This window comes from Seriola dumerili, unplaced genomic scaffold, assembly GCF_002260705.1.
Source record: "Seriola dumerili isolate Sdu_G_001 unplaced genomic scaffold, Sdu_1.0 BDQW01000450.1, whole genome shotgun sequence".
Classification (NCBI taxonomy): Eukaryota; Metazoa; Chordata; class Actinopteri; order Carangiformes; family Carangidae; genus Seriola; species Seriola dumerili.
In genome coordinates this window covers 13,639-85,727 of record NW_019174705.1, presented here as the reverse complement: position 1 = coordinate 85,727, position 72,089 = coordinate 13,639, and the positions used below count along the sequence as shown (strand labels likewise).

Sequence of the window (72,089 nt, the reverse complement as noted above, 5' to 3'; positions counted from 1 at the left end):
TTGGCGGCGTCAGCAGATTCCTGCCACCGGCACGAAATTCATGGGACAAGTGTCCATGTCAGCAGTTTCTCCCCCTTCAGCCGGCGTGTAAAAGGACATCACACTCGTCAGCTGGGGTAAACCGAAATTATAAGGACAAATGAAACTGTGTGTCTGTGAGTGGGGCTTCTCAAAGAGCATGTCCTTTTGGCTGAACAACATGATATCTTGTATAGGAGTCTCAAATAGGCTGACAGATCCTGGAGCTCCACTGTACATGCGTATGTGTGTGTAAATGACAGTCTGTGAGTAAGGGTGATCTCTGCATGTAGAGCATGTGCATGAAAATGCTTATGGTTTTATACCTTGAAGCCGAGGTGAAATTGTAATTTTTTCTCACTTTTTGTGTAAGGATATATATTGTAAGCTATACTATGGGGGAGAATAGCTGTTTGCACAAGAACAGCCTCTTAAATGCATATTTAGCCATTGGAATTTAAGTGACATTATAAAGTCTTTTTAGTGCCTGCCTGCACAAATCAAATTATCTCTGCTGAAATTGTCAGTTGTAACCACAAATTCATGTGCCCTAGAGCGGTGGTTCTCAAACTTTTTCCCATCAAGGACCTCTAAACTAAAACAAATTAGACCACAGAGCCCCATCTGAAAACTTTTTTTTACTTTTAGATGCTTTATTACAGAAAGTGTTCGAAACCCATGACAGTCAAAACTCAAATAGCCAAACATTCTGTCATTGTGTTACTTATGGATAGAACTATAGTCAAAATGAATTATTCCCCTTTCTGCTGGGGTCCCTCAGAATCCCCCTCAAGGACCCCTGGGGGTCCACAGACCACTGCCCCTAGAGGACCCTAAAGTAGGGAGTGCTTCGTCTTTCTTCTTTTTTAATTGCAATTTTAACCAAGTAAGTAAAAAATAAACACCAAGGATATATACTAATTCCTTAGCTGAATTTTAATTTCGGTTCGGCCTAATATAAGCCGATAACACTTGATGAACCGGTGTCAAGCTGGCATCAACACACTCTTACTCAGTGCTAGTCTGCAAGTGAGTATGAGGTGAGTCAGGTTAGGAATTAGCAGCTGGTAGGTGTGGATTAAGGTTTCTGCTCATTAGACAGAGGTAGCAGAGCTGTAATCCACATCCGCCCTCACAGCATATATACACACACATACTGTAGGCCTACATACAGTACACACACAGAAACAAACAGCCAGCTCAATCCATTAAAAAAAAGTTTACATTCATTAATTTTGCATGGCAAAATGGCAGGGGCCTCTCTGTCAGGTTTTACACGCTGAGCTGCTGATGTAACAGGGTGGAAATGACAGGGAGGGGAGTTGCAGCAGGTATATAGGTTGAGATTTTATCTGAGAAAACTGTGGGAATGGCTGTAATGTTGCAGTGCCTGAATCTGGATTATGGCTGCACTCTTTTTCTGCAGCTTCTCAATCGGTGAGATGGAGCTGAAGCAGAAGTCTGCAAAAGTCTAATCCTCCCCCCCAGTTCTATCAAAATCCTCACAGGGCATCGTTATGAAGTTATTGATCTGACAACTGGCTGTGCTGAATGTCACAGCAAAGATAGAGACAATTTTCTTGATATTTGAAGGTATCGAAACTGCATGTACTGTAGAGTAGCAGAGAAAAAACAGTCAGGAGAAATAATGAGGTTTAATTGTGGGACGTGACATTATATGGGATCTGACACATAATGGGAGAGGAAGTCATAGTGAGGGTGTGCAATCCATGAGCAGCAATCAGTGTTTATTAGTGGTGTGTCTTCAGAGGAAAGTGGAATTCTTACCTTGTTCAGTTGGTCCAGGAAAGAGAAGGCTTTATCTCTATGATTATTGCACGTCACCAATACTTTGAAGGATGGCATAAAAAAGTCCATACTTTAAATGAAAGAATTAAAGCCTCACTTTTGCATAGAATTACTCTATGTATAATATACAGTAATGACACACACTACCATTACACAGATTCCTCTGACTAGAGTCATCTAATCCCATACGGAGCAGCCATAGAACAGCAGTGTTGTTATTTTTCTGCCTTTCTTTTTTAAAGTATATTTTTTGATGGTGCAGTAGAGAGGCAGAGAGAGGGGGAATGACATGCAGCAAAGGCTGTCCGATGCGGGACTCGAACCGGGGCCAACTGCAGTGAGGACTGTAGCCTCTACACATGAGGCGCCTGCTTAGACCACTACACTACACGATGCCCCTGTCTTTCTATTTTTACACTGATGTGTCACAGTTTTTTTTTTTTTTTTACACTTTCGTCAAACCTTTCAGGCTCATTCATTCCTATCTAATTCCACAGAAAATAACTCCAGAGGAATCTGATTTAGTTGGTGAAGCAGATCCACACATCTATCAGAAAGGTTGCATCAAAATCCTGCTGTCTTTGTCCAGAGGAATTCCCAATAAGAGAGTGTCATATAATAAAAATATTTTGTAGTGCGTAATTCAATTGAAATAAAAACAGAAATTAATCTATGGATGTCAACGTGATCTTGGACACATGAATAAGTTCTCAGTTTTCACTAGTGAGGATCTGTTCTGATATTCATAGTTATTCTTAGAAGGGAACTGGGTGTATTCCCACGGTGAACAGTATGTTTTCACTTCCTGCAAACTGTTGTGAAGATGCAGTGTCTTATGTGTGTTGCAGTACTGATAAGGTACTGATTTTGTGGAAATGGCTTATGTTTAAATACTCTGAAAAGGAGCTATTTGTAAGGGTTAGCATTTATAGCTGTTTGGTCACCAGTGTAGAGGAACTGTTGCATCAAGTTCAGCATCAAACTTCATTCCTTTATTCGCCAAGAGCTTTTCCAGTGGTGGAAAACAACGCTAATGTTGACTCTATCACGTCTTTTCTTCTACTAAAGTTAGCACGCTAACCAGCGAGCTAGCCCTTCTTGCCACTTTCTGATCACAGCTCACTGTAGCCTCCAATCTACCCTGAAGCCATAGTGCTGCTCAGGGAATGCATTATAACCTCGTCTTGTAAACAAAGCAATGCCCAAAACTCTTGTCATGTGACAATCACCACCACCTGATCTCACTAAGAAACCGTGTTCAGCGGCAAAGAAAACTCACAAATAGGCCTTTTAAGTACCTGAAAGTCGATATTCTCCTTCCACTGTATCTTTTTCCTATGGTATTATATCAAAATAAATATTGAAAGCATACAGTAATTTGCATGTTGTTGACAGGAATGAAAATTGGGATGAGGATGATGTCAACAACAGTGCAGCAGGAACGAGGACAACTTGTTAATGATTCAGTCAGTTTGTGAACTAATTGGTGTACATCAGCAATGACAGCTCTGAGTAGCTCTGGAGAACTGCTTGGCTTTTGAGCGGCAAGGTAATCATATCTGCTTTAAATAAGCAAAACCCCTCTCAGTGTAGGAGGGTACGTCTCAGTGGGAAGTATATGTGTCTGCATTTCTTAACATTCATTTTCCTTCTGCTGATGGGCACACACTCTGTCTAAGTGTTAAGTGTAAGACAGCTTTATGAGCCCGACAGAGCGGAAACACACAACTCATTTTGCATGCTAACTGTCATATGTAAAAACATGGTTTTTGGGAGACTTTTGCTTGTTTCTGTTCACTTTTATGCATATTCTGCTGTACATACTCCTCTCTCCTCTGCATATAATCATGTGGGAGGGCACAACAGCTCACAAAGGCAGCATCTTTGTTAAGAAAAAAAAAAGGAAACTGAACTGCATCTGAAGGAGCTCCACCTTATCTCACCGAAGGCAGCTTGTCAGCCCTCTGATGTTTTATATTCAGGGGTAATATCTGGATTCAGATGAACAGAGGAACCCAGGTGTATCTGGCCACTGTCTGTGCAGAATTCAATCAAAGCCAAGTCATATCTGCTCCAACTCCCTCTTCCTTTCCTCCCTTGCTATTTCTCTTAATTTCACTTCAATCCACTGCGCTCTGTTGGCATGAATGACAGATGAGCAGCATTGCCACAGCATCTAACAATAAACATTTGTCCTTTTTTTTGGCCATTTGCATCTGTGTATACTACACATACACTATATAATTTATTCAAAAGCCAGACTCCTTTGTTGAATCTCTTATCTCAAATTTCCATCTTTTTCTATCTTCTCCTGTCACTTTTGACACAGGTTATTATGATTTAGTTCATGAATTTCAAGTTCAGCATCAAACTTCACGGCAGAGAAAACGTACAAATAGGCCCCTTTAAAGATCCAGTTCAGTTGCGTCTTCAAAAATAAAATTTCATTTACCCCGTGGTGGAAACTTTATTGGATTAAATGAGGTGCTTTTCAGAGGGAAACAATACTTTTTACTCCACTACAGTGATCTGATAGCTGGAGTTATTGATTACCTTGCAGAATTGAGATTTTACATAAAAAGTGTGATAGAATATTTATAATGCAATGCATTGCTGTAGATGTAAAACAGTTTGACAAATTTGAGCTACTTGTAAAGTCTCAAAACCTCATTAACTCTTAAGGTCCTAATTTAGTCATTAGGAATTTTAAGGTAGATCAAGAACTGTCAATAGAAACTATCAGCAGATGAATTTTCTCACTCCTCAAACCTTGTAGTGACACTCAACAACCACAGACTGACTGAGGTTCTGAAGTGAAGCTAAGTGATGCCTATAGGGGAGGTTATGAAAAAGGTGTCAAAAAGTTTCCAGCTTGAAATTTCCACTTTCCAAAATGTCATTAAGAAATGGCAGTTAAGGGGAACTGTGGAAGATATGAAAGACCAAGAGAACTTTCTGATAAAACTGTGCATCTGCTGAGCAGAAAGGCAAAGCAGAACCTTGGTATGACTGCAAAGGACCAGAAGGAAGGTTCAGCTGACACAGGAGTAGCATCAGTAGAAATCCTTACCTGTGACCCCGTCACAAAAATCAAAGTCTGAAGTATGTAAAGCAACATCTGTATAAGTCAGAGTCATTTTTGGAAACAAGTGCTGTGGACAAATTAAGTTAAATTTGAGTTCTTTGGCCACAATCACCAAAAGTGTATTTAGAGAAAAGCAGTATTCGGTGAAATGCTGGTCCCAGTATTGTGGGGTGGAATTATTCTCCTTTGAGGACGTGTATCAGCCAGTGGCACAGGGAAGACTGCACAGACAGAAGGAAGAATGGATTCCACTAAATATCAGCAAATTCTGGATAATACCAATGTGTTTTTACTTAGATATGATCTTGACTGCATGACCTTTTCTTATAATGGAGTGTTTTTACATTGTTGCACTGGAACATGTTTTTCCTCATTTGGGTTAACCAGCATTTTAAATTACACAAGTTGCTGGCCTGACAGAGGGGAAGCTCTTCATCCAGCCATGCTCCGTGGTGCACATTTGCTTCTGTGTGTTTGTGATCACACTTTGTTGGGAGGGGATTGGATTTTCTCTCTCCATTTGGGCCACCAGTGATTAGATGAGTCTATGTCTGAGAGTTTAATCCTTGTTGGAAGGAGCACCAAGTTGCATGTGGTGTGCACGCACACACGCGCACACACACACACACACACACACACACACACACACACACACACACACACACACACGACACACACACGCTCACACTCACAATTTGAGATCCAGATGTATCTTTTTTTTTTTTTTTTAAAGTGGAGCTGCATCTGCAGGGAGGCATGCAGCCCTCGTGGCACAGGCCCAAGCTGCTTATTGATGGGCAGATTTAGCCTTCATTTCACTCAGACATTCCTTTGTCAGACCCCTCACCCTCTCTTTTGCAACACACACACACACACACACACAAACACGCACACACACGTCAGATGATAACAGCAGGGGCTGGAGACTTTGTGCAACAGGCCAGACCTTAAAAAATGATAATGTCTTTTAAAACACTCTGTAACACAATCCAGTATTTAGTTTTCTTGTGTCTTCTTTGGCTCTTTCTTTTTCTGCACATTCCACTAAGTGTTTCTAAAAATGAAAGTTGATGGGCTAAATTGACAATGAACCGTTTCATCTGTGCAATTTGGTTGTAAATCTACCTCAGACAGAAGGACAGAGTGGTTTTAGCATAATAATGCAGCTTCTGTACTGTACATTAATATTCATATTTACAGACTCTGCTGCTGCTCTGACAACTTCGCTTCCCTTGCACTCTGCCAGACATCTGCGACAGTGTGACTTTGCACATGCACATTTGTTCATTTTTTTTCTCCATAATTTTCCCTGTGCATTTATCAGTAACATTAGTAAGCACAGTAAGGAGTGGCTATTGCCCTCTTGTTAGGAATATTTATTTAGATAAGGAAGTAATAGTTAAAATAGGCACTGGGCACTTTATTAGGAGCACCATACCAATACTAGGTATAGGCCTCCATTTGCTCTCAAAGCAGTTGGGAACATTTCTTTGAGACTCTTTGCTCCATGTTGACACGATTGCATCACATAAGTTCTGCAGATTTGTCAGCTGCACATTCATGCTGCCGATCTCCTGTTCTACCACATCTCAAAGCTGTTCTACTGCATTCAGAGCTGGTGAGTGGGGAGGCCACTGAAGTTCACTGAACTCATCTTCATGTTAACGAAACCAGTGACGTACAACTTTTGCTTTGTGGCATGTTGCATTATCACCCATTCAAAGATGGTAAATTGTGGCCATAAATGGATGCACATGGTCAGCAACAATACTCGAGGTAGGCTGTGGCATCGAGACCATGATTGATTGGTATTAAAGGGGCACAACGTGTGCCAAGTAAACAATCCTCACACCATTACACCACCACCAGCAGCCTGGATTGTTGACACAAGACAGGCTGAGTCCATGGATTCATGATGTTGATGCCAGAGTCTGACCCTACCATCTGCTGCCTCAGCAGAAATTCAGATTCATCAGACCAGGCTACGCTTGTCCAGCTTTGTTGAGCTTTGTGTCCACTGCAGCCTCAGATTTCTGTTCTTGGCTGACAGGAGTGGAACCCAACATGATCTCCTGCTATTTTTCGCCTCAAGGCTGGATGTGTTCATTCTGAAATGCTTCTCTGCTCACCACAGTTGTAAAGAGTGGTTATCTGAGTAACTGTAGCCTTTCTGTCAGCTCCAACCAGTCTGGCCATTCTCCTCTGAACTCTCTCATCGACAAGGTGTTTCTGTTCACAGAACTTCCTCTCGCTGAATGTTTTTTTGTTTTTGGCACCATTCTGAATAAAGACAAGAGAATGATGTGGGTGAAAATCCCAAGAGATCAGCAGTTTCAGAAACACTCAAACCAGCCTGTCTGGGTCTCTTTCATTCACCTTCATCCTGTTCTGATAACTTTGCCTCCATCTGTTGCCTCGGCAATTTAGATTTGAGATTGATTTACCTGATAGCTCCCTGAAACACATCTAAAGCACTTGACAGAGACAGAGAGGTGGGAAACATGTTTTAATGTGAAAATTCATGAATAAAACACTTCATTAAAAATTTATTGAAATAAGTGAATCAAAGTGTTTCAAAACTGTTAATATTAGGTCAGCTTGGCCATTTTTGTATAATATGTGGGACTTAGAGGATTGTTGTTAATTTTATGTGTTGACGAATCCACACGACAAACCACATAATGGATTTAAGCACTTCTGAGACAAATTACAGCGAGTTACACTCATTAAGTCCTGAATAGCCTTAAACTAAAACACTAAGAAATAATGGGCTAATCTAGCACATAGTGGGCATTCATTTCATTTTGTATTTCATTGACCCGTCCCATGTACAATGACCTGGTGGAAAGAATTACAGTTTAAGAATTCTGAGCAGGTATGCTCTCATTTATCAGTTTATTAGGGAGCCTAAAACTAATGCAGTCTAATACAATACTCTTGCAATAAATCCTACCATGATGTTGAAGTGCACAATCATTTTGGAGGCTATAGTTTGTGGTGCTGTTGAATTGTATTACATTATACTGACATAAGTTTCTATTATTTTGTATATATAAAATGTTTTGGAAGTATAGTACAAGACGCTTAAATCAATCAATCAAACCAAACAAACAAAAAATGTATAAGCATATTGATATGAGGAAAGACCCTTGTGGAGAAAGTATGTTTCATTGCCAGGGTTTTACTTGTTGAGGTTTCTGTGTATGCAAGCCTGTCTTCGTGCCACAGCAGCTGCCATTTCCTCTGTCCTCCAGTGCGACTCATGCATCCTCTGGCTCCAACACACACCATCATGTTACTCATACCATCCTAAACCACACAAACGCGCGCGCACACACACACACACACACACACACACGCACACACACACACCATCTTACTCATTTCATCCCAAACACAAGGCCTGCTCAGAGCATATTTCATCACACACGCTATCTATAAAATGGGCAACAAAACAGGGTTACCGAAGCTCCTCATTGCTTTTTTATATTTCCTTTTCTGTGAGTAGCCCATTCTCCTTGAGAAATTTCTCCATGCATATAATGAAAAGGCCTGTAGATATAATAGAGACATGAAATATGGTGAATAAGCAGCCTCTCCATCCTGTAAGTGCCACCATGCCAAAGACTTGTTGATTGCATAAAATCTGCTTTGTGCATTCAATTCATTTGAATTTGCCGCTTTGTTTCTGACCCTTTATTTAAGTGGTAAAACTGTACATACATGTGCTAGAGGACACATCTGTTACCTGGGCGACTCTCTCTCCTCAGAACTGTAATGACTTTACATGTCGCTCCTGCATTTCATTATTTGCGATCATCTTTTCTCTCGGGCAGGAAATAACATATCTTACAGCACAACAATGGGAGCGTGAAGGTTGAGAGATGCATCAGAGGAATCGTCTGATATCCTTCAGGGAGAAAACAAGGGGCCTGCTTTTGGCATGTAATTGAGAAACAAAAGCAAAAGTGATTGCTGTGGAATTAGAATTGGGAGAGGGGAAGAAACAACAGTTGGGATGTGGGACATCACCGGAGGCTGTGAGGAACAAAAGGTGGTTTTTCAGGATTTGCAGATGAGGAAAGACTGTGTTTATATTACCATGTAGACTTTTTGTCCCCAAACAATCACATTTTGTCCATGTTTTGATCTACACAGTTCTCCACGGATGACGCCGGATCTTAGGTATTCGGCAACCTGTCTTGGATGACACTTTTTATTGCAAAAGAGACAGTGAAAAATAGTTGGTACCTTGCATAGATGTCTCGCTCACTCTCAGAGGTGAGCATGGCGCAATTAGTATGCAACAAAGAAACCTCAATGTGGCCACAATCTGAATAGAGAAAATGAAAGTTGTGGAAAATATGATGTGTTTTCAGAGCCTTGGGAGAAAGGAGCTAATATGCATGTCAGTCAAGCCTACTGGCAGCAGATAAAGCCCAGCGACCATTTTGAGCCAGAGAGTGACTAAGATATTGGTGTGAACTAACTGACCAGATGCTTTTTTTCAGAGTCAGTGACCTCCAAACAGAGATTTATGCAGAGCAGGGGAGTGAGGGAGAAGGGAACAGTGATTCTCATTTGTCCGAGACGTCATTCAAATTGGGAATGGAGTGACACTTCAATTAACTCCCTGTCCTCAACAAAGTTTACCTTGGTCTTCAGAAAGGCGCAGTATTTCGCCTCATCCTGCAGGATTAGCTAATCATATTTCCAATCTCCAACCTGTCACTATGGTGTCGCTGTGCGACAGCTGGTAGTCATAATGACAATCTATTCTTCAGGAAGTGAAGAGCAAATTTTCCCTCAATGTTCCCAACCAAAGAAGAACGTCATGTTTTTTTTCTCCCTCACAGCTCCCTCTCCTATATACAGTTTCTATCTACCTTGACTTGTTGCATCTGTCCCTCTATCTGTCTGTTATTCATTGTTTCTGTCTGGCTGTTTCTCAGTTTGGAAATACAGACAGGTTATTTTTACTTACATGACACATATTCCCCAAACTATAAATACAGATGAGAATTTGTTAATTTTTTTTTTTTTTTTTTTTTTTTTAAAGGTCAATTACTCTTTCACAGCTTTCCACCTCTGGGATAGGTCACACCAGAGTTTTGAGTCTACCTCACAGACAGTGTTGGCCCTGGCCAGACAGGAGCAGAAATACCCTGGCATGAGACCAAAGCTTTGTGTCCGCAAACCTTCTCCACAGCCTGGAGACGGGTTTCTGCTTTTACAGGAACTTCGATCCAACACCTTCCACTCTCACGGAGAAGAAAACTCCATCATGGTGTTTTGAATTGGGATTAGAGTAGAAGAGACACACTGGGGAATGTCAGGATTTCAGCGAAGCAGCAGATATGGACCAGTGGAAACTGACATTGTTCCAGATGTTGTAGCAAGACTGCTCTGGCCAGCATCACCTCCGCTCTGCTTCATGGAGCAGAGCACCAGGAGACATGAGGAATGCAAGCAGATGTTTAGCATTACAGTACGTAGGCCCATTTTGGCTCAGCTGTCCCATGATGAATGTCATGATGGCTGACAAAGAGTGACACTGCCTCTGCCGCAGCCAAGGACGTTCACAATGATGCAGTGCATTCTCTGCTGCTTGGAAAACATACATTACAGTACATAACAATCATTGCAAAGTACTGCACAAGAGATTGGGGTAAGTAGGCCATCAAGCAGCCATACAACTGATGATTCTGGGACAGTCTTACTTTCTTTAAAAGGGGTACTCCACCAATTTTAAATGTCAATGTTGATTTTATAGTTTGGGAATTCAAGATTATTATATTTTATTAAATTTATTTGTCACATTCACAAGTTTGTGAAACGTGAAAAATAAGGATTAGAAAAGAGAAATATGGGGATAACAAGACTACAGCTTGTACACACAGGAAGTGCTGTGAACTAAAAGATAACATCAGAATGCTAACATGCTTACAATGACAGTGTTAACATGCAGGTGTTTAGCAATAATGATTACCATGTTTACCATCTTAGTTTAGTGGCTTAGCATGCTAATATTTGCTAATTAGCAGAAGGCACCTGTACTGCTGAGGCTGATGGTAATGTCATTAGTTTTACAGGAATGTGGCCATAAACCAAAGTATTGGTCCTCATGGTGGAAGAAAAGTCAGAGGATCACCACCATGATCAGACTCTGTCCTGAAGGCGACATCAATATCTGTACCAAATATCATGGCAGTTCACGCTGTAGGCTTCTTCTTTTTCTTTCTTTTTTTTTTTTACCACTTAGCTAGCTATCCCTCATTTGTGCAAAATTAGAACAACTGCTGTGTTATTGTCTCATTTGTACTCTCTCTGTTGGTGGCATGTATCCATTCATTGCACTAAAAAAACAACATTTTTTTCTCCACATTCACACTGGTGATTGCACAATAAAGCTTTTAGGGTGAGGACTTAATGTTGCGTTGTAATGAATAATTTTTGGATATTGAATGACAAAACATAAGATCACGAATCAGCTAATGTAAAGCTCTTGATGTTCTGTTCATACAACCAATGTTGGTGCATTAGCAATTGTAGAAAAATGTAATATTCCAGATGTAACCTCAGAGTCAGTGGAGCTGAGAATCACTGCTTTTCCATGATTTATTACCTGGCTGTCATAAACAAGACAATCATAATGTCACACTTGAAGTCTTATGTTTATTTCCCCGTCTCTCCTTGCCTCCCCTCTTGTCTCTTTCATTCCGCTGCATTGTAATAATACCTCTCAACCAACAAGTGGCCCTAACTGAATTCATACATGGCATTACAAAAAACCTATAATAATAACATATATGTACTGATTACTTCAACATCCCTAAAATGCTGCAACAGGTTTTTGTTCTCTACCAACCACCTTCTACATCCAATATTCATCACTGAACAACAAAAAAAAACTCTCCTACGTTAGACTTGCGTCACACGTAAGGCTAGATGATCAAAACCCGCTGTGAGTCACACACGGATCCAATATTTTTTTTTTCTTCTTCATCTGAGTCAAGGTGTCATCCTGTGCGTGCAACACAGGCTCATTCCAGCTGATGCAAACATAACAAATATTATTCCCTCTGTAGCCTTGTGTGGTAGGACATGACTCCTCCATCATTACACACCTTCAGATGTGTATCCATGGTCATGAATATAAATTCAACGCTCCATAAAGAAGTGGGTCTCAACAACAGCACCTAATAAGAATATTCATACTGTATATCAACCAAGACATGCATGAATAAATATAATTGAGCGACATGGTGCAAAGGCAAAACAGAAGAAATGACAGACAGGAGAAATACTGTAAAGAGATGGAGAGATGGAGGCGTCAAGAGTTGTGAGCTGAATGCTGAGCTTAATGATCGAAAAAGCAAAGAAAGAAAATTAAATCATGCAACAGTTGTTTCCGGTTGCAGTATATGAACTTGATTTAATTATTTTTGTCCTACCTTTTCTTTTCTTTCTAGTTCTGACTTTTGTCATATGTGACACTGTTCTACTCACTGGTCTTATGAACAGCACCTGTGTTTGTTAACTTACTCTCAATGACAATACCACCTGTGTAATACGTCTACTGTTTGAATGAATGAAGACTATAACATTATGTTTGGTCTCACTTTTAATGTCCCTTTAACCGTCTTTAGCCTTCACCTTATCTATAATAATTAACATTTAACTATATAAAAGTCATAAAAATGAAAAGATTTATCAAACCAAACTTAGGTCAGAATTTGAAAATATAAAATATATATTCAATGATTGCACCATTAAAATATGGTTGTGGCCTAAGCACCTTGTATAGGAAATTCTCAGTAAAAGCAAACAAATAAACAGTCAAATTGTTCACCCTCTACCCTATGTTGAGAGGTATAGACTCAAATTCAAGTTAACACTGTTTGCTAAACACAAAACGGTGAGTTAAAGAACATAAAAATACCCTTTAATTACTATTTTAATCTTTTAGTAATTCTAAGGTTCTGTTAACTACATAATGAGCCTTAAAACATTCAAACCATAAAACAACACATTTAATATTTGTGGGCCCACACTATGAAAAAAAATAAAATTAATAAAGCCATCACTGAAATATAATTAAACCTCTCCATTCTCTAGATGCAGGCCTGTTCATGGCTGGTGTGTGTTGGACCACGTTAGGGATGACGGCCGCTGACTGGCCGCGCTTTGTATGAGGGTTACTCACCCCACTCCAGTCTACCTCTGTCCTAAGAAACCGAGGGGGCTGCTCCTCTCACCAGTCCTTTACTGTGGATGAAGAAGGTCTCTCCTCCCTCGTAGCCAGAGGTGCAGCAGGGGTTTACCTGGTCATCCACTGCGCTATCTGGTCTCCTCTCGCTCGTCTTCGGGCTGATCATATCCACCGAGATGCTAATTAGCGGTTAGCACTCATGCTGAATAAGTCCGTGCGCGCTAGCTTAGCGTGCTCGTAACTCGACACGCTGAAAAGGGGGTTGTTAATCAAAATGTCACTGAGTTTAACTCACTCAGTTTCGTAATGTCCATACTACAATCTGTGAAGCACATTGACAACACTTCGTTTACACACGTAAATGTTAGCCTTTCGTGTCTGCTCTTTAGCCGAGCAGCGACGAGGCAGTTCTGTCTGATCAACTGCTCTCACGCACTTTTCCGTCCCACCGCTCGCTGTTCTCTCGGCCCCTAGCCAATCAGTAACCAAGGAACTTGACGTTGCTTTATAACTGACCAATAGGAAGGTAGGATACGACATAGCAATATAGTATGCGAGAATAAAATAAACAGGTTAGGTTTTCTCATTCTCTTCACCACATAAAGACGATTGTACCTTACAAACAAACTTTTTATGTTACATTCAATGTCGTGGTAATTTATACTACTCCCCCATGTAAATGGTTACAGACATTTAAACACTCTATAACATATTATAGAATATTACATAACTATACAAATGGAAAATAAAGAACAATATCCTAGGATTTATGAACAAATATTATTGAGTTAATAATTACTCAATAGCTAAAGTAATTACATGTTACATGAATTTGATTCCCAAGACTAGCTCTGTCAATGTGTCTTTAAACATGTCCTAGGTGTAAATAGAAAACAAGTCATTATGGTTCAACATGCAGTCAGCTGACATTTTGGAGGTATTTACTGACTAACAACAGCTAATCTTAGCTCAACTAAAAATTTTCCTGATCTCACAGATGTCTGCTTCATGTATGGAATAATAAAACACTTGCACTTTTTAAATCCAATATTTCTGCTGACAGCGCTGATCTGCTCTGCTCTGCTCTTCCTCACTAATATGTAGGCTACAGTACATTAAATCTGCCACCACAACGGCTGGCACAGTTTGTGGAAACACTGGATTTAAACATTGGTTTGACCCCCGGGTAAACATTTCATCTTCACGTATGAAGTGCAGAGGCCACAAGGGCTAGCTTAATTTTACCCCCCTGCTCAGCAGTCCAGTAGTCCTGTCCTCCCTCACAGGGAAGCTGCAAGGATTACGCACCCTCTTACTTTGAACAAGACCCAGGTGATTCCTCGATGTTGGCTTACCAGTGGCTAAGATTAGCAAGGTAGCTAGCTTGACACAATATGTGAGGCTGCTTTTGCAAGCTCGCGCTTCTGCTCTTTTGCTAGAACCTAACTGCCTCCTCCTCCTCCTGCACCAAGCCAAACCAACATGATCCAGTAAAGCCAAGCAACACCAGGTAATGTGCCAATGAGTTCAACCTGTTCTACAACAGGTTTGACACAGCCTCACCTGTTCTCTCTCCCACTGCTTCAGCTGCAGTTTCTCCTACGGCATCTCCTCCCCAACCTGACACTGCAGCTGCAACTCCCTCCACACTGGGGTCATGTCCTTTACAGCAGAGGAGGTGAGGGTGGAGCTCAAGAGGCTACGTCCTGGAAAAGCAACAGGCCCGGATGGTGTGTGTCCGAGGCTGTTACAGGACTGTGCAGCCCAGCTGGCTAAGCCTCACCAGATGATCTTTAACTTAAGCATACAAACAGGGAAAAAAACATTCAAACTGTGCAAAACATTCTGGTACGTAATGTAGGACGACTGGCTGAGATAAATGACTACAGACCGGTGGCCCTCACATCACACATCATGAAGACCCTGGAGCGGCTGCTTCTCCACCTTCTGAGGCCGCAGGTTGAACATGCAGTAGACCCCCTATAGTTCGCCTACAAAGAACATTTTGGAGTGGATGATGTCGTCTTTTACATGCTCCACTGGGCCCATTCTTACTTGGATGAGCCAGGTGGTTACATGAGGATTATGTTCTTTGATTTCTCAAGTGCATTTAACACACATCAAACCCCCCATACTTAAGGACAAGCTGGAAGGGATGGGGGTGGATCTTTGCTTCATGTCCTGGATTGTGGATTACCTGACAAGACGACCACAGTTCGTCAGGCTGGGTAACTGTGTCTCAGAGACAGTGATGAGCAGCACTGGGGCTCCACAGGGGACTGTTCTGGCTCCGTTCCTGTTCACCCTCTATACGGCGGACTTACAACTCTGAGTTCTGCCACATCCAGAAATACTCAGATGACACAGCTATTGTGGCGGGTATCAGGAACGGGCAGGAAGAGGAGTACAGAGAGCGACAGGAACTGCCTCCTTCTGAACACCTCCAAGACCAAGGAGATGGTCATCGACTTTCGGAGGTCTAGACCCACCCTTCAGCCAGTCAACATTTGAGGGAAGCACATTGAGGTGGTGCACACTTATAAATACCCAGGTGTGGACCTGGACAGTAAACTGGACTGGTCCCTGAACATGGATGCAATCTACTGGAAGAGGCAGAGCTGGCTCTTTTTCCTCAGGAGGCTCAGATCCTTTGACGTCTGCAGTGAAATGCTGCACATGTTTTATCAGTCAGTGGTGGCTAGTGTACTTTTTTATGCTGCAGTGTGCTGGGGCAGCAGCATGTCAGACACAAACACAAAGAGACCGGATAAGCTGGTAAAAAAGGCTGGGCCTGTGCTTAGCAGGAGTCTGGACTCACTCAGGACTGTTGTGTAGAGACCCATGTAATGTAAGATGGAGGCCATCTTGGACAATACCAACCTCCCTCTCCACAACATTCTGGCAGCACAGAGAAGCAGCTACAGCTGCAGCAAACGTCTCATCTCACTGTGCTGCAGAACACCTCAGCCAAAGGAAGGACTAATCTATTTATTATTCTTTATTTATTATCAACTGTTTTTATTATTATTATTATTATTATTATTATTATTATTATTATTTTATTATTATTATTATATTATTATTATTATTATTATTATTATTATTATTATCAAACAATGAGCTAATGGACACATGCATTCCCCTAGGGGATAAATAAGTATCTTATCTATCTATCTATCTATCTATCTATCTATCTATCTATCTATCTATCTATCTATCTATCTATCTATCTATCTATCTATCTAAAGTACCACTCACATGCCGAATGATGTCAATGAGCAGTCTAACCTGTTCTGGATAACAACACATGGCAGCCTGAGCGAAACATGTAGTGACAATACCACAAGCCTACAAATCAACAAAGTGAGTGAAAACAGCCTCAGGTTCAAGGAGTTAACAAACACTTCTGACGGTAAAAGTCAAATGAAACCTAAAATCTTATCTCTGTGTTTTTGGCTGTTGCTACTGTAGAGGGTAATAATTTGTACAGTGTCTTGATATAATAGGTCCATAAAGTCTTCTCACATACAACCATGCTCCACCAGGTTTGCTAAGCAGGAGACACACTCTACTTATCATGTACTTTCTGTTTCCAAACCATTCACACGCGTGTTGGGCTCAGGCAAATTCACACTGACACCCCTGTTTGATTTAAATAATTTTCACACATTTCACACATCGGCCACCTACACCCATCAGCAGCATTTCCTTTGTGGCTACTCTCCAGATATGAATCAGAAAGTAGCAGTTGTATTTCCTGGAAAGGCTGCGGGGTCACCAGAGTTTATATCAAGAACTTTATAACGAAGTAGTTATAAACAGAAATAAGGCTTGTCTAAAACAATGGCTAAACATGACAAGTTAGTGACAAATTAACATAGTAAGTCATATTAATTCATTGTCTCTATATTAGTTATATTTATTTATTATATTTACTATATGAAGAACATGTGATCATTACATTTAATTATCATTAACCTTATGACCTAATAACTTTATTCATCAACAATTCTTCACTCCCATGACAACTGAGCAAACTGACAAAGGCCACAAAATGTGATTGAAAGCTCCAGAGAAGGTCTACTAAGTAGACCCAGAGTTGAAGGTGTAATCCCTAAGATTTTCATGACTTTTTTTCTTTTTTTTTGCTGTTTCAAAGGTTAAGAATGAACCTCCAAGCTCAAGATTTCTAAGTGAAGTTTAGAGACATTTTGTTAATGTAAAACATTTTCACTATTTAGAAATAAAGCCGCTTGTTGGAAACCTGTGAAATTACTCTTTAGATGTGACTTTGTATGTGACACACGTCCTTGCATTGCATACCTTTTTTGTAACCACAAACCACCTTTGACAGACATAAGTCATTTCTGGCAGCTATATATAATAGGCTACATATTCCAGTTAGAAACAGCAGCTAGTAGCTGTGATAATGCCAAACAAGGCTATACACAAAGTTAGCTCCACAGGTAGAGATAAATGACCCATGTGTGTTCAAAATATCAAGTGAAAGCTTGGGTTAAAGGAAAAGCACAGAAGCCTCTTGCATTAAAAAACTAATGTTGTCACACTGTTTTCTGCTGCACATATAAGGGCACTGGTTAGAGTGAAGAAATTATATTTGTGACATAAGCATGTATGAAAATAATGCTCTTTCTTCAAATATTGCAGACACTGGATATCTGCCAGATGTGTCACTAATGTGACATTAATAGAAAAACACACACAAAGAAAAACACAGAAAAACACAATTCTGAGCTAACAGGCAATTTTCCTAGCTGAGAAAATGAGAATTTTATACTCATTACCTTTGCAATTCATGCAGTTTTAGACATAAAAACAACTTTTCTTGTTGATCTCCTCATTAGCTCTCTGTAAGTCAAGTGTTTCTATACTGCCCATAAAAGCTACATGTGGTGGGTTGATGTAAAGTGTTACCTTTGTGTCTCGCGCTGGACGAGTCACCTCTTTTCAATGGGGATCGGTCTTCATCAAGTTTAAGTGCATAAGCTTAACTCCACTGACCTTCCCCTGGCTAATGACCCTTGTCATCACACGGGCTCCACACCAGCACTTTACACCAGGGAGACAGTATAAACTACAGCTTCGGTTCACCAGTCCTCAATCACCGTTCCATAATGGCAGTTACCTTGGCACAGTGATATCCGTCATCATCATCCAGCATTAATTTATCATAAGGGCATAAGGCATTAGAACCTGCAGCAGGACAACACATAGCAGAGCAGTGACAGGGGCTCCCTCTGGTGCAATAAGAAGAAACACTAGGAGCTCCATGCTGTGATGGGTAGAATACTATGTACTGTATGCCTCAGATGTGACAAATTATGTTTGGGGAAATTTAATGGTGTTTCAAAGAAGATTGCCAAAGAATGACAGTAATTTGAGACTGAAAGTGAAAGTCGTTGTATGTTATCTTAAAATGTGTTGGCACTTAGAGAGCTCTTTCTGTTTTGTGATTATCTATGTCTATGCACAAGTACCTGTCAGTTTTTCCATTGTTGTAGTGCTCACTGGTCACACCAACTGGTCACCAGGATCTTGCATGGAGTCCAACAAAATGATTCAAAACAACAGGAAGATAATCTGTGCCATGCACTTAAACCACAGGAAGGTGGAACTCAAGATACAGGTGAGGGTTTTCAGGAATTGAGGTCTTTACTGGCAAAGTTCGGTACACAGGTAGTCAATACAAATCAAGGCAAACAAATCCAAAGCAGTAAGCTCAGGCAAGGTCAAAAGCTAAACTGAGGTCATACACAAGAAACAACTACACTAGGAAAATAAGGCTGGTATGCTTGACACAAGGGACGAAGACGAACTGGCAGCGGGGGAAGGGAGAGAACAGACTAATTACACTTGAAGAGGGAAGACAATAGGAAAGGGAGACAAAGCTGATTCCAGTACTGAGACAGTTGTTTTAGAAAGAGTTTAGTTAGCTATGATATATGTGCTGTTGTTGATTTTTGTGGGAAGAACTTCTTGGTTTAAGTTAGACTTTCAGAAAAATATAATTGAACAGCTAAGCCAATAAATAATATGTATGTATAACAAATAATTAAACATTTTAGAGACTTTCTTTTTGGTGGGGAGGGTGTAGGGGTGTGGTGACTTTGACTCATGACCTCATGGCCAATTGCATACCGCTCTGTAAACATTCATCTTTCAGTTACAGCTGTTGAGGATGAACTGGAGTATAATGAGGAAGGATTGCAAATTATGAACATACTGCAGAGGCTTTTCACAGTCACAGTGAGACCATGCAAACAGGCTTCAGTAAGTAGCATGTTAACAATGACCGTGGTAGGTTTGCAGACAGTTCCATAGGGGGGCTGTGAAGGGGAGGCACTGTCTCCCACAGGAAGGGTTGCGGAGCAGATGGTTGCCTGGGTGTGCAGGCTCGGTGGCAATCCTGCTTGCCCTTTTTTTTTTGTCACCCTGGCATCATGCAGCTCCTTCGTGGAGGGCAGCTGACAGCCATTCTCCCACTCATCAGTGCAGACATCATGTTGGTGCTTGTCCTTGGTGTAGGAGGAGGCAGATTAGAACCAGATTGCGGTGGAGGATTCAAGGATGTTTTCAATCATTCACTTTCAAAAATGAAGCAGGATTGGTGAGCGAAATGCTCGCCTTTCCTAGATGCTATGTATGAGGATTTTTCTTTTAATCTCAAGAGATTTTGGTTTTGGTGCAGCAACCCTATCACCGGACAAGAACGTTGATATTGGACACTCTGCAAAATCCTGGATTATGTTCGAAGCCAGTGTTGTTAAAAGTCAGCCTTTCTGCAATATCCGGCATGGCAACTACAGTGTGGTTAAAGTTAGGGAAAGATTTTCATCGGCCATTAAATGATGGCGCAAGTATGGTTAGCGTTACACAACTAAAATACCTTGATAAGGTTGGGGGAAACTTGGCTAAGGTTAGTAAGGTTGCCACTATGGTTGATTGCAAGACACAAACTCTTCCTCCTACATGAAAGTTTGATGTGATACACCTCCATCTACCATCCTGTCTTCTACACCCTTTCTATCTTGATACATCTAGGTCACATTACTTCCTGTGTTGGCACTGAAAGTTGGCATTAGATGTATTCCAATACAGATGTAATTCTACTGGATACTTGTAGGCAAACCTCTGTATTGTCATGGTCTGAAAAGTCTGGACAAAATTTCCTAAAAACTATCACAATAATGATAGTTCAGTGGTCATACTTAAAAAATTAATATTCCCAGAAACTCCCAAAACAGAAATTTATTGGATTTTTCTAAGGGTATAAACAAATTATTCACTCTGTGATTTTGGTGGTTTAGCGTATCAACCATCTCCTACATACTTAATCAGGGTTCCTCCACTGATGATCATGGGTTAATTGGTTCATTTAGAAGACAATAATTGCTCAATTGCAACTATGTTGATTATTATCATCTACAGGTTGATGGCAGCACTTCCCAGATACGTCAATCCTCAGAGTTCGATCTCCACATGTTGATCTGTCTCTCACTTTGTACCACCACCTGTTTCCCTGTCCTCTCCAGACATTTCCTGTGTGTCATTATGGACTTCCTCTTCCTGTTCTCCTCATCCATCCAAGTCCAGTCCTTTCTCCTCAACATTTCCTCTGTCTGGAAACCTTTGAAGACACCATGTGTGTCATTTTCAAAACAGCAGACACACACTTGCTCCAGTTTATAATGACCTCGACCTGTGCAACAGTTTTAGAGCTCAGCCTGAATGCCTGTGTAAAAAGCATTATTAGTTCAGCCAGCACTCATGTTTGCTATTACTACAACATGAAAAGCATGAGCTCTCTCTACCTCTGTCTCACTCTTTTCTCCTCTCTCTTTCTGGCTGGTTTGTAATGTATTCTACCCCTTTGGTGGCCTCTAGCCAGCCTCGCTCTTCTGTTCTTTAACAATGGAGAGGGAGGAGGTCACTTGATGTCTCTCCTAAGCTCGACTCTGCTCTCTCTTGCTCTCCTCATATTCCCTAATATACTGTGTTCCCATCTCTCCTTTCTTCTGCTTTCCTCTCCTCTTTTTTGTCTACATGCCCCCCCCCCTTCTTCTTCTCCCCAGCCCTCTGGGTGAGGTTGTCCTACCAGGATGTAACTAAGCTCTCTCTCTCTCTCTCTCTCTCTCTCTCTCTCTCTCTCTCTGTCTGTCTCTCTGTCTCTCTCAGGAGAAAAGAAATAGCTGATACGATGCACATTGCAGCAAGCAGGTTCCTCAGAGGATGATGTGCTGCTTTTATGCAAAGACGCAAGGAATGTGTTGTACATTGAAGGCAGATGTTACAATATACTAACAGACTGATCATATATAGTGCTAAACAAAATAATACACTACACTACACTACGTGGCCAAAACTATGTGGACAACCAAATATTACACCCACATGGGATTGTTGAACATCTCATTCCAAATCCATTAGCATTAATTTGCTGCTGTAACAGCCACTGCTCTTCTGAGAAGGTTTTCCACAAGTTTTTGGAACCCAGTTCCACAGAAGCATTAGTGAGGTTGGAGACTAATGTTGGGTATTGAGGCCCAAACTCATCTTAAAAGTGTTAGATGGGGTCGAGGTCATAGCTCCGTGCAGGCCAGTCAAGTTCTTCCTAGGAATTATGTTCATATTGTATGTTTTTGCACATTATCACTTATTTTACAGTGCGAATGTTCAGTGCCAATCCAGGAAGTAGTGTGTCCTTTGAGTGGTGGAAAGTAAAGGCCGGGTTATGCTAGAAAACAACTCATTTGTACGATGTGGTTTCCATGTCAGTATTCATCATTGCTTATAGCTGTTATGAAGAACTACACTCAAAGGTACGGGTTGAAAAGCTGGCCTCCATAGAGAGCGATGAGATATTCATATCATTTCAGTATGGTAATACAAGTGCACATATCAAATAGTCTTTCCTTGAAGGTAATAGATGCAGAAAGAAAGGAAAAGTGTATGGAGAGGGAGTTTCTGAAGATGTTCGACCATCTGATAAGCAGTTCTGATGCTGTAAAGGTCTGAGTGGAGACTGGCATGTACTGCGTCCAGCTTCATGAGGAAGACTGGAGGTTGCATCGTAACCAATTTAACCACACAGTAACTGTACAGAAGTTAATTTGCCAAATCCACAGTCTTCCCCCAACCTTTAACCAAGTGGCCACACACAGAAAGAAATCATTTTAAAACCGTCAGTATAATTCAGAGTTTTGCAGAATCATCTGATATTTACAATCTTTGCCTTCCAAAAGGGCTGGTTCTTCAATGCCAAACTTAGAAGAAAAAAAAATTATAGACCTCAATTTGTTCAGAGGGGCACTAATGTATAAGCAGGAAAGGGCTTTCCCCAAACTGGTGCCACAAGAAAGGACAGCAACAGTTTGAAGCACCCTATTCTCTAAAATATCACTGTATGTTTGAACTAAAACCAAACCATGACAAGCAGACATTGACGAAGAGCATGCAAACATATGTAGACAGTATCCTCAATCTGTCAATCAACCTGTAAGCAAAGCTCAGAATTTGTGCTGCTCAGCCTCCCTCCCTGCACATCTCTTTATCTTTGTACCAACAGCATCAGGGTAACAGCAGCTACTGCTACTACAGCCCCATGCGCTGTCTGTGGAGTCAGCAGAGGAACTTGCCATCAGGTCCTGATCGACCTCCCCTCATCCCCCTCCGCCCCCACCCCTCCATCCCTCCATCCCGGTCCTGGACCCTGCTGGCGGCCATGATGAATGATTCATCCTCCCAGAAAAAAGAGCTGACTCATCGCTGCATTTCAGCTCCATATTTCCAAAGTGGGCAGGAGCTAAATGGCTTTAGCAATAGCTTTGCCTCCTCACCAGCTACAGCTACCTTCTTGTTCTGCTGCTGAATATGCAAAAATAGGAGATACAGTATTAAAATGTATTGCCACACTTTGAATTGATGACATAAAGGTCTATTTATCTTTCTAGGCTGCAGCTAATTGTTACAGTATGGTGTATCTATGTAATTTTTTAAAAGTAGGTATATCATCTAAGTTGCTTCCTCATGAGGTTATTTCTCAATTCAGACGAGGCTATCTGACCTGATCATATATTTAAATGTCATGTTAAACGCTAAGGTCACTAAACAGTCAAAAATCTGACTGCGTTCAGTGTCTGTCTCTTTGAAGATATTGGTTTTGAGGATTTGGTGCACACAAATATTCAGATACCCACACTCACAGTGTGACACTTTGAGATGAAGGACATTTTAGTTCTGCTCTGCTGCAGTGGGCTAATGGTCAATAATAGATTTATTTTCATCACCGTACAGTATGTGTATGTGTGTGTATATGTGTGTGTACACGAGCTGTGTTAGGGTGCACATTTTTGTGTGTCCTTCACTTCCTTCTCCGGCAGTTATTATGGACATTTGAAATTCTGTGCCAGCTTCTAGATTGAGCGGGGGGATTACTCATCTGCCTCAGATATTGTGCTCCTTGGTGGTGCTTGGCTTTGCGGCTGACTTAATGAGAGTCGAAGGCTTTGTTGTTGTGAATTTCTCTATTCATCCAAAAGAGGAGGAAAGGTGCAAGACTGAGGAGAAAGAAAAAAAAAATAAGGTAGCAACTCTCAGCTGCTTTTTCCTGGTGAAAAGGAATGACAACTAATACCTGAGGGCACTTCCTTATCTCCAGCCTGTCAACACAGACAGGCCATATCATTCACCGGGAGCTTTACTCAATGGGAAAAAGCCATCCACCAATGGGAATAAGCCCTTTCTTGAAAACAGTGGTGCTCTATCTCTTACTGTGACTCTGTAACCTTTATCATACAGTGTTTATGGAAGAATGGTTCCTCACGCTGCCAAATGCTGAGACTTTCTTTCATTTCCTGATTTCAAAGCAAGGATGAGATGTTCTCGGCTTAGAGGAAACAGGATGAGGTGAGGATGCAGGAAGTGCATTGTGGGACAAAGATTGGATTATGGGGTAGGGAGAGAAGATCAGGTTGAGATTCAAAAGATGTGCTGACCGCAGATGGTGTTATTAAAGTGTGTGTCTGTGAGAACGTTGCTCTCGCAGACATTTTCCTTGATCGCGCGTTTAAGGATCATAGTTTAAATGATGATGCAGTTTTAAAACTCTGCTCTCCTTTCTTGATGTTTTTTGTGTAGAAGTGGAGATGAACATAAGAAGAACATAATCACTGAATGAGAAAGATATATGATGCCACAAGGCTCAAATGATTAATTAACATGAAAAAATGTGACTGATTCTTGTTGATAAGATGAATTAATAAGGAAACAAATTATCTGAGAACAAAATGTTAGTTTGTCAGGTGCAATTTTCTTGGGGGAACCTGGATAGAGCTGTATGGGGCTGTTCATAGAGAAAAAAAGACAAAAAAAAACCCTTTACATTTCATTTACACCCAAAACAAAACCGCTATAACCACATCCTGTGAGTACCCACTGAAACCACATCTGTCTAAGCTGAAGAAGGTTGTTCGTCACATGCATAGTGGAAATTTTCATGTATAGACAACTCACTGAAGATACCAATGTTATTTGGAGACACATCTTTAAAAAGAAAACACTGCTCTGTGCTGCTGAGCTCTGGCAATTTCCTGATGAAAGATAAAAGTCCAAAGCACCCCCCACACACACACACCAACCCCGCCCACCCCACCCCACCCACAAAAGTGTCTCCCAAGAAGAAATCGATTACCTTCTGTGGGAGGTGGAGATATGCCACAATTGACTACACAGCCCACTAAATAAGCAGCCACTGGCAGATGATGTTAAATGAGGTTGAGAGGAGATAAAACATTTGGTCACAGCGTTGCTGTGTCGCCCTGGTCCCTCCAGAATGCAGGAAGGGAATCAAAGACATGAGGTGAAGAGCCAAACAGTCAGGGTGCCCTTCCACTAGATGACAGAAAGAAAAAAAAAAGTAGGTAGGTAAAACTATGTACCATGTCTTTTTCTAAAATGCTTAGTGAAAATAACTTATCCAGCTAAAAGACCATTCGTTGGACATCTAACTGAAAATATAACCTCCATCCAGTGATAGTGATACTAGTGATCATTATATTTTACCTATCCTCAATATGACAGTGACTCTCTTACTCTAGGTGTCTGACTGCTGGATTTATCATAAATCATAAACCATGATCACATCCGAATCCTGCAAATACCTCTGTGGCCCATTTTTGTTTTTGCCAAGAATAACAAGACTGAGAGTCTACAGCCAAGCTAGCGGCTCTGTGAGGCTATACTTAGGCACAGTAGTGCTTTGAGCTAAATGCTAATATCAGCATGCCACCATGCTCATAATGATAGAGCTAGCATGTTGATGTTTAACAGGTATAATGTTTACCTCGTTAATCATCTTAGGTTAGCATGTTAATGTGCTAACAGTTGCTAATTAGCACAAAGTGAAGCTGAATCCGATAGGAGTGCTGTTAGTTTTTTTTTAAGCCATAAACCAAAGTATAGAACAAATTAAAATATTGACCTGATGGTGCTGGATGAAAGGCTGAGGGATCACAGAAGCTATTACAAGTCATCCTGAACAGACAATGAATGAAAACTGTGAATTCATCAAAAAGTGTTGTTAAGGAAATCACAAATGTCAACATCATGGTGGCACTAGAGGGAAAGTCAGGGAATCACCAAAGTGAGTCAGTAGGGAACATCATCTGAAAACCCCATAAATGTTAGTACAAAAATTTGTGACAATCCATCCAGTAAATAATATTTGAGCAGATTGTGAGCAGAAACTGTGACTTGTGGATGGCACTGGATGAAAAGTCATCGATTGCTACAGTCATTACGATGACTCCCCTGGGGATCATGAATGTCTGTACAAAATTTCATTGCAATCCATCCAATATTTGTTGAGACATTTTCAGTCTGGACCAAATCAGTGGATGAACCAACTGAGTGACAGAAGACACTGTCATCCATTAAAAAAAAGAAAAGAAAAGAAAATCTTGCAAGACATTTGTATTTCAAAATTATATTTCACTTTCAAGTTTCAAGCTTTAATACAGTATTCCTGTGCAGATTTTAAATCATTATTGATGACAGAAATGACTCAATATATTTAAAATGGAGTGAGTTATTGTAAAAAATAAAATTTTTCATGAACATACAAAATATGGAGATTTTATGTACTCTAAAACACATATACATATAAAGACATTTAGATTTTTTTTTAACCAATTTTCCCTTTCCCCTCTGATATCTACACCGTCAGTTCTCCCCAGTAACATCAAGTCCTGTGGTCTATGTCTGATAATGACAGTGATGATGAGGTATTGAGGACCGGGAGTCTCCAGAGTTCTGAGTGGCTCACATCCACTTCCATCTCTCTCTGATATGATTGGTCGCTGAGTTAATTGTGGAGGTCATGGATGGATGGGGAATTGAACTTCTTCCTTGGAGACCACAAAAACTAGATCACTCAGAAGGAGACGGCATTATTAAAAGTAAACTATTGCTGTAATAATAAAGACAGATTGTGGCCATTTTTCTGTCCTTTGTAGTACTTCACAACAGTTATACATAGATTGTCTATTAATGTCAATGTGACATGAGTAAGCATTGAGTAAATAATGGGTTTAGGTGAAAATTCCTACCTATTTAACCAAAAATAAACAAAGATTCTTTAAAAAAAAAAAAAAAGGTTGTTATTTAGACATAAAATTTTGCCTTTGTAGCCAGTATAATGGTGATGATGTTATCCGAGAAAAGTTGAATCAAGTGCGACTGGACTTGATTGTAGATACTTGAGGATGTCTCACCTCTCTTCCAAGAGGCTTCTTCAGAGCTGAAGAGCTGTGACCACGTCCAGTTGCTCCTGTTTAAACATTTCTTGGATAACCAAGACCTGGATGACTGAGAATCTTCACAGATAAACAATATGTTGTCACAAAAATCAATCTCCACTTGCAGAAATGGCCAAATATATTGAGCAGCTGAAGAAGCGGGATCCCTAGCAATTGTTGCAGTCTTAAAATGTATTTGATGTTTGAAGATGTGTCAAAATGTTAGTCTTGTTTTCATTCATTTTCGATCATGGCACGGTTTACAGTGATCTTATTTCAACAAATATACATGAGAAACCTGTTCAGCTACAAATGACACCAAGGATATCTGCTCATTTCAGGAATGAGCATCAAGATTTAGCAGCATTCGAATCAAAATGTGATGACAGGAGTTGAGTGACTGTCAATCAAATGTTTCAAAATCACACCCACATAGTCCTGAAATAGCTTATAGTAGAGAATAGATTAAATAGAACAGAGTTTTTGAGTGTTAAACTGTTTATAAATAATAACTAAGGATGCTTTTTTGAAAACTTTGATTATTGCTCATTTAGTCATGAATATTAATTGTTAAACAGAAATATTTAGGATATGAAACCAAATATGTTACATTATGGTCTATTTTAGAATATATAATCACATAAACAAGTACAATTCAACATGCTAGAGAAATTTACAAGTCACTTAATGAACATTAAAGTGTCCTTTAGAATTAGATAAAATCACTTACAATATGCAAATGCCACTGTAAGGTCATTCCACCTGATGAGATATTTAATTGCACATCATTGTCTTCCTGTTATTTGATCATAGTTTCTCAGTTTGACTGGGTTTAATCCAGGTTTTGTTTGCATATCTGCCTCTATATTGATGCCAGGGAGAGTTCCTCCAGACATATGAGCACAAAACTGTTCCCAAGGTACCCAAGATTAATGACTGAAAACAAGTGGGCGAAACTGAGAAATAACAACTATAAATACTGCTTTAGAGAGCTGGGATCAGGCTGGAGCCCTGCACATCAATATGAGTTTCTTCACTCTACCCTTTCCACTCATTGTCTATGCAGTGAAAAGGAGAGTGAGCATTTTTTTTTTTTTGCACTGCTTTAAGACTATCAATGTGTGTCATTCTGAAGGTGAAATTTAAAGGTTACAGCACCTGACATTTGTCCAAGTGGTAATTTTTAATTCAAAGCACATCAGATATTTATTGAGGGCTGTAAGGCTCAATATGAATGGCTGACCTCTGTTTCTTTATGGATGCGTGAAGGAGTAGCTATAGATCCACTTAGCACTTCACAACATTGGTCTTAACCACCAGTTCATCCTGTTCACTGTGTTTGTTGATTGCCTACTATAATAGAGTGCATGTTTGTTTTCTCTCCCTCGTGAGGCTAGGATTTACCTTAAGATCTCAGGTTTCAACTGTGTCCACTGGGGCTGTGACTGGTAGATGACGGAGGCTTCCCAGCTGGGTGTTTGGTGTCTGGGAGCTTTATCACTGTTAGTTTGAGGGGGGTTGTTTCCGTACCACTGAATTTCCACGTTGAGCTCGTGTGTCTGAGTTTCCACGCATGTTTATTTTTTGCACATACTAAAAACCGGTGGGTGGAAACCCAATCATTGTCCTCGCTCAAGCTGAACTTAAGGTCGGTTCTGATTTATACTTGGGCATCGGATGTTGGTAGCACCATCGAACAATAGGTGGATGTGCCATTTATGATCAGGCTGTAATGTGCTTCACTTGCATTTATATTCTTTCATCTTCTTTGTGATATTGTGATGGGAAAGTTCGCCTTGTCACATTGCTGAATATGTTCTATTCTGTGCAATGAAATGTTTTGATAGATGTTTTAGAAAAGAAGAAGCCCTCGTGATGTTTTCACTCTCACAAATCTCTATCATCATCAGAAACTCCAGAGAGTAAACACAGACAGCCCAATTACAGCTCTTGTGGTCACCACATGGTATCCATTAGCTATGGAGCCTTAAATAACACCTTAATGCAGAAGTAAATGAAGGGTAAGTTACCGATAAACAACTTAGCTTGGAAAAATTTGAATGGAACAAATCGCTTTGAAGTTATGATAAGTGTCATATTTTATGTGGTTGTGAAGTCAAATGATACAAATCCATTTTTGTTACTCCAGCTTCTCTAGGAAATGCTAAAACTGCTGCTTGTTGCCTCATATAGATTGAAAGATCTTGTCAATCAGGCCACTAGGCCTCATCGTGAACATAAAACCCAACCACTATTGCAGGTATTTCAGCCACTCTTGTTGCTCCTAAACCTTGGAACAACTTCCCACAAAGTTTCAGAGAAGCAAAGTCATTTGCACATCTTCAAACGAGAATATTAAAACCCATCTGTTTAAACCCTTTTCTTCATAGGTTACATTCTCCCTCTTTCTCTTTTAAGCTTCCTGTAAAGTACTTTGTAACTTCTGTTCTGAAAAGCAAAACAATGTTTGCTTGATTGCTTCTGTCTCTTGAGGAACAAAACAAACAGGACGAAGGATATATCACTGATTGCTGTTTTTAAGTGTTTACAGTGGGAGCTCACATTGGCCATTGGTAGAATTATTCAGCTAGTCAAGCTTATTCTAAGCAGACATGATTAGTAGTGGCTGAAAGATTAACTGGTGAAGCACCTGTAGTACTTTGACATGACTGTACCATGTTTCTCAAAACAGGTTGTGAAAACCGGATTTTGTGGCTATCACGGTGTGGAGATCAGGGTGAGAATCATAGTTAGCTAGTTTCAAACTCTGTGTGCGATCCCCTGGTGTTTATATGAAAATGTAATCATGTGCATGGTCAGTGCTTTGACTTGCTGTCCAGCTTCTTTTGCAGCCTCTCTCATGGTTGGACTTGTACATTCCTTACCAGAGGCAGGTTAGTCTCAGTGCCAGGGTCAGCTGGAGTAACAGATGGTTGCTGGAGCAAGTCTGGCTTTTCCCCTTCTCTCTTTTGCTTCCTTGCTCTCTCTCTCTCCTCACAATAACCCCACTGCTGTTCTCATGGTAACACTATCTGCCAAGTCTGAAGGATTGGATTTTTACAGGACACATGAGCTCAGCACTGTACCAGCGGTGGAGACTCTGCTCTCACTGTCTCTCTTTCTCTCTCTCTCTCTCCTGCACCTTCATCTTTCTTTCTGTCTCTTCTGAATGTTTCATTTCTTCCTCCTCGCTGGCCCAGGATCCCTTTGTCTCCTTTATCTGGCTCCTCCTCTCCACAGCTCGTCTGTCATCGCTTGTTGAGTCAACGGTTCCTTCTCTTCCTCCTCCTGGTTTTGTTTCATCATCCAGAAATCCCAACCATGACTGGGCTTTATCAGTTAGTGTGTATAAATCTAACTCCAATCTAATCTCCTGCATATGCTGTGCCATTGTCCCTCTTTCCTTTGTTTCACTGTATCTTCAAACAGCTTGCCTCGGCTGTATCATGTTCTCCAGGCTGTGCTGATAGTCTTATCATATGACTGATGGTTGCAGCTCTGGATATGATCTTATAAGAATGGCGCCCATTTTGGTGTAAGGTTCTTGTAGTGTGGCTTGGTTGACTGCTGTTGCTTTTCTTTCCTTTTTTTTTGTAGAAGTTCATCAGGGACACACGCATGCACAGAGCCATACAAACAAACTTATTAAGGATATTAGATTTAAACAGGCACAGCATGGTGTAGGAAAGACAGCCAGCTGTTCTTTGGACCAACTTTGATTTCTAAAACAGTGGCCATCTGTGGCACGGCAATTGGGGGGGTGACCCATTCTGAATTCAAAACATCTACAAATCAAATGCAAGACCACACACACACACACACACACACACACACACACACACACACACACACACACACTCGCACAGATTTGACCCATTGCTGCTCCATCAAAGAAGGAATTCAAATCACGAGTTAAGATGGGGAAGCTGGCTTTCTGTGTGTCTTGCCATCTTTCCATCCACAAGGTGAGCTCGACTAGCTCTCTCTACCTCCTCTTTCCCTCTTTCTTCCTCTGACGGCATTGTAAATGGAATGAGTCTGGTTGCATTGCTGTATTACGGTGGGATAAAGTATCAGTGCTGGTAATCTTCCGTGGATTAATGGCTTCTTCTTTATCTGCTGCGGCTGCTCTGCTCAGATGTCTGGCCGGGCCAGGAGCCTCCTGCTGGAATACTAATGACGGACAGACAGACAGTTCCAGCTCTCCCTGTCCCCAGCCCCAGCCCAGCCCACGGGAGCTGTGTGTGAGCGTGGTTGTGTGTGAGTGAAAGAAAGGGAGCACATATGTGTGAAGTGCTAGTGCATGTAGATAGAGAGAGCAGACACAGAGAGAGACTGCATGTGTCAGCTGTGTGTGTGTGTGTGTGTGTGTATGTGTGTGTGTGTGTGTGTGTGTGTCTGTGTGTGTGCGTGTGTGTGTGTGCGTGTGTGTGTGTGTATGTGTGTGTGTGTGTGTGTGTGTGTCTGTGTGTGTGCGTGTGTGTGTGTGCGTGTGTGTGTGTGTATGTGTGTGTGTGTGTGTGTGTGTGTCTGTGTGTGTGCGTGTGTGTGTGTGTGTGTGTGTGTGACTGTGTGCGTGCGTGTGTGTGTGTGTGACTGTGTGTGTATGTATGTGTGTGTGTGTGTGTTTTGCCCCCAAGACCCTGTCGCCTCCTTTGTGAGGTAGTCGCTGTCCTCCTTGTCCTGGCTGACACCTGCTTTGCATACAGGAGGGGCCAAGCAGAGAGGAGGGGAGGGGCGACGATAGTGAAATGAGGGTCCCCCAGGATGTGAGAGAGGGACACGGAGGGAACAAGGGAAGGAGAGGAGGGGAGAGGGAGGAAGAGATACAGCAGATTAGCAGAAGAAAATAAAGCAGACTGATGGAGTGAACGAAGGAACCAGAGAAGAAAATGGAGGCAGGAACAATGAGAATATGAACAGATTCCAGCAATTGGACCACGCAACATCACCCTTTTCCTAAGAGCAGATCCACTGACAGACACTCATTTCGCAGTAAATAACCTGCTGTAGGGTGTAGTCATTGTGGCGTGGTAACTCCAATTCCATTCCCTTAGCAAGGTCACATTTACCCTACATAGACCCAGGGCTAAGAATATCTGGTAGGGTGCTCTATGAAAAGGAAAAGGACCAACACTAAATGCACCATCTGCTTCCTCGGTGAAAGAAGAAAAGAAGAGGAGGAGGAAAGGAAGAGGAGGGGGAGTGACAGAAGCACACCATGTACCAACTACTGGCCATGCTTCTGTGAACAGAAATACAGAGAACAAAAGAACACTGTACACCCCGAGCTTACCTCATCTCCAAGGTGGAACAGGAACCAGTACGAGAGCAGAAGCACCAACTGAACATCCTACCACTTAACATCAAACTGTCCACAAGAAATATCTCCACGTTACCTCATCAAGTCATCGAAATCCTAGAAAGAAGTTGCAGGAGACTGGCTTTGGAGGTTCAAAGTAATCCTCCCAGAAGAAGCAGACACATATAGACGTGTAGTTGCTATATGGATAAATGATGACAGCTTCATTCAAAACTCCGTTATCACCACTATCCAATAGATGTTATGGCCACAAGATTTAACAAGACGAAATGTAATGTAGCATCTCCCTGAGTCCGCACGGTCTTAATAAAACATGGATATCGTGAGCCTTGAAAACTTGGTATTCGGCACAGCTTCCATTCACAGGGCCGTGCGTGTAGTCAAGTCAATCATGCATGAAGATCCATAAGCACTTAAAAGAAGGACAAAACCTGGATCAGTGAGTGTCTACACACGCAATATCTAGTGAACAATCAGCTGCTTAGTTACACATCCAGGAGACAGCGAGCAACGCAGTGATTTGAAAATCAGCTATTTTGTGCCTGTTGTTGATGTACAAAGTGGTTTGCAAAGGTTTGGTCGCCCCTGAATGACTTTCATGTTTAGTTGAGTTTCCAAGTGAAAATTCAACATTATAAGTGAACGTTCTTCTTTTTTTTTCTTTTTTTCGTTGGAGAAACCCCTTTAATTCTGTTTCTGTTTTTCACTCTCTTACACACACACACACACACACACACACACACACACACACACACACACACCCAGCTTGCTAGTCAGATTACAGCAGCTCCATTTTTTTGGCATTCTCCTCGCAGCTGTTCTTTACAAGTCAGATCTTGAATGGTGGTAGACATCGGCCGTTTGGCGTTCAGTTAGAGCTCTCTGAAGAGACTGCTGTGCCTGTGTATGTGTGTATGTGTGTCTGAGTGTGCGTGAGAGAGAGAAAGAGAGAGAATGAAAGATGTCATTCGTACAACACCACAACGTTGTTGTGATGCCCTGACGTGACTCCTTATTCATGTGGCACTCACATTTTTCATATTCTCCTCTAGCTAATATTTCTGTGTTGTTGTTTTTTTTTTTTTTTTATTGCCTTCTATCCGCCTTTCTCCTTCCTTCTGCCTTACTTTCCTAACTGAGTCTTTTCCTGTGTGGTCCCAAGCAGCTCTCTCCTTACTTTCATCTCACTCGAAGAGATAATGAGTTTGATTGCATCACCCGCAGAGTCATTCGACAAAACTTTGGATTAAAAAACACTCACTTTGATCGTTTCAAAACATCCCAAAAGGAAGAAGTTGTCAGTGAAAAATAACGAACGCCTTGCTGCTGTGAAGCACCTATGAAAACTTTTTATTGCATTAGTTTTTATTTTATTTTTTATTGATACAACATCCATGGCAGACATTAGCTCAGAGGAGAATTGGTGCACATGGTCCCACTAGAGATTATGTCAGTATGTGGTGAGAGGCCAAACAACGTCCGGCGTGTGACATCACGTTAAGACACCACTGAGTTGGAGCAGGTGCACCGCCACAAGCCAGAAGGTCGCAGCTAGTTTAATGCGTTCAACGACATTTCCGACGGAGTGATGGGAGCTTCTGGTGGGGCAAAACGTCAAAGACACGACTGACACTGACCGGAATTACGCAACAGAGCTCATTGTACACACATTTTTGTCTATTCACTGAAATGAGAAATGGTTAAACAGTAATTCTGTCTAAATTTGAACACGATTCATAATTGATAAAAGCAGAGGTGTGGATGTGCATGCGAACAGGTCATGTTTGTTCCTGTGGAGAAAGAGAAGAAGACAAAGTGCTCTGGTCTCTGTGGTGGTTGGAGAGATTTGGTGTGTGTGTGTGTGTGTGTGTGTGTGTGTGTGTGTGTGTGTGTGTGTGAGCACGTGTGTTTATAGGTGTGTGTATATGTGTGTGTGTGTGTGTGTGTGTGTGTGTGTATGTGTGCCTCAGAGCTCTTTGTGCCTTTTTTGATGGACTCAGCCTTTGTTGCCGCTCTATGTGTCACATGCACATGCACCGACACAGACAAACTAAAACACATATCCACATACAAGTCGGCTGGTTTTATTATATGTGACATTTTCTCTTGAGGGTAATGCCCTTATTGTAAAAACTAACCCCATCTCAAACTTAAAAGAGAAAGTACGATACAATTCAATACAATATTTTCATATTCTCAGTTGAGAATAATTTCAACACATATAGAAAGACATTTTGAAGTCTAAAATCGGCCCTTCGGTCCACCCAGAATGCCCCCACAACCTAAAACGCCCTCACAAGACCGGTGAAGTGTCTACAGTCAGTCCTCACAAGCACAGCTCAACCAGACCACACACACTCAGACACATGCAGGCAGCTACCATTGGCTCTGCAAAGAGGGTCCCCTCCTGTCCCCATCCCTTCTTGCCTGCAGCTGCTGGCCAGCCTGTCAGTTCCCAGGCATCAAGCCATCATAGATGACGCCTCCTCACGCCACCAAGTGGTAATCACCTGCCCTGCACCTCTTATCAGCAGGGGTGCTATACTCCAGGCAGCAGTGGAGGGTAAGATGCTACCAACAGTGTGTATAGCTTCATTGATGGGAGATTGAAAACCAGTGTGTGTGTGTGTGTGTGTGTGTGTGTGTGTGTGTGTGTGCGTGTGTGTGTTCAAGCTTTGACTGAGTGTTCAAGCCATGTAATGAAGCCACATGAAAAAAGAGACATATAATTTAAAAACTGTGTAATGAAACCCTAGAAAACCTTACTCAAACATAAGTAAACAAGTAGTATAGTGCACTTGATTGAACAATTTTCAGGTGCAGGTTGAAAGAAAAATATCACAATAAAACAGGTCATGGAATGAGACGGTAAGTGTCAGACCCTGATTGCTTTCCATTATTTAGCCATGGTGCCTTTTTTCGTGCCTTTTGTGAGTTTGTTTATGGGTAATATATCATCATCTTGGTAAGTCCCTGACCTGTAGTCGTCACGCTGGGTTCAAAATCATGTTGTTTATGAATGTACGTGTAACATGTGCATTCAGAATCTTTGCATTCTGTTTATGTGCATGAGTTGTACGTGTGTGTTTTTGCGTGTGTGTGTGTGTGTGTGTGTGTGTGTGTGTGTGTGTGTGTGTGCGTGTCGTGGCCTTGACAAGAGGAAAATCGGATATTCCTGAGACAGTTTGCTAAATCCTTGCTATATCCATGACCTCTACACAGATGCCACTGTGGGTTCAAAGTCATGTATATAGAAATGTGTGCATGCATTGTGTGTATAATCTGTGTGTGTGTGTGTGTGAAGGTCAGCCTGTGTGCACACATTTAAGGATTAATTTTCTGCACCTGACAAGTGGAAAACAGGCAGCAGTCTGAGAATAAAAAGAGGCTGAGGAGATGGGCCATAGGGCAGGTGAGGCGCAGGGGGCGAGGGGCTGAGGCGAAAGGAACGGGGGCTCGACAGTGGGGGGGGGGCTGCTCAGTTCAGTGAGTAATTGTAGTGGGGGTCATACGGGTCTGGACCTCATTAAGAGAGCTGTCTGGGAACTTTCAGGCACTGACTTGTCGTCATGTCACCAGCCTTCTTGTCAGAGGAGGCAGTGTGAGGAAAAACAGTGCCTTATTAATGCATCTTTCAGTTTTCCAGGTCACACAGTTCAACATTAGACTCAGTAATATCAACACAGCAAAAACTTTGAGCATGCAAGCCTGTAAGTGACATACATCTCAAATCTGTGGACTCGAGGCGTTTTAAAGGCAGGTACATCATCTCAACCAGTATCACTTTTGATCGTCTTTGAACGTCTTATCTTTTCTCCTCGACCCCCCCTACCCCCCCTTATTTTTAATTTGTATTCACAGGGGGGTTCTTCTCCGGCTGAAGTTACATGGATGAGAATTGGGGGGGATTTGGGGGATCTCTTTCCAGCAGCTTTTTGAAGAGGGTGAGGTATCAATCAGGTGCTGATGTTACACTGATGCAATCTCTCAGCCTAGGAGGTTACTTCTGGACGCTGTGCTGCTTTATATCAGCTTAGAAGCTGCTAATGTAGTGATCAATTATTGTTTGACATATGATACTGTGAACAAATGTGCTGAGACTGCTACATGATGTTTGATTCTGTATTAATAGGCTTTCTTTCAGTGACATAAAATATATAAATAAAATACATGTTCATACACCCATGTTCACTGAGCTATACACATCTGTTTGGTAAAGGTGGGGGCTAGAAAACCACAATATCACATATTATAGTGCATTTAAACCTGTTTATTCTCATGCTTTCAACTGTAATTCAAAGCATTGACCAAAGAAACACAACACAATATGTTGTCTTTCATTTTGAAATGTTATACATTCAAGAGTGCAATTATTTAGTATAAATAGAATAAAATATCTGCGTGTCATAGAATATAATCTCTTTTAAAAAATGTCTCTAACTATTTCAGAGTAGGAAATATAGCATTTACATGAAGCAGAATATATACAGAAAGAAAGACAAAGATAGAGACATTCATAGATCAGCAGGTGCACAGCACTGTTCCCAAAACCCAGAGATAAAATTATCAACAGTTTGTTCTTATTATAAATATATATTCAAAATTAAGCTACACATTGTACTGCAAATATGCAATCAGCCCAAGGATAATATGATGTTCACATCCAACAGCATAAATATTACAGTACTTTAAGGATGGGGTGATTATCCCCATAATAAGGTGCAGGGTTGTTTGGAGTCAGCTCTTATAGAAATTCTATTTCAGCAGACGACTTTGAATTGAAATGCAAAAGAAATTAAAAATAAATGAAAATAATGGAATAAAAACATGTTCAGCCAGCAGGACAAAAACATGTTTCTTGATAAAAGAAAAATACAACAGAAAGTTTAAGTCCTGACATGACAAATCTGAATCAGAAATGACTCCACAACCCAGCTTAGAGGTGAAAAGGCGCTATGGGGCAGAGGCTGACTAGTTGGTCTTTTTGCAGCTTGTTGTCTCTGCGTTCTCTGACTCCTCTTTGGCTTTGAGCGATTCACTTTGTCCCTTGACAGGAGAAGCCGGGGCGTGTTTCCTTGCCGCTCCGTTCTCACTGGACTCTTTGGTTGTGGCGGCGGAGGTTGTCCTGGTGGTTGTGCCATTATCAATACATGCATTCTTTACCTCACCAGTGAGAGCGGCGTAAGGGGAGTAGCCGGTGAAGAGCGTCTTGTAGATGGCCGACTCAATGGCAGCAAACGGTGAGGCGGAAGAGCCTGTCAGCATCATCCTTGACTGAAAGAGAGAAAATAAATATGAGATGACAGATACAAGATGTGACCAATGAGGGAGACATTTTTTAGGAAGTTAATGTGGCTGTCTAATCACTTCCAAATCAATATTTTTATATTATGTTATATTGATGAACCCAGAGAGAATTATCACCCGACTGCAGAGTGTCAGCTCATTGTTTTGGTTTTCTGGCCCGCAACTTTACTGCTTTGGCTCATACTCACCGTTCACATCAGCATCGTTTGTGGAGGCAGCAGCCAAACTGTTCTCACCAAAAAAGAAAAACTCACTGTGAATCACCTTCTCCACGCCAAACTACCAACTAGCTAGTGGACATAGTGGAGCAATTAGCAGCTAAAGAGCCAAATATGTCCTTGAGGAGTTGGCGGAGCTAAAAAAGAGAGTGAACAGTAGCCTTACACCCATCAGATGGCCAGAAACACGACTTCAAATGAATGCTAATGTTGCTCCGTAACTGCTGGATGTGTAAATAAACAACTGTTTGCTATCAAGTTCACAAGATCAACTCAAAATATGACAATAAGTTGTGTTTGCTTGTGGCCAAAGAGTTAAAAGTTATTGCAGGTATCAACGATTTCTGTGGTCAGAGAAACAGCCATGAGAAGTGACCTCGTTGAACATCACATCATGAGGTCAAGTCAGCACAGGAGCTTATGCTACATGGCAATTTGTCTTTTTTTTTTTTCATGTAACCTGAGCAATTATGTGATGGTGACCTAGTTTACATATAAAAGCACTTATTTACTTCCCATTAGGGAGTGAGTGTATAACACCTGCATCATCAGGAAAGCCAAAATAATAAATAACAGGTTGGACACAACTCTTAAATCTGATGAAATTGCTCTGCGTTAATTTAACAGATCAGAGTCAGAGGGAGCTAACAGAACGAGAGTTGAAAGAAGACATGGTAGATTTATCTGTGTCTCAGTCAAGAGCACAAGTTTCCCAGAGAAGAGAAGGGAGGCTGATGCAAGCTGATGAAAATGATGCAAAAGCCTCAGCCCTACGGGTAATACCGAGCTAATGTGAGTCACCACAGCTAAAACTTCAAAAAAGCAGAGGGAGAAAGGTCATTTAGAAGACAGGCCGTCACAGATTTGGAGGGAGCTACGGCACCAAAACATTTGTTATACCTGAGTTAAGATCTAATTAATAAGCACAGAGTGGTATTTATTAGTTGTCCTTGTCTTAGGTAAGCAATTACATGAACCAAAACGCAACTTCCTGTTTTGTATCGGAATCAATATCACCTTGGTCACAGCGTCACACGTATGAGCTCCACCAGGTACACCAGACTGACCTTGTTGACAACAGTGAAGACGGTGTAGAGGAGCATCAGGTGGTGCTTCTGGAGAGGCAGGTAGTGGGTCTGCTGCAGAGCGAATAGCACCGCCCCTATCAGGGTGATCTTGGTGGGGCTAAACAAACATGCAATGAGAAATGATCAGTTACAATATACAGCTTGTGATTAAAAATAAAATTCAAATGTCTAAAATAGAGAGGGCAATACCTTCATGTAGACACTTAAATAAAAAAAGGTAACACAAAGAACATGTTTTCTGATGAGATTTGAATATATAAATAGGTGTAAACTATAGAATAAAGCTTTGTTGAGTGGCTCCATCTTTGGTTTTAAAAGGAATGTTTTGTTTTCAGGAAATATGACAAGTGTTAGATGAGAAGATCAAGATCAGTCTCCCATGTTCTGTAAGGTAAATGTGACGGTACAACCAGTTAGCTTAGCTTAGCTCAAAGACTGGAAAACAGATAGAAACAGACAGCCTGGCTACCCGCATGAGTTCTCATGTTATATCTCATTTGTTTCATTTCCACAGATGTAAGCTCCTGCCAGGCAACCAGAGGTGACTCCATGATGAGGTGATTCCCGATCAGGAAATAGTCCCCCCCCCCCCATAAAACCACAACCTGTCAATCTTCTCATCTGACTCTGGTCATGAAAGTGAATGAGCGTATTTCCCAAAATGTCAAACTCTTCCTGTGAATTTCACATTATGCTCAATACATTACAATATACTCACAGTGTATTAAATATGTAGTTTCATAAGCACAAACGTGTAGTGCACTGATGTAATATCAGCAGGGTCCTTTAGAAGACTTACTAAGACATTCTGAGGAGCTCATTAGTCTCCGGTTTCCACACACCTCGAACAAGCTGCTCAAAATTACTTATCAGACCACCTCCAGCACCTAGTGTGGGTAGAAAAGACACACATGGTTCATACAGAGTAATATGTAGAACATACTAGATATTGATTAAAACAACTTAATTATTTAAAATTATTTAAAACCATTCACAAAATGTTGTTACCATAAAAAACATTTTTTTTTTTAAATCCAGTGGAGGGACACCAACAGTTACTGACCTTTAGCCCACCCAATGGCAATCATGACCAGCAGGCTGTCCTTGTATTTGCCGTGAGCCTGGGTGACCCCTCCCAACACCTTCCATGTCCTGGTCACTTCCTTCATCCCTGACAGCACCAGCCTGAGAGGCAGCACGGCAGCACAACAGTACACCACGTCCATGGGGCAGTAAAACACCAGGTACCTGCAGAGACACGTGGCTCAGTTAATTAGTGCACAAACACGTAAACATTTCAGATACCTGCTGCCTCGAGACTACTGTATGTTTTCAGTAAATACTTTTACAGCATCACATGCCAGTCTCTGTCAGGGACCCGACTTCTCCAGCAGAGGGCAGTGTGTTTTTTTTTTTTTTAGAGAGAAGAGTGTAATTATATGTGCCACCAGCAGAGGGTAACAAAAGGCTTCACATTTAGAGATGGGACCTCTACAATAACCTCTCTGTTTCATTCAACGTCGTCCACATTTCATGCTCCCTTTACAGAAAATTAAGTAGTTCCACATTTCTTCTAAAAGAAAACCCTCATTATGTGGTGTTTTGCTTCAGGGATGTATAGAGGAAAGGACACACACATGTTTTTCGGTGTCCCTTTTCCTCAAAGTTGCAGAAGGCCTCTCACTAATCCTCACACTCTCTGCCTCCCTCCCTCTCCTGCCCTTTTCTCTATCTACATATATCATACTTTTTTCCATTTCTCAGATATTTACCAGATGACCGAAGCAAGCAGAACGCTGGTGCTGTTGGTCAAAGGTGCTACAGGTGGCTCGGCCAGCATGATCCCAGACAGCACAGCTCCGCCGAAGCAGAAGAGCATGGAGCTGAACCAGCAGGCTAAGGGGCTGACTCTGGACACCTCGAGAGCTCCTGCACAAGAACAGTATATTTATGAGCATGATTTCCTCGAGTCCTCCATATATTACAGATACATCCATACATAAGGTATTAGCATTCCTACAGGGTCTAAACATTCTGTGCTCTAACGTGAGTCTGTGAAAGGCATGATTGCTGTTAAAGGAAAGGCGGATGCATAATGAAGTCTGGACTGAAAGCGCAGTATTGTTGCAGGATGCATTCAGAATAACAAGTCAATGGCAGACAGTGGATTTGACACAGTGGCTATTGCCCTGTGTGATGTATGCCCCCCCACCCCCAAGTCTCTGGCACTGTGTAACTATTAACTGGTTTAAAATGAACAGATAAAGGGAACAAGTGGAGAGAAAGGTTTGTCAAGCGCAGCTACATTATTTGCTTCTGAGCCTACGGCTCAAAGTGCAGCACAAAGGCGCGACGTTTACAGTCACAAACAGACGATATCAGTTTGCTGAAGATAATCAGTCAGATGCTCAGTACTCCCTCTGTGTCTCCACCCTGTTTGAAGAGCACTGTATTCCTTTTACCACTGAAACCATTTCCATGCTCACTAATGACATAAGCACTCACGAGTTATAGACAAGTCAAACAGCATGAGAACTGCTCTCTGCTATGCTTGTTAGACATCCTCACTGTAAATCTTCCCTATAAAAGGAAGATTTAGTGTAATTCGTGTTTATTGTAACACAGGGTTTATTTGAAAAAATTTACAAAAACACTGAGATTTTGTTTATACTTTATAGAACTCTATGTACCGTTGCACAGATAGTCCAATACTATCTAAGACTGACTTGACTTATCTCTACCTAAATGAAGGCTGCCAATATAGACAAAGATATACATATTTCCCTTAGGTTCACACAGGTAGCACTCAGTTAACCTTGAGCCACCTGCCCAGAGTCACTGTGGCCGCACATAGGACCATACTGGTAATCTGAGGATTACAGGCAGATTATAGACTCCTGGAGAGAGATCGGTAAACCTGGAGGATTTATAGCTCTGTCTGCCCCCTCTGCAGACTCCTCTGGATTCAGTCTGCGCGGCTCACATTTAACTTTCTTCTTAAAAGAATCCGAAAATGACACAGAATCAATTTAATTTCCCACCTGTTAAAAGAAGACATTAGTCACAGTGACAAATTATTGTTGTTAGGTCTCTAAATGAGATAAGGTCCACCACTGGATGTTAACAACGTGTTGTTATTTTCATGTAAAATCCTCATATGTAAACTAACTGGTAACTGAGTAAAAGAAGAATGTGCTCTTCCCACACAGCTTTATCTGTTTAACATACACAATATGGTAGGATCCCTCTTACATGAGCTTGTTCATTTGTTTAAAACTATTCATTTCCAAACAAAGGATTTTCCCAGAATTTGAGGGGAGACATTGTGACTTGTCGAACACAGGTGTAACCATTACCATGATTAACTGCTGCAATTCACTGCACCAATCACTGGAGCAGAGCTGTCATTAGTGTTACGAGTTTCACCCGTGATTCTCCTGCTATGACGAGTCAGATGCACAAATGGAAAAGCATGGAATTGAAATGTCAGACACAAAGACAAAAAAAAAAGAAAAGAAAGAGGCTGTTCACTTGTGCGCACGTAAAAAGACATACCCATTTTCATTTCTTTAAATAATATCTAACATTGTTTCATAAAATGCTTAAAAAACTGTTAAACACTCATTTTTTTTGGTGCCGATGCTGTCTCCACACATACGATACTGAGTCACTATTACAACTAAAAGGAGAACTGTTCTATCACATTGACTCATTTTAACATATTAGAGTCAAATATTGCAAAACAGATGGATAAAGTCACAACTGTAACTGTAATGAATGGTGGTGGGTGATATATTGTATAATATAACTCAAGCTGCAGCATTAAGAGCACAGTGAAGCATCAGTGTTAATAAATTTTTACTGGTGACAAAACCAGGCAGTTATTCCTCTGTGTGCACATGAGGTCTGATGAAATGAACATGTTGTGCCACAGTTAGAAGAGGAAGTTTGAAAAAGTAAAGAAAAAAAAGAAGAAAAAAAGGTCTGGCAAGAAGAATACTCATGCAAACGTCAGATAGGTAAGAGTGGTTAGAAATATACCAATAATCTAGAACCATGACTATCATACACATCTTCTCCGGTCAGAGTCTACATGAGCCCTGATATGAAACCTCAGTGTTGGTGCCTTTGGTCTCACAGAACTTGTAGCACACAGTTCACAAGTGCAGCACATTGCTTACATAGTAAACAGTGTTGGTCTGTCATCACCTTTAGTTCAAGAACAAAACAAACTGCTGCTTGGACGAGCTCCAAGTTTTAAGGGGGAGGCAGAAGTGGTGCTCCAGTGTTGAGGTGGAGACTATTGCACTTTAACCTTACAAAACATGTTAAAAATTTTAGCATAAATGCAACCCCTGCATTTGTAGGTCTCTGAAAACAAACAAGGTTGCTTTTCAGGACTCGTGAAACATGATTGGGAATATCTGCAGGAGATATGCAAGAAAGTTGGACGACAAAACCAAGGGTGAAGGTTTGCATATGGTTGAGTGAACTCGTTCGCACTATGTTTGGAGTGAAGTCATATTAGATCATCCCGATGTGCCCTTCCAGAGGCTATGTCTCCAAGACAATCGCTTTAGGCATACTAGCATTTGATTGGCTGAAAGGGTGCTATCTGGAGGCTCACGTCATCTATCAATATCTCACTTACTGACAGACACAGAGGAGGCAAGAGTGGATTCAATGTGCTGACAACGGTCAGTTATCAGTGTCAGTCCAGACCTCAACCATTGGCAAGAATTCTGTAATTCAGATGACACCCTTTCCTCTATTGCCAACATGTTTTGTACTTTGTAGATATCATGCCACCAAATAAGAGACATCAGGATCTTTTTCACCATCCAGAGCATGAGTAGTAGGTAGTAAACTAACCAGCACAGCCACATTGATTTTAAAATGAAAACCTGCTATCTTCCTAATGTCACCAACTTTACATTATTAGATTGTTAATACATGCGTCACTGGCTCAGCAATATTTAACTGTAGTTTTAAATGTGAAATTAAGGGAGGAGGGGGGAACTGCAACGCTAGTAGGCCTAATGAATATATATATATATATAAGATGTAAAAATATTGTTCGTTTTTTCTCTTTTCCATGAACAAGTAATTTCCTTAAATTTACTTTTTCTTAATCCTTGATTTGTTACCATGTATAGTTTTTATTTAAATGTAAATACAGATCATATGTTAATAAACTATTCTGCTGACAGCACTATAAAGTCCTTTGTTTTGGAGGGGTTGCTGTGTCCCTCCCAGCATTGAGCCCAAACCCACACCCTTAGACAAAACAGACCAATAAAGAAACATGTTGCTTACATTTGATGTTGAAATATTATACACTGCTCAGACAAATACACAAACACACCAGACCAGATCCTGTCTCCTGGTTTCACATTTGAAGGAAACACATTTACAAGTCAAATCTGAGCACTGCAAGCAAGTACAGCACAGCTGTGACATGTCATCCTGTATTGGGTGTATTTCCAGTTCTTCCTTTCTTTCTTTCTTCCTCTGTCTATCCGTAGAGAGCGGGTTCATGTTACGTCTCATCTCTCTCCCCCTCAGTTCTCCCAGGAATTAAAACAAACTGAAGACTGTTCACTTCCTGGAAAGCTCTCTTAAAAGCACAGCTACAATATAACTAAATAGTCTGAGATCAGTTTTGCCTTTCAAGCTATTTCATAGTCAGTAAGAGAAAAGACCACTTGCAAATTATTTTAGATTAGTGTTTGTAGTCCATGTGAGATTATTTACATGCATTTGCACAAACCAAGATCTTTACAAATGAACACAAACGAAGGAGGTATTGAGATAAAGTCTTGTAGCTGAGAAAATGGCTCGGTTGTTGCCGCTGCAGCAGTGCTGACGCAGCCTGATCAAAAACAGTCATTTAAGTCTTAACCAGGACAACATCTCACCTACCATGAACACCAAACACAGCATTATGTAAGTCTGTAAATAACACATTCTTCCTCTCTCCTGAAACTCACTCTTAATCTGTCTTGTTCTTCATTCCTCAACTCCATTTTTCTAATCTCCATTTCTATAATTCTCCTCTTTTCTCCAAGTCGATCGCTCTTTCTAACACTTTCCTTCTCACTTAATCTCACTCTCAACCTCTGCTGAGCCAATGCCGGATTTTCCTTTGCCCACTATTTTAGTTTTATGACCCCTCGTACTCAGACTTTCTTAGCCCTCTCTTCTTCTCTCAGAGGACAGTCATTACAGGCAGAGTGAGATGAGAAAAACGTGGCTTATCTCTGGTTATTTTTGGCTTGAAGGGAGGATCACTGATTGACATATAACCACTGCCTCCATGTCCTTGTCCTCCTGCTTCCGATACAATCCACACACAGCAAGGTTTAGAGATGTGCTTAAAATAACTCCACAGTGAACTGCAGTGACAGTTGAGTGTCTTTTTCCTGTTTGAAGCTTTGGAATAATGATTTTCTCGTCTTGAAAATGATGTTTTCAGAAAAAATACTATGGTGACTTTTGTGTTGAGCAGCTCCAACACTTAACACCCAGAGTGGATGCACTGTAGAGCAGGAAGTGAAGATTAACACAGGACAGAGAAAAGCAAGGGAGGGTTTGATTGGTTTATGGCATTCCTTTCCTTTAGGGGAAAAGAAGAACTGGAGCTGGCTCTGAGTGATTTGTGTCTTGACTTTTATTCTTTTTTTATTGAACTTCTTTCCAAATGACCCTGAGATTTAAACCTTTGCTTTTCTCTTGGTAACTTTTTGTAAAGCTATAGCTCCAGACACAGTACGTGCTTAAACAGGCAATTACAATGACCACAAACACACAAAGGACGCACACATTACTGTTTCCGTCTTTCATCAGATACTGTCCACGTGATTCGTTCCCCAAATATCTCAGCCATGTCTGACATCTATGTCTCCATATGCACAAAAAATAAAAACACACACAGTGAAAATATGTGGATCCTGCATTGCGTTTGCTGACCTGTGGCATATTGTTTGTCCATACTTTTACTGTGTGTGTGTCTTTCTTTCAGCTGCATGCAGATAGATGGGAGTAGAAGACAAAGGGTTAAAGGTCACAGCAGCTCAGATGCTTTGCAAGGCAAGTTCGAAAATAGACTGTAGATTTACAGCAGCGGAACTACAATGGACTGTGTGTGTGTGTGTGTGTGTGTGTGTGTGTTGAAAGTTAAAGTTCACTGCGCAGTTAAAAGTCCACCTGTCCCTGTAGTCAATATCTCAGTGACATATCATAGTTGGCTCAGTGCCTGCCTTTGGTCTAGGCTGATACAATAGAGTGTAGCTGAGTGTTACAGTGTGTTTTAAAGTTCTTCCAGTCACTCTGCTGCATGTGTGTGTTTGTCAGTCAAACAAACAAAGACAGCAAACATGAGCAACAGTCAACAAGTGATGATAGAGAACTGTATCAAACTTACTCAATAATGAGATCAGGTAAAAACTAAAAGCTTTGCACTGTACGTGACAGTTGGTTTCATAATTTAGATTTTAGTAATTTAAACTATGGAGATGCTCTACAGAGGAAACAGATAATGACATGTAGTCTTTAATCTATTGATTATTCAAAGGCCTCAGTTTTCACTTCTTCAAAACTTCAGCAACTAATTTGTTTGTTTTTGTTTACAGTTTGCTCAAATTCACTAATTTGGTCAATTGTATTTGGTAAAAGGATATCACATTATGATATTTATGATCATGATATGGCTCGAGTGAAAATAAATTACATTTCATATTACATCACATAAAAATAATGTAGAAGATACAAAGGCAAACAATGAGTTTCAACACCATGACAGAACAAGCTACACACAGGCTGCTACAGCTAACTCAGCCAGGTGTGTTTACAATGTATTTAATTGGATTAATTGATTAATTCATCATGGCACGATAGTGGGGCTTCTGATTATATGCACCTTTTTTTGGGGGGGGTTTAAGTAATCCAACTAACAACTATTTTCAATATTAATAAATTTACTGATTACATATTTTTTGATTTCCTGTTTAGTCTTTAAAAGTAAAATATAAAGGGGAATCTTTTTTCAACTTAAGTCAAAGAGCCAGAAAGACTAATTTTAAGAAGCTATATGACAAAATTTTTTGAAACTGGAATTAGAGAATATTCGTCTTTTTTCCCATCATTTTATACCTAATATGTTAATGTCATGAAATAGACGTCTAGATTATATAGACAAATTAAAGTAGAATAGATGTTTTCTTTGTGATACAGCAGACTAGGACATTAGGCACAACTTTGTGGCTGCGTGGCATTCAGGTGCAGAACTTGAAGCAACAGGATAGCTGTTGGCTCATTACATTAAGTTCAAGTTTCAACAATTGAAAATACTGCAAAACGAAAACTACTGCAAGACGAAACTGTCACTTCTTCTATTCCATCACACACTTTGTTGAAACTGTAAACGTCGTGCCTTGGCAGTCAGTCAGTGAATATGAGCCACTTACCTGGCTGCTCCCTCAGAGCCATGACTGACACGATGTAGTGCGCCATGTCAAAGTATGGAAACATGGACAAGTTTGCCAGTCCGTGGGACAGTTCGTCTAAATGCAGCATCCCGAACAAATCCATTATCTTATTTCTGAAACTCTTCCGGAAGAGTAAACTATTCTATTGAATCCTAGAGAGGAGTTCAAGTCGAGAAAAGGCACTGGTCCAGCTCAGAGCATCAGGGCAAACACTTGGCTTCATCCACCGTCTGTCAAGTCTGACACAAGCCGCTAAAACAGCTGTGTGTGAGGATGCACCGCGGCCAGGTTGCTCGCAGCTGGTTAGTTGCCTTCGCGGATAGCCGCTCGTCGCCTGACAACAGATCTGTACTGGCAGAGGATGGTCATCGTCGGTGTCACCCCGACAACGAGGCTGTCACCAGCGCATAGGCGGAATTCCTGCTCCGTGTTCCGCCATACTTGTGATGTGGCGGGCGGAGCCAGAGCGGCTGTGTGATTGGAGGAATGAGAGCACGGCGAGCCAATGGCGTGTCAGAGTATGGCTTTGAGAGGCGATGACACACGATTTGTAAAAGCGGACAAATCCACACTTACACCCCAAATATCATACACACACACTGATTCACACACATGCAGGGAATGGGTCAGCAGTTGTACTAGCTAGTTTGTTCTCTTGTATGGTTTTACACAAACTGCCAATAGATTGGTGTGTAGCTACCTTTGATGGGTGGAGCCTACAGGTGGAAATGACACGTTGTGAACTTTGAGGTACATCAATTTCTGTGGTGGAGGAAGTAAAAGCCCTGCACTGAAAATGTCACTTAAAGGTTCTGTAAATGAGATTTTCTATAACTATAATATAGCAGCAAATAACTATTTTCTATGTAAGGATAGTGGAATAACGGTGTCCTGAGCAGAGAACTAGGTCACTCCCCCTTTATAACAGTTTCTCTGTTCTTTGTTTTTGTAACAGGTCTGGTAGCTTGTGCATGTTAGTGCACGTGCATGTTAGTGCATGTGAATCCCTCCTGTTAAACTGTAAATGTTTGATTTCCTCATTTCTCCAGGGAGGTGTTGGATTGGTAGTAATCTTTTTCAGTATTAATAGAGCCACTGTGTCTAGGGTTGACTTTAGTTTACTGTTAAAACCATCTACAATAAAATCACAGGAGGAAGGAAAAACATCTGGAGCAGCATCACATAAAAGATCAAAGACATTCGCAGCCCCTTCAGCAGTAAGATAGTATTTCCTGGCAGTTTGTTCTCGAAAAATACTGTTGTTTAAAACATTTGACAGTAAAAAAAAGACACAGAAATGATTGGACAAGCCTATATCTAAAACTGAAGAGATATTAATTGATAACCCATGGGTTAATAGAAGATCTAAAGTGTGGCCTCTGTTGTGAGTAGGATGGGAAACATGTTGAACAAAATTCATACAAGTTTAAAAATTCTGCAGCATCGGGTCTGATTGATTGTCCACATGCAAGTTAAAATCACCTGAAATAATAATCCTGTCTTGGATCAGACTTCCGACCCCGGGACAGCAGGGGGAGCTATTCTTAAAAAAACAGGTCATTGGAGGCTGACAGGAGTAATAACTGGCCGGTGCATGGTCCAGAGTTGTTGTGGTGGGGTGGATAGCGGTCAGTCAGTGGCGGGAGGTTGTAGAAACTGCATGGACAATGTTTGCTGAAAGTGCACGTGTGCCATGGAAGCTGGGGTGGAAACCATCTCTGCTAAAAAAAAAAAAAAGGATCTTTTTCCAAGAAAAGATTAAAATTGTTGATAATGGCCAAAGTGTGTGATCAACAGACTGACTGCTGCCACATGTTCAATGACGGCAGTGACTGAACAGACACTACCTCGGCCCAGGGAGGGTAGGGGTCCTGAGATGAAGAGAGGGTTTTTTTGTTGCAGTTTTTGAGTAACCTGCGTTAAAAAAGGACGGTTAAAATCTTGTTTTAAAACCTAAGTCTGCTGCTTGGTGGTGTCATCCGTACCCACACGATGATACGATTGTGAACATGTGGGTATTTGCTGAGTAGATTAGGGATCTCCTGAATAATATCCACAGCCGTGGCACCGGGTATGCATTGGGTCACAACTGTTTATATGTCTGAGCACGGAGTCCCCAACGATCAACGATGTAGAGGAAAAGTTGTGCAGTGGAGGCTTCTGGCGGGGAGCCGCGGTCACCGGCCGGGTAGCGACCTGTCCGATGGTTGAAGTGGCTGGAGAGTGGTGAGCAGAGACGGGGGCTGGAGCTCCTCGCGGCGCTGGTGCAAAAAGCGGTGTGGAGCGACGAGTCCAGGTGCAGGAGGAGCGTCCAGTTACAGCTGATGGGGAGATCAGGGGGAACCGTGATCGGAGGAGAGGCACCAATACCAGGGGAGTGAGCGGCAACAGGCTCTGGAAGAGTGGCATCAGGCACTCCAACTGAAAATGGTGGTGTCCATGAGCTTCTCGGCTTCATGGATCTGGTAGAGTGTGGAGATACTTCCTTCTAGCTCCACAATCTTATCGGCCAGGCGGGCGCAGCTGACACAGCCGGACGGAGAGGTAAGTGCAGCCATGGGTTGTATGTAGGTGGCTGGGAAGCAGAAATAAAGGCGGAGGCCAGTACAGGGCCAAACGTGCAGCTTAGGTGCTGGCTGTAGATGGTAGCAGCGGCTAACAGGGAGCCCGAAAACACCTACACAGGGGCTCCAACCCGGAGCCCGCGGCGTTAAAAGGTTTTAGTTGAAGGGGCAGAGGTGATCCACAGATGGGTTAGCATACAGTAAAACTTAACGACAAGGGTTCAACAAGTGGATCCGCTGCGGAGATGAGGCCTTGGTTTGCAGTCTGTTGGTCGGCTTGTCACCCGGTGTCTGCAATCCCTGTTGCTCAGTTAGCGTTAGCTCCAAATGCTACAAACAAACCGGATCGTGCTAGCCTCGGCAGTCTGTCGCGAGCTGCGAAGTGTAACTTAAAATCCGAGCGCCCAATTACTAAAACATTTTACTCTGTTAAAAACGCTTGGATGAAACGAGTGGGATCTAAAAGTGTTCAGCAGAGACTGGCTCAAAAACTGGATAAAATTTATATGAATAGTCGATTTATGACAGAGGCTCTAGCAGGCACGTACACCGCCGACGCATGCGCATTTTTCATGTTATAAACCTGTGCCCCCTATTGTGACCTATTATGTGTTGAAGGCCAGTTTTCATTACATTATAGGCCCAGGGACTTAAAGTGTAATTATAGTACCATACAAGTGTTTCTTATACAGCTGGTTTCTGGCTGATGGATGATGACACCTGGTGGTGGCTCCATACAAGCCAACAAGCCTTTTCACTACCACATGCCTTGACTTACCTATGCAAAAATAGACTGAACTTAAACAATAAATCAATGAAACTTCATTAGCTCCCATGAAGATTATGTTGCATAAAACCATACTGTAACAAGCAGCTGCAGCCAAAAAGTTGCGGTCGTCTTCAGATAAAACTAGAACTTTTTCTAGCATGTGAGGCAGTAATAATGCCATACTGAACTAGAGGGGCACTCAGAGATCACAGATCTACACCAAGGCCAATCTCAAACATCTTCAGAGACTTCAGAGAAAAAAACTTAAAATTCATAGTAAATGATGCAGATCTACCCCAAATTGTAATGGGTTCTTCCCTGGCCCATACACCAGCAGTTTCAGTGCAGATTGGTCCCTCTTTTTGCGTAATCCTATTGACAAATAAACAAACAAACCAACAAGCAGACATGGGTAAAAACATAACTTCCTTGGCGGAGGTAATAACCAGACATCAAACTTGCAACACTGATCCTTATGTCATTTGAAAGGAGCACCGGCTTTTATATCTGAGTTTGTTTTTAAAAGCAACTGATCTTACACATTAAAAATATTGATGTAATGGTAAATAATCTGTGAATTGAAGCAGTACAGTGTGTAAAGGTATTTTATATAAAGTGCTGTTGAGAAGGTGTAATGTGAAATAATAGCCACTAGATAGCAGCAGTTGACTATCCATTACATATCTCATTATGTTAATATCTGCGCTCATACAGTATTATTCAACTGAAACATGACCATCCATCAACAGCAACAGTCTAATAGTAATGTCATATTCATATTTCATGTTATCTTATTAAGAAATATGAATCAGCAAGTAAATGCTTGGGCTATATTCAGTCACTATACATGTCAAAATGAAAAATCATCCTCAGTTGATAAGGATTAGTCATCAAACCTTGGGCTTAATTGAGATGTGGATCAGTGAAAAATGCTGTTATTAATGTTTTTGTGACCTTGTTCCATTTCAAAGTACACAAGCTTTGTGTCATTTGTTACAGCCCATGTGAAAACCCCTGTTGGAGGTGATGTGATTTCAAAGCTGCGATAAACATGGACTGATAAATATCTTGAGGACACAGAGTAGCCGATGATGTAACCACGTATTTAAAAAACCAACATACGTGGTGAAACAACTCCACCCGAGACCAATCCTGTGTTTGTGTTGGTAGCGAGATGTGTATCAGCTTGTTGAAACCTCTGAGTTGTACAGTGTGTCGTCATTGGAGGCTGTACATTATTTCCAGGGCCTGGATTTTAGATATGACCCAGCTCTCTGACGTGACACCTCCCATAAATATATTATAGGTGTGTGGGTCTTTCAGGTTCAAGGCTCGATGGTTGTCGGAGATTTCACGCACAAACATACACATAAATATACACATACACACACCCTCCACCCCAAGCACTTCTCATCAGTATTCTCCCAGTGGTGCAGGATTAAATTGTGTCCACAACACCGCCATCACAGGGACGGCCTCTCATTCCTCGGATTTCTTGAGCACACCTCATAAGTGGCTAAAACTGGGGATTTCTGAACAACTGGAATCTTTGTTTAATTACGTCTGTGGCTGCTAAGCCTGTCACCAGTGTGTTATCCCACAAATGTGCCCCCCCCACACCCTCACTGGTTCAAACCCTCAATGATGTCCTCACTGAGGAAGTCAGGCAGGGGTGAAGCCAGATGAGGTTGTGCTGGCATTTCCGATAACTATCGACATGGGGAGATCTGCTGGTTTTGGAACTGCTCCTGTTACATTCATGTCAAACAATTGAAGTGGTCAGGGAAAACTTTTCAATGAAATGAAGTCACGGCCTTTGCACATGGGTGAAGTGGTGTCGACAGCTAAAAATAAACAACACATTTTTTGCGGTGTGTGAGTGGAAAATGTGTTTTCAGATCAATCAACATTAGTCCACTTCAAAACAGTGAAATAATAATGTAGTTAAATAATGATATGTCCCATTTTAATCATCAATGGTTGACATGACTTCTATGCTTTCACTGTTTCCTTAACTACCCTCTTTCTCTGCTGGATGGTTAGTCTAATGCATGGTTAGCTAACTGCTTATTAAATGCTGCATGATTCTCTCACACTGTGTTCACAAAAAAGTTCATTATTCATTCATTTGGCTATGGGTTTGTTTATTGTTTTGATTGGTGTGGTGTTTACTTGTTGGCATGTTTTCTGCATGTGTCATGTTTCCTCCCACAGCCCAGAGACACAAAGGACAATTGATTTTCTTTAACTTAACCTTTGAATGTGAGTGTGGTTGTTTGTCTGGGTTCACCATCACTGACATCACTGGCTTTCTGAAGTGTTTCCCAGCCTGCTTTCCATTTCATTTTAGGAAAGGCTTCAGCCCACCTGAAAGACAGATGAAAGCAATAGGATCCCCTGGTTTCATCCATCTTTACTAGATGTTGCTCCTTTACTAGACTAAACATAATTGAAACAAGACAGGGAGACTTTGTGTTTTTCACCTCACTCCCTCACTGTCTATCCATAACCGTAGATCATTTTCAGCTTGTTTATTATTCTGTATAAATCTTACATTCATTGATTTTTTTTTTGTGGGCGACTGCGAGCAGCGCAACAAGCTGTAAACGCAATATTGATATACAGTCACTTTATAAAGTTGTTACAGCCAATGTGTTAGGATGCAGTTGCCATTTTGCACATTCAGCAGACAAGAGGCAACATAACAATTCATTTGAAGTTATGTTTTTGTCCACCTGAATGAATGTAAGTCTCCTTTTAGCTCTGGATTTGGTCGCTATCATCTCCTGGGGGAAATATTTGGCTCTTGAGCTGTTTACCAGCTAGTCACTAAAGTCTGTCTACTATTTTGTGGTGAGCAAGAGGTATCTCACAGAGGGGTTTTTGGAGCTTTTTTTTTTTTTTTTTTAATGGAGAACAGCTGTTTGCTGCATCTGGAAACAACATTTATCAAAGGGGCGAGAGTGAAGCAAAAGCATTGAAGGTCAGAAAACCAAAAGAATGAGCTGAAAGACGCTGAAATGCTTCTTAAAATTGAAAGGAATGGAATCAGGTGATCATTACCTGTGGGTTTTTAACTGCAAGTAACTGCATTTTCATTACTCATGGTAATTTGCTCCATTGGTAACAGCAACATATCTATTATAGCAGCTTTAAAAGAGACATTTAACCTGTTAGTATATCAGTATTTACTCCCACAGAAGAATTGTGTAAAATAAAACTTTATTTCCCTACTGTTGGACTGAATGGTTATGATACACAAAAGATAGGTCATAAGGCAGTAAGAAAACTTAACCTTTTGGTTTAAAGTTTTATTTTGAAGGTGGAGGCAGAGCATATGCCACACCTTACAGAAAATGACATAAAGAGAGAGTGAGTAATCGTGAATGCGCCATACTGCTGTTCTGATTCACTGGTGTTCAGGTGCCAAACATCATATAAGAGTCTGTTGAAAATGTATCCTGTGACGCACATCTGGACATTTTTATACCAGATGATACTGTCACGTGACGCTCCGTGCCGTAAACAACCTGACCGGTCAGCGTGTTGTTTTGAATATATGTGTAGCAACAGAGCAAATTCCTTGGTATGGTGAGCAAGATGCAGTCTACAAGCCCATCAATCAAACTGAACCACTGAGAGGATCCATTCTATGTCTGCATGTGGGACTCTCTCTGTGCTCTGCACTAAATTACTTTCCCTCGTAATATAAACTTGAACAGACCAAAACAGACAAACTCAAGCAGAAGGATGTGGTCATGGTCATTGTTTCATAATCATATGCGTAATGTAAGTACATTTAAGATAATACATGTGGTGCTTAGATATTATATATGGTCCCAAAAATAAGAAGCTCAAAATGTATTAAAATATTTCAAACTTCTACCAAAGGAAAACAAAAGTCCAAGTTTTTATTATGTCCATATAATGTATGTTTATTCAAAACTGAGCTTCCATCTAATGCCTTATGCTGAGATTGCTTCACAGCTGTGGCTGATTTCTCCTCCCTGCGTTTTTGGACTCTTGTGAATCATTCATTCAAACAGCTTTTAATTATAGCTTGAAGCCCTAATCTTCCTAAAGTGCCTGCTTATGTTTCTGCAAACAATTATTCTTCAAAGCTGAACCCTATTGTCAGAGATGGATGAGCTCTTGACAAGAGCAAGACTTATAGTAAATACATTTACAGCACATGAAAACATGTATCAGTTTAGTTTCCTGCTCTGGACAAATCACATTTTTTTCTGACACATCACATCAAATAAACTTAGATCAGCATTTAGTGTAGGTGCATGATAGAGAGCCATGGTGCCACGTCTGTTCCGCTAGCTTCTGTAACTCAGTGTAATCTTTCATTAAGCATTTCTCTCATCAGTCTGTCTGGAAAAAATGAAGCATGTTCCAGGGATTTACTTTCCTTATTCTGAAACCAATTGGCATCCACCACAGCACTTATGATTAGAAACTGAAACCTCCCAACAAGAAAGTTAAACATTTAATTTATGAGTACAGAAAAAACTACAGCTCCCATGAAAATGTACAAATGTTTATTTCATTTGACATGAACGTATATGGCATTGGAACTGCAACATACAATTGAACGCAAGGACCCCATGAGGAAGGATGTGTTGCAAGACTGTATTTTTTTGTTATTAGTGTAGTTTTTAAAAAAATGGGATTTTGAATGTGGTTTAATTACTTACAGAACAGGACCTGGAAGTTCAGGCTTTCACTTTGGCTCTCTATGATCCTTACACACTGTATGCTGTTGATGAATACACATGATAAAGAATTGTTTAAGAATTACATCAGAGCCTGCGAGGTAAAGTGATTTGCTTACATCAACATATATCCAAGACACGGTGACTCAGGCAGCCAGTGTGACACGACACCTTCACACATTAATCCCCAGCAACACTGCTTAAAACAGAAACCAACCCCAAAATGCTTTGGAACAACCAGTAACATATTTGTGGTTAGCTAAATATGTCAAGTGACATGAAACACCTCATACAGGGTTACAGCGGTTTGAGGAACATGAGTGGAGCGATTATATCGGACCTTTACCTGGTTGTTTTTGTTTCCACCAAATGTTCCCCACACAAACACACAAGCAATTCCTGTTGGGGATCAACTTTTCTTCCTAGAAGAATAAACGATGGTAACGGCATCAATGTTCCAGCAACAAACACAAAACAACACAGCGTGATGACGCTTTATTCACTTCAGCAATGTGACAAACTCCTGAGGTTCACCTCGCTCCCATGAGCCTCATGATCACGCTTCCCCAGCAGACACAAAGAGGTTGGTTACACAAAGACTCACTTGTCTTTATCCTTAACACCATGTTTATAGAAAAACAGAAGTTCTGCCTTCAAAATGACCGAAAAGGTCAAAAGGGGTTCAGGATCAGTTCCTTCAAGTAATCCCAACCCTCCCCCTCCCCCATTTTCACTGCTGCATCCAGCAGAATAAAACCACTGCACAGAAGAGTCATTGATTTGAGTTGCATCAACATTGATTTCAAATAGCTAAAGTCTGGGTTTAAAATGAGCAAATGTTATTCCTGAGCCAAGTATTTAAGTATGAGCCATTTATTTCTTTCACTTGCACTAATCAGACACAAGTATTGAACTTCTTTTTCAAATGAAATGGCTTTAAATATTACAAATGTGCTTTATCACAGGATGAGAATGCCTCAGTGCGCTCTCTCCTCTGTATCTAAAGAGATGATTCAAACCCTGATCACATTCACAAACACAATTTAAGTTGAAGTTACAGTATCACAAAGTAAAAAATGTAGGTGTCCCTTAAAAATGTTTCTTCAATGTGAAATGTATACAAAGTGTGATTAAACTTACATTTAACCTCTACATTGCTCAGTCATCTTTCAGAATCCCATCATAATTATTTTGATGACTGCTCTAGATTATAAAAATGCAACAGTACTGTAATGCTGTCTTTCAGTGTAATCAGATAGTCATTTCCTCTACAGGCTTATCTCTGGCTGTGTTGACGAAAAAACAAGAACAGCTACAGTAGGCTGACTGCATGATCAGAAGGCCTGACTTTGCATTATCTATATTGGTGTGAGAAAACCTACACCACAGTGTGTCTACATCAAAACTAACTACTACTAACTATTGTATTATTTTGCTTGGGGGGGGGATCAGGTCCTTGACATTTTGGGCCTGCTAGTGTCCAAATGTCCTCGGTCCTTATGGTTTGGGACACTGTCAGCTTGTTTTGGTGCTTCTGATTAAAGCTGCACTAATCAACAGCTTTACACATATTAACAATGGCTCAAATGACTGTGTAAAGTGAATGGGTCACTTGTAATGACAAACCCAAAGATAATTAACACCCTACTTAGCAGTTCTCGCCACTTCTCGTTTTAGCTTCCTTCAACTAGCTTCCGAATGTTAATATTGCTTCATGTCTGCTATGTGTGTAAAAAGGCACTTGTTTGCTTCACTTTAACAACTTTACAAAGTGAGAATATGTCAGTGTTTCCCTAAAGAGGCCAAAATAATCAATTAGTTGTTGATTGTTGATTAAAAAATGAGGCCAGATTTGTTAAAAATCCCCATTGATTTGCTCTTAGCTCTTTCAATGTGATACTCAACTTCCATGGCAGCTGGTAGCAGGATCATAATCTCAGTGTCAGAAGAGTGAGAAAAGCCCCGAGTGTGACATGTCCCGGGTCATTGCTGTGCTTTTTCTTCTTTTACTGTAAAGTTCTTGAATTAACTCAAACAACTCAGGACTGTGACACATGGGACAATTCAGTCTGCAGCACATTAGATGTACATAGAAGGTCAGTCAGTGAGTCAGCTTGTTGTTTTCCGCCTCAGGAAACTAGATGTATGTGGGACATTGGCTGCCTCTGGGTCTGGCTGGAAAAACCTCTCACCCTCCGGACCTCTCCACAGTGCTCTCAGCTCCCAACTGCACACACACACACACACACACACACACACACACACACAGAAAAACAACCTAGTACCCTGTATTCTATCTACGGCATCCTCTCAACCATGTGTGTGCGCATGTGTGTCAGTCTGACCACACAGCGATGCAGGGAGTCGTGTGGCTGGCGTCATTCTGTGGTAAATTAGTAGTCGAGTTATAAACAGATTATTTTAGTCTCTGATTACGTACGTACCAAATGATGGCTTAGCCTAAACACCAGGGACTCTGCCCAAGTGTCCTCTCTTTGATTACACAGACGATAATTATTATACTAAAGAAAGTTGCGCAGGATGATTACCAAACAGGATAGAGATATTATGAAAACTAGGTCACTGAAAATGTAGTTATAAAGCTGCGTGGAGATTGTTAGTTACTAGTTATGAACAGATTTTTTTTTTTTTTAAATAATGTAAGTAATATTTAAAGTGGCTATAATGGAATACTGATTGCAACATCAGATTTTCTCAAGATTTCCATTTCCTTCTCCATTTTTGTCCGGATGCAGCTGCTGCTTCCACATACAACCAGGAAATGGGGAGTGTTAAATGCTCCTGTGTGCCACACCAAGGTAATGCTAAGGATTCCACACGGAGCTCAGTTCTTCTGTTGGACCCCCTCCAGCTATTAAAACAAACGCCAACACCTCTGTATGCATCATACACTCAGACGCAGAGGGAAAAGGGTGGAGGGTTGAACTACACCCTCTTTACAACCCCCACCCAAACCCCCCCTTCTCATAAACACATACACACATGTGCACTTTCTCTTTGCTACCAACTTAAACTGTATCATTTCAGCAAGACCAGATCTGGGTGTTGTCCGTTTCTGGTGAAACCACGGCACCAGGCTGGTTAAGAGTGATGGCTGTGGCAATACCTTCAGACACTATGACGGCTTATGTTAGTCAGAGAGAGTTAAGTGGAAAAAGAAGTGGTGAGTAGAGAAAAAAAAAAACGCTTCACCCAAATATGGCATTACCAAAATAGGACATGATTTATACCCTCCAGTGTGTGTTTGTGTGTGTGAAACTCGAGTGTTTGGAAATGACGGACTTGTGGATTAGAGGGTTACAAAAAAAACAAAAAAACTGGAGGTTTAACAAGAAGACACGTGTAAGAGTAAGAGCTAAAGCGGACAGAAAACTCATTAGAGAGGTCAAACCTGTCTTGACCTCTCACCATCACCTTTAACTTGTTGAACATCAATAAGAGAAGACGACCCACAACATTGCACCCTGGGTATGTAGGCTATGTTGTTGCCATAACAGACGGCCTGGGGTTCTCCTAAATGATCCTAAACAACACTTAACTTTTCATACTTACTTGTATAGCATATTTTATAGTTTGGAGACGAAAAAGCCTTCTCACATATTAGCCCTAACACACTTACATCATGAGCAAAAAGCAACATGTGAAAGAAGTTTGGAGGATGCACCAGTTGTTTTAATTCATAGTTTTCAAACTACATATTCCTATTTGCACTTATTCATGTAGATATGACCGTAATATTTCAAAAACGATTTGCTGAAAGTTTTTTTTTTAAAGGCATTCAAAGGCAAAAAAAAAGATCCTCCATTAGCATTAAGCTCTGCAAAACGATGGCATTGACCTGCTCGCTGAGGGCCGGGGGCTGTGTGGCAGTAAAGTCGAGAGGACATCGAGAGGACATCAGAAGATGTTGCAATGATAAAATAAATGACTTTATCGCTGCAGTGCAGCAGCTTGGAAATGACTGCATGTACTATTTATCAGGCACACCTAAATCACTATTTCATATTTTATATCTGACAAAAATATTTCAATGAACACGACTAAATTGAAGTCAGCTTAAAATGCAGTCTGGGTGACCGCAGAGATATTATAGGATTATAATTATTAAATTCATTAAAGTGTAATAACCTCTTTAATGTTGCAGCTTGTAAAGCTGGAGCTAATTTGAATTACTTTATATGCTGCTGGATAGATTGTGAATTTCCCCCCGGGGAGCCATAAAGTCTTATCTCATCTTAATCTATATTAATACATCATAATTTATTTGTTGGTTATATTTTGTATTATTAATGTGAATCTGCAAAGTAAGGAAAGTTATCAAATAAATGTAATGGAATACAAATGACAATATATGTAATGGGACAGAAATATAAAGTAGAAGAAAATGGAAATACTCAAGTGATGGACAACTTAACATTAAAGTGAAGTAGAGCACTTGAGTCAATGTACTGAGTTAGTTTCCAGCACTGTACTGTGACCAGGGATCTTCACAAAAATGACGTGAAAACGACAGCATGGACACAACTTGTGTTGTCTAAATATAAGTTAGATCATCCCGTGCTGTGTGTACCAAGGTGTTTTGTTTTGGTTTTTTTTGCACTTTGCGGTGGATCCTTTTGGTTAACTCTTCCTGCAGCTGCATCACAGTAAAAGCCCCTAGTATTGCCAAAGATCCTCTGAAAATGATCACTTTATTGCTCTATATTGAATGCATAACATCTTTACAAGCGCTGAAGAAAAACAAGAAAAGTTGTATTCGTGTGAACCAAAACTCGATGATGAACACTAGCGAGCCTGTTTCAGTCTCTCCTCATTGTTTGTTTCTGGTCTGGATTATCTGGTCTATTCATTTGGACTGTAGACCAGTGATCAATGTCTCCTCTCTTTCTCTTCTAAAAATCACCATTAACAGGGTGTCAGACTGCAGGTCAACTGAAACAGCGAAACCCACTGAGAGCCTGCCAAAGGCTCTGCTTGCTTTCTGTTTGCATTTAACTGGTGAGGAAAAAGAAGTGTAGTGTTTTGTGTGTCAGTGTGTGCAACAGTCCACGGTGGGAAAGCTGGCAATGTTTTGCTCTTGGTGAAAAGATATGGGCTCTCAGTGTTCAAATCAAGGCCAAGTCCTGACTGAAGAATTGCAAAGCTTGCTGTCGAGGGCACTCTGAATTAATTACGTCTGCTTAATCCTGAGTGACGTAAACATGTATATGATTGCAATACCACTCCAATATACAACTTCTATTATTTTATTGAAGCTACATTAAAATATCGCCATCATGTCATCAACATCATTTCAAGTTATGCCTTTTAAAACTAGCTTAATTCTCTCTTTCTGCATTTCAGGTCTCACTAATTTCCCATGCTGCTTCAGACAGACATTTAGATTAATCAAGCCTGACTTGAGCGGTTGTCGTGCTGAGGAGGAATGCTCCTCTTGACTCTCTTCGTGTTTGAGGATAATTGGTACTGATTACCACCTCTTACTGTGTGTACTCGCTGCTCACTGATGAGGAATGAGTCAAACACACAGATGCTTCACAAACACATAGACACACTTTGTTGTCTTCAACAGAAACTTGAGGTGCGAGACAAAAAAAAAAAAAAAGCTCACACACAAGTTTCCCTCATTATCTGCTCCAGTACATACCTGTAGAGGAGCAAGCTCGTTTATTTGAGCTGCTGTGTCTCTTAAAGACATTCCAGTGTGTTTTTTTGTTTTTTTTCCCACGCTGAGGGTAGTGCTGGTAGCTGGCGGTGGTGGTGGTGGTGGTGGTGGTGGTGAACAGGCTAGGGGGCAATAGCCTCTCGGACTTTGTGTTGGTAGTCAGCGCATGAACGGCCGAACATGCCTCGTCTGTGTCCGCCACAATACATAACACACATTCCTCTGAAACATGTCCAGACATGTTGGAAAAGACCAAGCAAGGACACACACACACACACACTTTCTCACAGATTCGGGTGTTTAGAGAAGGGACTGTGGGGTTTATGCATGCGAGTACATGAGTGCATGCGGACAGGGAGGAATTTTAATACCGTGGAGGATTACTGTTGATATCCACTGTTGTTTCTCAAATCAACACACTGCATCTAAACACAGATGCTGGATGCAGCTTTGCCAGGTTTGAAAAGAGGGCAGCAACATCAAGCTTTAAAAACAGTGGGGTGGGGGCTGGATAATCCGGCTATCATTAGAAACGCGGTAAAAACAGAAAAGAAAAACACAAGTGTGGAGCTGCCCTGAACTGTGTGGCTCCAAAATAGATCTTATCAGCCGAGGCTAGACAAGAGGACTGACGAAAGACAACGGTCTACTGTCTATTTATGCATAGACCTGCATAAACACACACACACACACACACACACACACACACACACACACACACACACAAACTCACTGTTCACTCTTACAGCTCAGTGCAGCATCCCCAAAGCTCCTATTGTCAACATATATCAGCAGGTTTTGGTGAAACCAGACTCCCCGGACCTCTGAGGGCCAAAGAAGCAGAAGAGGGAAGAAGGACCCCCCCACCACCACCCCCCCTCTCTTTCTTTCTCACCCCCAGCTGCCAGGGAGGGGCAGCTCTGTGCCCTGAGAGACATCTGATTTATACCCTGCAGGTGTCTGGCATGTTCATGTGCATGTATACATAGGTCAACGACACGGTACAAGTCCAGAAAACAGACCGGCCCCCCCCGCCCCTCCCCGCCCCAGTGTATTCACTATTTAGTTAAGGCTGTAAAGTGAAATACTGAGATGAATGCTTGACACATTGAGCCCGCTCCATTAATTCTGCACTGTAAAAATGCTGCTTCTTTTTGTTGAGTAAAGGGAATCAGATTTAGGATGCACTTGTAGCCACTCCAGAAAGCACATTATAAATTTCTTTACAGGCCACACACCAGTGAACATCAATTGTTATTTGCACACAACCATTCTGCAAAGCAAATGTAGACTCTTATGTTCAAGAATATGCTCTAATATAAGTGTTTAAAGGGTAAGACTGGCAATATTCAGTAGTTCTCTCATTAGGTATTTCTCTTATTTACACTGCAGTACTGTAAGTATTCACAAGATAGCAAAATGTGTATTAATCCACGGCTGAAAATAGTTCCTAACAAATGCATTTTTACTCCTTTTGTACTCCTCTTTGAGTAATATTTGCTAAAAACAACAGTCCCATGTTTTTAGGACATTAATTCATTAAAAAAACACACAAAAAAACAAACAAAGTTACATATTTTTGACTCATATTTTAGGATTTGAGTCTTTAGGAATGGGTGCCACAGACAGACAGGGTTGGAAGGTCAGAAAGTATCGGGAAATGGATTAAAACATTGTTGGTTTTGGCCTTTTTATGGGATATGAAAACGTCAACAAATGTTTCTATAATGTTAAAAAACAATATTGTGCACATATTGTTTATTTGTGCAATTGAATTATTCTACATCTCAGTTTTTTGTCATTCTCTTGAGTTGATTTTGTTATACTTACTTTGGCAAACAAAAAACACACAGCCATAATAACAAGATAAGATATACTACAGGATTCACTCCTCACAAAATTGCTGCATATGGTAAGTGCGTTCCTGTCTGATTCCTGAAAGATTAAAGACATCGATGCTGTGAAGTACCTGTTATCCTGCATGTCTGTGAAGTTCACAGGAAGCATAGATTGTGTGCTGTGGGTTTGTTGACACAGGCACACACAGATAAATACAAGTAAAAAAGTAAACAAACAATATCACCTTTTCTTTGGAAGGTGTTGACAAGATTATCAGTATTGGATTCAAAGAGAGCCGATGGCAACAAAGGAATCTTACTTCATACATAATAAATACAGGAATGAGTGTATTGATTGCATTGTCTTTATTCTTCAGCAATGACCTGTTTCTTTCTGCAGTTTTCTGCATGTCTCACTCTGTCCTGGTTCCTGCCTGAACCAGCCCCTCCCTCCCTCAAACACCACCTCGGAGTCCGTTTCCTCTTTCAGGTTCCCAGACTGATAGTCGTGAGAAAGGGTATACTATTAAAAAACTGAGCGATAGGAAAAAAAGAAAAAAAAAGAATGAGATGATGAGACAGAGAGGTGGAGGGGTGGGCACTGGGGTGTTGGGAGCAGGGGGTCAGGTCAGTGCAAAATGCTGAATCAGCTCTTCCTAACACCCATCAACAGTCTATTCCAGAGTTTCCCCAGGGAGCAGTTATGTTCACAAGGCTCCACGCTCCATATAAAGGGAACATTCATAGGACAGAAAGCACTTAGTGGCAGGGATCACATTACTGAGATGGGGCGATACATGGTAGGAAGGTTCCACATAACCGTGCATGTATGTAACAATAAGTCAAAGCTTAAGAAATGTTGAAGCCCATGTGATTTTAAATGTAAAGATCTGAACATCCTTGAGGGGATACATACATATGACAGCCCTGTGATAGCTGTAGGGTTTCCATGTGAATGTCGGCGAGGTGCTTGTCTAGCTGCTGGGATGTTGTTTTTAGCTGTGTCACCATGCAGTTATTTCCATCTGTCCCCTGAGGGACTGTACGAACTTCTTTGAAGTCAAGCACATGAAAATATAACGTCAAAACAGTACAGTTCGACCTCAGTTCCAGCTTCCTCATGTTGCCACTTCTTCAGCCCACTGAGTACATCTCAACATTCAAACAATGGAGAGAAGCCTGCAGTAGGTCAAGGCTGTCACAGATATCACTTAGAAGCCTGCTGAGCAGACGAAACCACCCAGAAACTCATACTCACATGACTCAGACGACCGTTTCTAATTGGCTTACAGGAAGGAAGTGGATGAATACCAGGAAGTGAGGTTCATTGAAAAGATCCAACGGCTGCAGTGGCCTTGGTTCCTCGTGGCGTGACACATGAAATATTTTCCTGAGTCTGCCCAAGTCTGGCTGCTGTTGCTTAGCAACCCTGATTAAGTTTAATCACCGAGAGACCTTTATCTGCTCGTGACTGCAAAGTGTGCCCTGCCCTTTGGAGAGGTCACCCCAGATAATGTGTGTGGAGCTATGATATGCTGAAGTGTATCTGAGTATCACTCCATCAATTGACTATTCTATTCTATTCTATCATACTCTACTCTGACATGAGGGACGGTTATATGGGGAAAATCTGTCATGGAGCAATTTTATAGAGAAATACTGATAAGTAGTTTTATATAATACATTTTGTGGAAATTCAAATGAGAGGCCATTTGTATTCAAATCATTCTGGGTAATTAAGTGAATTAAATACCTGACAAATCAAAGACTTTTATCATATTGATACAAAAATCCAGGAAATCCAATTTCCCTGAATACAGTCAATTCACACAAATGTTAAAGAAATAAACCAGACAGGTGTTTTACAAATATTTGGGTTTTGATGATATCATACAAACCAAAGATGAACACATAACGGAATGCAAATACACAAAAATACATTTCTGTGGCGAATATTCATTCTTCTTCTGGCCGTGTTGATTATCCATTTGTCAAAACCACATTTATTGAGACTGTCTGGGTCTCTACAACACATCTCTCACAATCAGCACTCCATCTCAGTTTTCTTTCTCTCACACGTCTCACCCTTTATCTCTGTGCTTTCCCTCCTATCGCTCAATCTCGATTCAATCTGCTTTCTCCGTCTCTGCCTCTCTCTGTGTGGTTCTGCCTCACCTTTCTGGCTCAGTATTGTTCTCCGTCCTTATATGGAAAACACCAAGTACAGGTTTTTCTCACAAGGTTCCCTGACCCATAGGGAGAAATACTGTATAGGGGAGAGAGCAGCCGTAAATGATAGAGGCCATATAGAGTCCATAAATGATTTAATACATGTTTGATATGTTCATTTTAAATATATCTCACATGGTGTATTTTTTTTCTCTTGTCATTCTCATGTCTCAGTGTTTCAGCTTTAAACAGGAATAACAGAAATATATAAGTATAGAGGAGAGGAAGATGAAATTAAAATCACAAAAAAATTAGATACAAAGAGGAGCGAGGGCGAATGGGAGAGTGCATAAAACTGCAAAAAAAAAAAAAACCCAGTAATTTTAAAACTCTGAGCACCTTATTCGCCAGGTGCCTCAGTCCAGGTTCTCCTTAGCTTCACTTATCTACATTTAGCTCTATGCCATCAAAAGCATTGTTGTTTCCCCAGCATTGGCCAAGAGCTGCACAAGTATGTGTGCCAACTGAATTTCCTGTGTTACTGTGTTAACAGGCTGAAACGATACAAGCAGACACATATATAACACCCTGTGCCACAGGACAAAAAGAGACAGCTAACAAAACTGCTGCAGTTATTAATCAAACCGCTGATACAAGGAGACAGATGGCAGGATGTACGTGTGTGTACCTGTGTGTGTGTGTGTGTGTGTGTGTGTGTGTGTGAGTGAGTGGATAAGACAGCTGTGGTTGTCATACATGCTTGACGTAGACCTTCCCAGGTGTTGCCTCCTGGGCTTCACTGAGGGAGGCACGGTGGGCACTGCATTTTTCTGTGTGTGTGTGTGTGTGTGTGTGTGTGTGCGTGCGTGTTTGTCTAGATGTGCAACTGTCTGAAGGCAAACCAACACTTTCATGAGTGTGTGTTTTTCTACACTCAGGTTTCAGTGCAAGTGTACGTGTCGTGTCATGCCTTCGTCAAAGCGAATGTTCACAGTAGATCTCATGCTGTGCCTCAAAGCAGTTGGCGAAGAGAGAGACAAAGAGAATTTTCTTGAAGCCGAAGCAGCTCTCACGTGTGCATTCTTCTCATACCAAAGGCCAGCCGACCCCAAAATTAAACAAAGGGAAGATATCTTTTACTTACTGTGTATTTATTCAGGAAGTCCCAGTGAGAACAAAGTTTGTGAGGCAAGCACAAAGTAAAAAATGAGGAAATCAATTATGCATGAAGAAATAAATACTTTATATACTTTATATATTTTATATTTATATTCAGAAATACTTTATACATTCTCAAGGCCACAGCCATTATTGCTCACAACCTCTCCATCATGAACAATCCATCCCCTCTCCTCCACGACACAGTGCAGAGACAGTGGAGCTCGTTTTCTAACAGACTCATTCAGCTCCACTGTCACAAAGAACATTTCAGGAAACCATTCCTGTACTGTTCACCATCATCTAGTTTACCTCACGTTACTCTTGTTTATTTCTGTGTAGATTAGCTTGCTTTACTTCCCACTCCACATAAACAACTGTCCATCTTAGCATAGTTTCAACAAGTCTTCAGGCTGCAGTTCTTTGGCAGATTTATGAATTGAAACCGTGTGAAAAACCTGCCGCCTACATTTCCCACATTGCAACTCGATTCAGTTGACTTGACTGTGCAGATTCAGGTGTGTTACGCTAGTAGCGGTTGAGGTAGCCTCGAGCCTCAAGCAGAGATGAGGCGAGGGCTACACCTCCAATATTTTTCTAAACTGGGAGTCTTCATCCGCAACCGATATGGGATCAGCTCCCTCTGAAGCTGCAAAAAGTTTGATACAGTTTTTGTTACATCTGCAGTAGCACTCCCCCAACACCTGTAAGCAATTTTTTTTTTGTGTAAAATTGGTGGAGTTCCCCTTTAATTCCTGATCCTTGATAATGAAATTATGAAATTATCAATTACAGTAACATTTTTATGTATTTTTTTTTTTTCATATTGACAAAATAACCACATAGAAAGTCATAACTCATGTTAATGTATAGCATTATTCCTGTTGGGATGAATGTATCTGGACACAAATGTCAGTGAGAATTATTGTTATGCCTCTAAAATGCTAAACTTATAGTCACATAACATTGATTAGTCTTGCATGTGTCATTTATTTGAAAAGCCCTGATTCAGTGTTCATGTGAGTCACTTTAGACACCAGCTGATAAACCCAAAAGGTGTCTCTGAGTCTTATGGCTTACTAGCCTTGCTGCACATTTTTTCATTTCATTTTTATCATCATCATCACATTCTGGTAATGATGAGATCATGACCAAACACTTGAACAATAAGGGAAGTGTGTGTGAGTGGAGAAAACAATAGGTTTAGATTGCAAGTTCCTGTGGGCATGATGTGCCTGGGCCTTGAAGAGAAGTAACTGTCACTTGCTGGCATCACACAGACAGGAAGTGGATCACTGACGGATCTCGTTTCAGGAAGCAGGAAGTCAGACTGATAAGCAAGAGTGACCACAGGCAACGAACAACTGTTAAATATATCAGTAAAGAGGACCACACACTGAAACACTCATGCACCCACTGCATGACTGTCCCGGGACTGTGTGTGAGCATGAATATGAACCATGATTCATGACCAAAGAAATGCTTGCACTGTTTTCTTTTGTGCCTAGTACAGTAAATGAGTTTATTGTCTCACTATCTGCAGACAAAAAAAACCCCACACTCGGCAGATTCTCCCGCTATGACAGAAATTTATCACATTTCCCACAAAATGTTTTCTCATCAAAAAAGGCTTGATAGAAACAAAGGCCCATATTCTGTGCTTGCAATTGGAATACATTCAAGCTGAACCGCAACAGTGCTGTTTGGAAATAATAATGCATACTGACACATTTTAGGATGATTCCAGGATTAATCAAAAGCTTGGAATGCACCAGGAAAACTTTCTGGCCTAATTTTAAGTCTGTGTGACTTTGAGAAAAAGTGAGTAACCTGCACTAATCTTATGCAGCAGAGTGGTAGTTTGGTAATTCTAAACAGTGGGTGACTCTTGCTGTCTTTCTGCTGCATTCCAGTGCTGTGGGTCCATCTCCCCGGGGATCTGGACGACACACAGTAAAGGATGTCCTGCTGGCAGCGAGTCTTCCTCAAGGGAAGGAGATGAAAGGTCAGCACGTGATGGTATTTTTGAGCACCGGAGATAGGAAGTCACTCAGTGTCAGTGTGTGTGTGTGTCTGTGTGTTTGTGAGCACTTCTGGATGTCACTCTGAATGAGGTTGAAGTGAACTGACCAGTCGCTTCGCCCCCTCCCACAAACAGTGTTATCACGCTTTCAGCAACCATAACCAGGCGCGGTAGGTAGGTCTGTCAAGCTTTGAATTTCCCCAAAGGCGAAGCTTGAGTGACATTTAAGTGACGTGCTTCACATGCATCATGGTTGACTTTGTCTCTACTAAAACAATTTATGCAAGAATTACTTCAACTAACTGAGCCTGATTATTATTGAATTACTTAACCAATCTTAGTCTATTCTAGCGTTATGAAGGGATCATTGTTTCGACAAACGTCTCTGGACTTAAATACATTAACTTTTATCCTAGCAGCCACCCTGCCCCAGCACTGCAGCACTTTGCCAGTTTCTAATTGGCTAATTTATTCAATGTCTATGGGCATGATCGGGGCTTGTTTAATGACATAGAATAATAAAATAACCGCCACGATGTCTTCACTGTTTTTCATGTCATCTCACTTAAAATCCCTTCTCCATACTTTTTATTGCACTTTATTTTCATTGATACACCAACTTTTCATACCTCGGCCGAGCGTTCAAAAAACATTTTTAGGCAAACTTTTTGTTCATACATTTGGGTTGAAAATGTGCATAAAAACAGGTTAATGGAAAAACACTTAGTGTGTATGGGGGTTGCAGTATGAGCAGCTCTCAGCATCTAAAGAATTTAGAGGGTGGTGTCTTTTCTTTTTATCCAAAAAAAGAAAACCGCTAGTGTAACAAATGGATTTAAATGGATAATTTTAGTGTTACCAGTTAGCAAACCGAACCAATGTTACACAAGATAGCATTAATTTTTCCAAACAAATCTTTGTCCTTGTCCTAAAATTCCTTTTAGGATCGAGCACTTTTACCAACCTCGCCCTATAAATGATGAGCCTGCTTTTCTGTCTGAAATCGAGCAGCGAATGTGCCAGAAATTACTAAGAATTTCAAGTGGTAAATCTGCAATCATTAGTTTACCCAAAACACCAGGCTCAGGAGGATGTGTGTGCATGAATGTGTGTGTATGCACATTATTAATTCCTCTCCTGGCATCGACTAAATAAAGTGCACCTCAGGTTCAAGAAATTTATCCAAAGAGTTCTGCAGCCCCAACTAGTGTTCGGCATTGGTGACAAGTCTAATGACGAATCCAGTGGTCATCCCTCTTCCCAAACTCTCTCTCTCTCTCTCTCTCTCTCTCTCTCTCGCACACACACACACACACACAGAGAGAGTGAGAGAGAGAGACACACACACACATTTCCCTCAATACCACAAACAGAGCATAGCCAATTAAATAAGATGAGCAGCAAAGCTTGGGGTTACTGGAAGCACACAAAAGGCTTTTGTAGAGCTGCTCCAAACTGACACACACTGGTTGAATCTATGGGAAAAGAGTAACCATGCATACATTACTATGTGGCCAGCAACCATTATGGACTAGTGTAATTCACAAAGGTTGTACCTCCTTTCTATATCTTTGACTGAATTACAGTTAAGTCTATCAGACCAATTATTTTGAGATCTGAATCACGGGAAAAGAGGCAGCTGTAAAATTCAAATGGCTGATGAAAATTTTTTTAATGTTTCTCTCCTTCATTTACGAAGTAAAGACAAAACATCAGGATGAGACCTTGAGTCTTCTAAAAAAAAAAGAAAATTCTGGCACTTTGGTGGAGAGAGTACAGCAGTTTCTGGAGAGGACAGACAGTGAAAGGTGGAGAGAAAATGGAGGAGATTAAGTGGCGCAGGGGGGGAAATAAAGGGAGCGAGGGTTGGACAAAGACTGACCCCTCACATGGCCAAAAAAAAAAAAAGGAAAAAAAAAATCCATTGTTCTGGCAAAAAGAATCATTATTAAATGAGACAAAGAAGAGGAAAAGAAAAGGAAAACAGAAAGAAAAGAAAGAGGAGTGGGCATGTCTTGAATCATCCAGACAGATAATAGTTGAATGATACAGTGTCTAACCCGATAATAATTCAACATATTGTGTGATTGTTTGTAAAAGAAAGAAAAGACTATAGTGTTAAACAAAAACAAGGATTGTGGTCGTTTTTTTTTTTTGTTTTGTCTTTTTTACTGTTTATCTGCAAGAATTCTTGACATAAAACTCATTTGAAATGGCCTTGTAAAATCACTATATCCATTCTCATATGTGCAGTATACTATGGAGAATATAGCTCATCTGATGTATTGCAGATGTCATCAGTTAAGATCTGTTTCAGTTTTTTTTACATATCTTATTCAGTCCCCAGCCTGTTCTTCAGAAAGCTGTTCTATCTTTTAGTATGGCGTGCCTCCCAGCTCTGAAAATACATACATGTATATGAGCATGCATGCAAACACAAACAGATGCTGGCATGCATACAAATGAAGACAGTTGTTTTGATGCTTTCACACCCCCCAATGCTAATATCATTGCTCCAATCTGCACAGGGCTGTATGAAATTGAATAATTCAGCAGCAAGGAGAGTTGCTTTTGTCCGTCTTTTCACGCGCACACACGCACACACACACACACACACACACACACACATACACACTTACAGTCAATGACTCTGTGCCTTCCTGCGGTCTTCAAGGGCAAACCTATCTCTATTTGATGAAGACTTCAAGAGATTTAAAATCAAAACACTGAACTATATAGAAGCTCCAATATGGTTCAAAGGATTGCTGACCTTTCAAGAGAGAAGGAAAATTATCTTTCAAAGAAAACCCCTGTGTATGAACTCAGCTGAACAAGTTAGCTCATTGTAGCTATACTTAAAGTATATCTTGTAAGCAAAGTCATTTATAAGTTTCCTTTGCTTGATTGTGTGACCCCAAAGGAAAATCCTGCACGAAAAAGTAATATTCCTGAATTCACTTCATGAGTTGTTCACAACTATTGTCATCCAGTACTGCATCTGTAGCATCGCTCACAGCCAAGGTTTCTGAGCTGAGCATTAATCAGGTTTATTACTTTGTTACACAGCAACATGTTTATGATGCAAAGTCAAGGCAGCTTATGAAGCAGCTCTTGGACTGAATGCCTGAGCAATAAAAACACTCAGCCCCATGTGCATAAGATACTATATTTGGCTGTACTCTAAGTTCTACTCATGTCTGCAAAATGAAAGAAGCCACACTTCATCAAACAGCCGATTAAATAACTGCTCAGAGAAACGAGGAGACTGTCAGGTTTAGGACTTTAAGGTAACAAACAGGACGGTCCCGCAAGGTCTAAATGTTCTGGTTTGACTTCAAAAATAATAAAACTGTCTCAGATACACCTCAGTGCTTACAGCGGTTAATTATTAAAGAACATAGGGTTATTGTACAGTGCTGGCTTTCCAAAGAACAGCAAGAGAGGTTTCAGCAGAAAGTTGAATTGACACAATTTTTGTTTTACAAGCAGGCCTGAGCTTATAACAGCAAATGATTCTGAAAACTCATAAACAGGAGTATTATTTCCCTGTTCAAGCTGGAAAACAAAGGCACATATCTGTCCAGGCATTTACAGGGTCACGGACTAAATGAGGGACACCCTTGCTTAGAAATAAATAATGAAAATGTCAGTGTGTTTCCTCATCCATGAGCTGTTAAAACAATTAAGAAGAGTTCTTCCCCCCTTCTGTTCCGTCAGTCTCTTTGTCTTTGGACAGTCTATTATTGCTGGAGGCCAGTGTAATTGCACGGAGCCCATTTTCTGATTCAGCACTTCCAGTGC

At 41.0% G+C, this 72,089-nt stretch overlaps 1 protein-coding gene across 1 annotated transcript; it reads right to left on the bottom strand.

Moving 5' to 3' along the window:
• Nucleotides 1-36,407: 36,407 nt before the first annotated feature.
• On the bottom strand, nucleotides 36,408-47,789 carry tmem38b (transmembrane protein 38B). The gene is made up of 6 exons (XM_022762894.1): nucleotides 47,340-47,789; nucleotides 40,647-40,803; nucleotides 39,938-40,122; nucleotides 39,674-39,761; nucleotides 38,854-38,971; nucleotides 36,408-37,535 (listed from the first exon to the last, which is right to left on the bottom strand). Exons 1-6 carry the CDS (start codon nucleotides 47,461-47,463, stop codon nucleotides 37,233-37,235), a joined length of 975 nt encoding a protein of 324 aa, XP_022618615.1. The 5' UTR covers nucleotides 47,464-47,789; the 3' UTR covers nucleotides 36,408-37,232.
• Between the last annotated feature and the right edge of the window lie 24,300 nt (nucleotides 47,790-72,089).

Coding starts and splice junctions, on each gene's coding strand:
- tmem38b (XM_022762894.1), bottom strand. CDS start 47,463: ATGGATTTGTTCGGGATGCTGCATTTAGACGAACTGTCCCACGGACTG. Junction 39,762..39,937: donor TGCCATTGGGTGGGCTAAAG/GTCAGTAACTGT, acceptor TACCCACACTAG/GTGCTGGAGGTGGTCTGATA. Junction 38,972..39,673: donor GAGCTCCTCAGAATGTCTTA/GTAAGTCTTCTA, acceptor ATGTTTGTTTAG/CCCCACCAAGATCACCCTGA.